Below are 72,089 nucleotides of genomic sequence, written 5' to 3' on the forward strand. Positions count from 1 at the left end.
TGCATCTATTGAGTTAATCATGTGATCTTTTGTTGGTTTGGTTATTGATATGGTCATTTATGTGGATGCTTTTCCTAATATTGAACCATCCTTGCATTACTGGTATAAATCCCATCTGATCATAATGAATAACCTTCAAGATCACTTGCTGGAGTCTTTTTGCTAGTATTCTATTAAAGATTTTTGTATCTATGTTCATTAAGGAGATTGGTCTATAGTTTTCTTTCTCTGTTTTTGACTTGCCTGGCTTGGGAATCAGTACCATATTTGTGTCATAAAGGGAATTTGGTAGGACTCCTTCTTTCCTTATTCTGTCAAATAGTTTCTATAATATTGGGATTAGTTATTCTTTAAATGTTAAATAGAATTCATTTTTAATACATCTGGTCCTGTGGATTTTTTCATAGGAAGATCTTTGATGGCTTGCTCAATTTTCTTTTGATATGGGATTATTTAAGTATTCTATTTCTTCTTCTGTTAATCTAGGCAATTTATTTTTTGTAAAGATTCATCTATATCCCCTAGATTGGCATATTTATTGCCATATCATTGGGCAAAATAGTTTTTAATGATTGCCTTAGTTTATTCTTCATTAAGGTGAGGTCTCCCTTTTTATCTTTATACTGTTAATTTTGGTTTTCATCTTTCCTTTTTTAAGTTAGATTGAACAGTCCAGTACTTTATCTATTTTATTTGTTTTTTCAATGTTTCAGCTTCTAGTCACATTTATTTAATCAATAGTTCTTTGGCTTTTGCTTTTATTAATTTCTCCTTTAATTTTTAGGCTCTCTAATTTAGTTTTCATCTGGGGATTTTTAATTTGTTCACTTTCTAGTTTTTTTAATTCGTATGCCCAATTTACTGACCTCTGCCCTCCTTAATTTTTTAATATAGGAACACAAAGATATAAATTTCCCCCTAAATACTGCTTTGGTTGGATCCTATAGATTTTGAAAGGATGTGTCATCATTGTCATTTTTTTCAATGAAGTCTTTAATAGTTTCTATGATTTGTTCTTTAACTAACCAATTTTGGAGAATTGTATTATTTAATTTCAATTAATTTTTTTATTTTCCTATACAGGTGCCCTTGTTATTTATTATTTTTATTGCATTGTGATCTGAAAAGTTTGCATTTATTATTTCTGCTCTTTTGCACTTGTTTGCCATGTTTTTATGCCCTAGTACATGGTCAACTTTTGTGATTGTACCATATCCTCCTGAAAAGCAGGTGTATTCCTCTTTGTCCCTATTTGTTTTTCTCCACATATATACTAACTCTAATTTTTCTAAGATTTTTTTGACTTCTCTCTCCTCTTCATTATTTATTTTTTTGGTTTGCTTTATCTAGTTCTGATAGAGGAAGGCTTAGATCTCCCTCTAATATAGTTTTTCTATCTATTTCATCCTTGAACTCCACTAGTTTTTCCTTTAGAAATTTGGATGCTATGCCTTTTGGTACATACATGTTGAGTTCCTCATTTGCTATACTGCCTTTTATCAGGGTATAATTACCTTCCCTATCTCTTTAAACTAGATCTATTTTTACTTTGGCTTTGTCATATGTCAGTTGAGTCCCAATAGATTTTGCTCCAACCTTTATTTCTAACCCTGGGTGTGTCTACCTTCCTCATGTGTGTTTCTTGTAGACAACATATTATTGGATTTTGGTTCCTAATCCACTCTACCATTTGCTTCCATTTTATGGGTAAGTTCATTCCATTTAAAGTCAGAGATTTGATTACCAGCTATGTATTTCCCAACATTTCGATTTCCACTCCAATTCTCCCCTTTCTTCTTTCACTATTTCCTTCTACATCAGTGTTTTCTTTTTAATTAATTTCCCTAATTCCCATCCTTATTTTATTTCCCTTTCTCCCTCCCCCTTTCTTATTCTCCTCTTATATTCTTTATAGTCTTTTTAAACTACCCTCAACACTCTCCCCCTTCCCTCCCCACCGGTCCACATGTTCTGCATCTCTATAGGGTGCGTTGTAAAGGACTTTAACAGGAACAGGAAATTCTGTAATCCAAAATCAAAGATTATAGCAGAAAACCAGTCCTAAAAAACAGAATTAGGGAATTGGAAGTCAATGAACTTGCCAAACAGCAAGAATTAATAAAGAAAAGTCAAAAGACTGACAAAGTAGAAGAAAGCATAAACTATCACACTGACAAGATGATAGATCAGGAAATCATATCTTGAAGAGACAATTTGAGAATCATTGATCTAACTGAAAACCCAGAAATAAACAGAAATCTCGACATCATACTACAAGAAATTATCCAAGAAAACTGCCCTGATGATCTTGAACAAGGGGACAAAATAGACATTGAAAGAGTTCATAGAACACCTTCTACACTAAATCCTTAATAGACAACCCCCAGGAATGTAATTGCCAAATTCAAGAGCTTCCAAGCTAAGGAGGGAATTTTACAAGAAGCCAAAAGAAAACAATTCAGATATCAAGGAGCACCAATCTGGATTACACAAGATCTGGCATCTTCCACACTAAAGGACTACAAGGCGTGAAATATGAAATTCAGAAAGGCAAGAAAATTGGGTCTTCAACCAAGGATCACCTACACATCAAAACTGACTATAAGCTTCCAGGGGAAAATATGGGCATTCAACAAAATAGAAGATTTCCAAGTATTTGTAAAGAAAAGATCAGAACTAAATGGAAAGTTTGATATCCAAACACAAAAATCGAGAGAAACTTGAAAAGGTAAATAGGAAAGAGAGGGAAAGGAAATTTTTAAACACATTTTCTTCTTTAAGGACTTCAATAAGATCAAATGTTTATATTAATATATGGAATATTGTTATTTGTAACTCTCAAAAATTTTATTTAGTATTTATAAAATTAGAAAAAAATCATTCACAAGTAGATAACTGGGATAATAAGTGGTATAAGATGATATGAAAAAAAAAGAAGAAAAAAGGGAAGGGGGAATAGAAGTTGTCACCAAGAGAAACTATAAGTAATAAGATAAATAGGATAATCTATATCACACAAAGTGGCACATGGGAAGGGGAGGGGAAGAATAGTATTATAAGGAGAGGAAGAGAGTACTAATAGGTAATACTTAAACCTCACTCTCACTGAAATCAATTCTAAGAGAAGAGCATCTAGATCCATTAGCATATGGAATTCTGTCATACCCTACAGGGAAAGTGAGAAGGAAAAACCAAGGGGAGGGAGAATAGGGCAAGGAGTACAAAAAGGGAGAAAAAGAGAGGAGGAGGTAACTTAACAGACCCTAAAAAAAATAAGAAGGGAACAAAAAGGGAGAGGGCAGAAAAAGGAGCATAATAAGGATGGAGATGAGGGGGACTGACTAAAAGCAAAACACTAGTTTAAAAGGATATAGCAAAAAAAAAGGGCAGAAATAGGAGAGGATATCAAAATGTTGGGGAATACGCAAGTGGCCATCATAACTTTGAACTTGAATGGGATGAACTCACCCATAAAATGAAACCCAATCACATAGTGGATTAGAAATCAAAATCCTACCATATTTTGTCTAGGAAAAAAACACACAAGGAAGTTAGACACATATAGGGTAAAGATAAGAGTGTGGAGCAAAATCCATTGGGCATCAACTGAGAAAAGTAGGCAGGAGTCACAATCACGATATCTGACAAAGTAAAATAAAAATAGATCTAGTTAAAAGAGAAAGGGAACTTAATTACATCCTGATAAAAGGCAGTATAGATAATGAGGAATTATCAGTACTCAACATGTATGCACCAAATAGACTAGCATCCACATTTCTAAAGGAGAAATTAGTGGAGTTGAAGGAGGAAATAGATAATAAAACTATACTAGTGGGAGACCTGAACTTTCCTCTATCAGAACTAGATAAATTAAACCAAAAATAAATAAGAAAGAGACAAGAGATGTGAATGAACTCTTGGGAAAATTAGAGTTAATAGATATATGGAGAAAAACAAATAGGGACAAAAAAAGGAAGAAACCTTGTTTTTCAGCAGAATATGGTACATTCACAAAGATTAACCATGTACTAGGGCAAAAAAATGGCAAACAATTACAGAAAAACAGAAATAATGAATGCAACCTTTTCAGATTATAATGCAATAAAAATAATAATTAGTAAGGGTAGATGGAGATCCAAATCAAAAATTAATTGGAAATTAAATATGATTCTCCAAAATTGGTTAGTTAAACAACAAATCATAGAAACAAACAAAAATTTCATTGAACAAAATAACAGTGATGAGACATACTTTAAAAATTGATGGGATGCAGCCAAAGCAGTACTCAGGGGGAAATTTATATCTTTCAGTTCCTATAATAACAAATTAGGGAGGGCAGAGGTCAATGAATTGGACATGCAAATCAAAAACTTGAAAGTGAACAAATTAGAAAGCCCCAGATGAAAACTAAATTAGAGATCCTAAAAATTAAAGGAGAAATTAATAAAATTGAAAGTGAAACAACCATTGAATTAATAAAAAAGGACTAGAAGCTGATATTAAAAAAAACTAATAAAATAGACAAAGTTCTGGTCAATCTAATAAAAAAAGGAAAGATAAAAATAAAATTAACAGTATCCAAGATGAAAAGGAAAACCTCACCTCTAATGAAGAGGAAATTAAGGCAATCATTAAAAACTATTTTGCAAAATTATATGGCAAAAATATGGCAATCTAACTGATATGAATGAATCTTTACAAAAATATAAATTACCTAGATTAACAGAAGAAATAGAATACTTAAATAATTCTGTATCAGAAAAAGAAATTGAACAAGCCATCAAAGAATTCCCTAAGAAAAAATCCCTAGTGCTTGATGTATTCATAAGTGAATTCTATGAAACATTAGAAAGAACAACTAATCTCAATAGTATATAAAATATTTGACATAAATAAAGAAGTTCTACAAAATTCCTTTTATGACACAAATATAGTACTTATTCCAAAGCCCAGAAGGTCAAAAATAGAGAAAGAAAACTATAGACCAATCTCTTTAATGAACTTCAATTCAAAAATCTTAAATAGAATACTAGCAAAAAGACTCCAACAAGAGATCACGAGGGTTATTCATTATGATCAGATGGGATTTATACCAGAAATGCAAGGATGGTTCAATATTAGGAAAACCATCCACATAATTGACCACATCAACAAGCAAAACAACAAAAATCATATGATTATCTCAATAGATGCAGAAAAAACCTTTGACAAAATACAACACTCATTCCTATTGAAAACACTAGAAAGTATAGGAATAGAAGGACTTTTCCTAAAAATAATAAACAGTATATATCTAAAACCATCAGCAAAAATCATTCTTAATGGGGATAAACTAGAAGCATTCCCAATCAGGTCAGGAGTGAAACAAGAATGCCAATATTCACCTATATTATTTAACATTGTCCTAGAAACACTATCAGTAGGAATGAGAGAAGAAAAAGAAATTGAAGGTGTTAAAATAGGTAATGAAGGGACAAAGCAACCACTCTGCAGATGATATGATGTTCTACTCAAATAATCCTAGAGAATCAACTAAAAAGCTAGTAAAAATAATCAACAACTTTAGCAAAGTTGCAGGACACAAAATAAACCCACATTAGTCATCAGTATTTCTATATATTTCCAACACATCTCAGCAGCAAGGATTAGAAAGAGAAATTTCATTTAAAATCACCTTAGAAAAAATAAAATACTTAGGAATCCATCTCTGGAAACAAACACAGGAACTATATGAACACAACTACAAAACACTTTCCTCACAATTAAAACTAGATCTAAATAATTAGAAAAACATTAATTGCTCATTGGTATGATGAGCTAAGATAATAAAAATGGCCATCCTTCCCAAAATTATTTATTTATTAGGTGCCATACTCACCAAGAAACATTTTTACTGAATTAGAAAAAAACATAAAGTTCATTTGGAAGAACAAAAGATCAAGGATATGCAGGGAAATAATGAAAAAAAAAATATAAAAGAAGGTGGTCTAGCAGTACCTTATCACAATCTATAATATAAAGCAGTGATTATCAAAACAATATGGTACTGGCTAAGAGACAGAAAGGAGGATCAATGGAATACACTTTGGGTAAGTGACCTCAGTAAGACTGTCTATCATAAACCTAAAGATCTCAGCTTTTGGGATAAAAATCCTTTATTTGACAAAAACTGCTGGAAAAATTGGAAAACAATATGGGAGAGCTTAGGTTTGGATTAATATCTACACCAAGATAAACTCAGAATGGCCAAATGACTTGAATATAAAGAAGGAACCTATAAGTAAATTGGATGAACACAGAATTGTTTGCTTGTTAGATCTTTGGGGAAGGAAAAATTTTAAGACCAAGCAAGACTTAGAAAATGTTATAAAATGTAGAATAAATAATTTTGATTACATTAAATAAAAAAAAATTGTACAAAGAAAACCAATGCTACCAAAATAAGAAGGGAACCAATGAATTGGGAAAAAATCTTCATAACAACTACCTCTGACAAAGGTCTAATTACTCAAATTTACAAAAACCTAAATCAATTGTATAATTTCAAGACATTTACGAATGTTAAATTTGCAAGGGACATGAAGAGGCAACTTTCAGATAAAGAAATCAAAACTAGTAATAAGCACATGAAAAAGTGTTCTCTTACAATCAGAGAAATGTAAATCAAAAAAACTCTGAGGTATCACCTCACACCCAGCTGATTGGCTAACATGACAGAAATGGAAAGTAATGTATTACTGGTCCAGTTGTGAATTGATCTAGCCATTCTGGAGGGCAATTTGGAACTGTGCCCAAAGGGCACTAATGGTCTCTCTGCCCTTTGATCCAGTCATTGCATCGCTGGGTTTATACCCTAAAGAGATAATAAGGAAGACATCTTGTATGAGAATATTCATAGCAGTAGTCTTCGTAGTGGCAAAAATTAGAAACTGAGAGGATGCTCTCCAAATGGGAATGGCTGAACAAATTGTGGTATCTTTTGTTATTGGAATACTATTGTGCTCAAATGAATAATGAACTGTAAGAATTCCACGTGAACTGGAATGACCTCTGTGAACCTTAAAAATTCTCAGACCCTACTTCATAAGGTTTGGTTAAGACCATTCCCCATTTAAACAATGAACTAAGGGAGAGGATTTGTTGTTGTCCCATAGTGCCAGAAAGATCAGAGGTAGGAAAGATCTGAGAATTGAATTGAGCAGGGTGGGAAGGAGGAGTCAAGGAAGAAGTGTGAAAAGATATAGAGGTGTTAGGATTGGAGGAATCAGTAAGGTGTGAAGTGGAGGCATTAGGATCAGAAGTATGGGTAGGGTGTGAACTTAGAGTTGAGGGTGTGGGGTCGGAAGCATGAGTAGTGGGAGGAGTAGGTTGGTTAGATGTAGGGTTTTCTGAGGCTGATGGGTCAGGGGGAGGGGTGGGTTGGTTAAGAGCAGGGCAGGCATTCTAAGGTAGAGTTGGCAGGAGGAGCAGTGGGTTGGCTAGTAGGGTTATTATTTTTCATAAAAGCTATAAGCTCCCCCAACCTTTCCTCCATAAGTTCAAGCCGAGTTTTTCGTTCTGCATATTGTTGAATATTAGAGGGAGCAATTGGTTGTTTTGACTGAGAAATGAGTTCTTCAAGGAGATCCAATATTATAATTACAACAATCAAAAACTCAGGGGAAAGTAGTTATGTCAATTAGATTTTGCCATAAGTTCCATGGGATGAGCCCTTTCAGAAAGACAAGGAATTCTGTATTTACAAGATTGGTCATGGAGCTGATGAGCCAGCTGTTAAGTAAGTTGTAGACCAATGCTTGTACTAAGAAAAGAACAAAGTATTTACTGAAATGCCAGTTGTTAACTAAGTTCTGAACTGTCTGTAACTCCATATTTCTAAAGTAAACACGTGGGAAGCAGGACAAGGCCAAAAGCTTTTCCAGGTTTTTCTAGTCCTAATTTAGGCAGTTTCTAGCCAGGACCTTAGGGCCCTCTTGCTAAGATCTAAAACGGTTTAATTTAAGGAGAATCAGAAAGGTTTTTTACTCACCCGTTCTTGCAGCTGTATTTTTGAAGCCAAGTTAAAAAAGAAAACAAAATGGACTGATAGAGCAAGTAATAAAGCAAAGAGTGAAAGGAAAGAGATTTCACAGAAACTTTTTGAGGGTTTTCTCACCATTCTCATGGCCAGTCATAAACTGTAATGATTAAAATAGTGAAAGACTTAAATTGTTGGCATATAAAAGAGTGGATGAGTAAATTGTGACCGCAGGCAATATGGTTTCAAGACAGTGTCTTGTTTTCAATCAATATAAGGTGGTCGCTAGGGAAATATTCCCAATTATGAAATATACCCAAGTCAACTGGGTTTTATAGAGATTTTAATTAATACAAATGTGGAATTAAAGAAAAGGAGAGAAAGAGAGAAAAGGGGAATAATGAGAAAAGGATAGGCTGGCCCAGGGCAGCCCTGGCCAACCCAGGCCTAAGCCCTAAGAGAAATATCAGTCAGTCCTTAATCACTCACCACAAGATTTGTCCAAGCAAGGATTCTAGTGACACCAGGCCAGCTTCATCTCAGCTGACTCCACCAGCTCAATCCTGAATCTGAAACTGAATGTGAATGTCCTTCAGCTCCCTTTCTGAGTTCTTTTTAAAGGGAAATTTCTCCTATGTCACCTCCCCTAAATTCTTACATCTACCAATCACAGTAGATGTTTTTCAAAGGACAGACCATTCTTAATTCACACCTAAGAAGTCTAAACTTTTGAGTAATTCATGCCTGAGTAAGTTCTCACCTCTTTGCCTTTTGCAAGTTCACAAGTTGCCTGACCTTTATAGGTACTTAGCACCCTTTTGTATTAGTTATAAAAATAGGCACAGCTTAAGAACTTTTTGCCTTACTATAAGTATGGGTTTAAGTACTTTTCATTGTTCAGAAAGGAGTTTCTTCCCCTAAAACAGACTTAAGTAGGGGTGGAGTAGAGGTCTTCACATTCCTGATCTAAGTAGAGTTCTCACATTCCTTCATTGTTTAAATGGGGAATGGTCTTAGCCAAACCTTATGAAGCAGGGTCTGAGAATTTTTAAGGTTCACACCTCTAAGAATTGATGCAGAGTGAAAGGAGCAGAACTAGGAGAACATTTTACACAGTGACTGATACACTGTGGTACAATCGAATGTAATGGACTTCTCTAGTTGTAGCAATGCAATAATTCAAAACAACTCAGAGGGATTTATGAGAAAGAACACTATCCACATCCAAAGGAAGAACTGTGGGAGTAGAAACACAGAAGAAAAACAATTGCTTGATAACATTGGTTGATGGAGATATGATTGGGGATATAGATTCTAAATGATCACCATAATGCAAACTTCAACAATATGGAAATAAGTTTTGATCAAAGACACATGTAAAAACCAAGTGGAATTGTGTGTCAACTATAGGAGGGAGTGGGAAAGAACATGACTCTTGTAACCAAGAAAATATATTCTAAATTGATTAATTAAATGAAATTTTCAAAAAAAAAAGATGAGGAAGGTTATTACTTCTTGATAAAAGGTACAATAGATGAAGTAATATCAATATTTAACATACATGCACCATATGGTATAGCCTCTAAGGTTTTATAAAAGAAATGAGGTGAGCTTAAGGAGGAAACAATAAAATTATAAAAGTGGAGGACCTCATCCTTCTGTTCTTATAACTATATAAATTAAACCAAAAATTTAACAAAAAAAGAGTAAAGGAAGTAAATAAAATTTTACAAAGTTATGCTTAATAGATCTTTGGAGAAAATTGAATGGAAATGAAAAGGACTATAAGTTATTTTCAGTAGCACATGATACATAAACAAAAACTATCCATATACTAGGGCATAAAAACTTCACAACCAAAGGCAGACAAGCAGAGATAAAGAATATATCCTTTTTATATCATAATGCAATACAAATATAGTCAACAGTGGTTCATGGAAAGACCAATCAAAATTTATTGGTATTTAAAGAATCTAATTCTTCAATAGAATGAGTTAAAACATATAAAACATTTTTAAATTTCATGTAGAAATAAAATTTGATTAAAGAGAATAACAATGAGGAGACAGCATATCAAAATTTATTGGAGATAGCCAAACCAATACTTAGAGGAAAATTTATACCCAGGAATGCTTACATAAATAATACAGAGGAAAAAGCAGATCAATAATTTGTGCGTGCAACTAAAAAACTAGAAAAATAACAAATTAAAAACCTCCAATTGAAGACTAATTGGAAATCCTAAAAATCAAAGGAAAATTTAATGAAATTGAAAGTGAGAACTATTGAAATAATAAATAATATTAGGACTTGGTTTTATGAAAAAGCAAATAAAATACATAGCATATTGGTTAATTTGATTTAGAAAGGAAAGTGGAAAATCATATTACCAGTATCAAAAAATGTAAAGGATGAATTCACCTCCAGTGAAGAGGAAATTAAAGTAAGCATTAGGAACTTTTTCCCAATTACATGATAATTTATCTGACCATCTATGTGAAGTGGATGGATATTTACAAAATTATAAATTTCCCAGATTAACAGAGCAGAAAATAGAATATTTGAATAATTCCACATCAGAAAAAGAAATTGAAGAATCCATAACTTCCTATGAAAATATTCCTAGGACCAGATGGATTGACAAGTGAATTATATCAAACATTTATAGAATAATTAATCCCATTTTATATAAATTATTTGGTAAATTAAGAAAAAATGATTCTTACCAAATTCTTTTTATGACTCACATATGGTCCTGATACCTAAGTCAGGTAGGTTAGAAACACAGAAAGAAAATTACAGACTGATTTCTTCAATGAATATTGATGCAAGTGCCTTAAATAAAATACAAGCAAGGAGATTACAGCTATATATCAAAAGGATTATTCACTATGACCAGTTGGAATTTATACCAGGAATGCAATGATGGTTTGACCATATCAATAACCAGACTAAAAGAAATCACAAGATTATCTCAATAGATGCAGAAAAAACTTTAAACAAAATACAGCATTTGTCTCTATTAAAAACACAAGAAAGCATAGAAATAAATGGACCTTTTCTCAAAATAATTAGTGTCTATATAAAATCACTAGCAAGTATTATTTTCAATGGGAGCAAGTTACAACCCTTCCCAATAAGATCAGGAGTGAAGCAAGGATGCCAATGATCACCACTAGTTTTTACTATTTTATTAGAAATATTAGCTTTAGCAATAAGAGAAGAAAAAGAAATTAAAGGATTAAAGTAGACAATGAGGAACTATCACCCTTCACAGATGATATGATTATATACTATATTAAAGAATCAACTAAAAAAATAATTAAAATAATTAATAACTTTAGCAATGTTGCAGGATAGAAAATAAACTCACAAAACTCATCATCACTTCCATATATTTCTAATAAGTTTAGCAGCAAGAGTAAGAAAGAGACATTTCATTTAAAACTACTCTAGACAATGTAAAATACTTGTGAATCTTTCCTCAGATAAACCCAGGAATTATATGAAGAAGATTACAATATACTTTTAATGTAAAGTTACATCTCAACAATTGGAAAATTTTAATTGCTCATGGTTAGTCTGAGCTAATATAATAAAAATGACAATAGTACCTAAATTAATTTACTTATTCAGTGCCATCTCAATCAAGCAACCAAAAAACTATTTTATAGAACTAGAAAAAATAACAAAATTCATCTGGAAGTGTAAAAGATCAAGAATATCTAGGGAATTAAGGATAAAAAATATGAAGTTTGGTGACCTGACTGTATCAGATTTTAAACTGTACTATAAAGCAATAATCATCAAAACAATCTGGTTCTGGTTAAAAAATAGAATGAAGGATAATGGATATAGTCATAGAGGTAAATGACTAGTAATTTTGTGTTTGATAAGCCTCCAAATCCCAGCTTTGAGATAAGAACACTCTATTTGGCAAAAATTATTTGGAAAAAAGGATAACAGTATGTCAAAAATTAGGTATAGACCAATATCTCATACCCTATACCAAGATAAAGTCAAAACGGGTATATTCTTGAGGCATAAGAGATGATATTAAAATTTGGAGAACATAAAATAATTTACCTGGCACATCTATGTTGAAGGGAAGAATTTCTGACCAAATAAGAGATCAAGAACATTAAAAGATATAAAATGAATAACTTGGCTATATTAAATTAAAAAGTTTTCATATAAACAAAACCAATGTAGCTAAGGCTCGAATGGAAACATCAAACTGGGAAAAATTATAACAAATATATCTGATAAAGGTTTTGTTTCTCAAATATAGAGAGAACTAAGTCAAAGTTATGACTGCAAGTCATTTGTCAACTGACAAATGGTCAAAACTATAGGTAGGAATAAGAAGTTTTCAGGGTGAGAAAATCAAATCTGTCAAAAATCATATGAAAAAAATGTTCTAAGTACCTCTTTATTAGAAAGATGAAAATTAGAATAGCCTGAGGTACCCTCTCACTCTCAGATTGACCAATATGACAGTAAAGGAAAATGATAGATGTTGGAGGTAATGTGGCAAAATTGGGACACTAATGCATTTCGGGGGGTGGGGGGTTATCAACTGATCCAGCCATTCTAAGGTACAATTTGGAACTATACCCCAAGGGCTATAAAACTGTGCATGCTCATTGATCCAGTAATATTACTACTAGGTTTGTATGCTAAAGAGATTTAAAAAAGGAAGGGAAAGGACTTTCATAGACAAAAATATTTATAGCTGCTCTTTTTGTGGTGGCAAAGAATTGAAAATTGAAGGAATGTCCATCAATTACAGAATGACTAAACAAATTGTGGCATATGGTGGTGATAGAATACTATAGTGCTGTAATAAATGCTAAACAGGATGATTTCTGAAAGAGCTGGAAAGACATGCATGAACTGATGCAGAGTGATATAAGCAGAACCAATAGAACATCATCCTCAGTAATACCAATATTATGGAATGAACAACTGTGATAGACTTAGCTACACTTGACAATATAATGATCCAAGACAATTCTGAGGGACTTATGACAAAAAATGCTATCTTTCTCCAGAGAAAGAGCTGTTAGAATTGGAATGCATATCAAATCATGTGACTTTTCACTGTGGTTCATTTTTGTTTTTGTGTTGGGTTTTGGTTTTATATGATTATTCCCTTATAAAAATTTTAAGTATGGAAATACATTTTGCATGATAATACATGTATAATCCAGATCAAATTACTTGCCAGTTTCAGGATGGAGAAGGAATGGAATAAGGGAGACAATTTAGGTCATATAACTTTGGAAACATATGTGGAAATTTATTGTTACATGTGATTGGTAAAATGAAATGTCTAAGATAAAGAAATAACACTTTATAATGAATTGATAATATGCTGAAGGGTAATTACATGTGCACAACTTTCTTTGTCATTTTGGTCTCACATAATTGGGATTCTAATGAAATGATGACATTATGGTCAAAAGAGATGAGTGTATGGTTTTTGGCTTAAATAAGACGAACTTCTATTGGTAGCAAACCACTTAAGATCATTTGAAAGTACTTCACAATTTACCAAATTTAATTATGGAAAATCTAATATTTGGTTCTGGAACCAATTGCTGTTACCTATGACACCAGTCCAAGATATACCTACTGAAAGACTAACTCCACTATTTATTGTCCAATTGCATCTGAACAATGTACATTCTTCATCCACTTTATTTTTCCTTTGTAGATGATAAGACTAAACTCTTATGAGAACCTATGATCTTGCTGAGGAGGCCCTATGGTTTTCTGGGCCACTGTGCAATCTTCTGAAAACTTCATCAAAAGGAGAACTGATTGAGCCTCTTAATTGATAGGGAATCCCATTATATTTGGACTTACTCAGGGCATCTTCATTGACACTGGCAAGCAACTTGGGTGAGCATATGTCTCCCTGTTGGATTCTTTGCTTGATGTTGTTATGCAACAGATTGCTGAACAAAGTTATCTCCATGGTTGCATCTGTCATGGAATCTTGTATGCTTTTAACATATGTATCACAGACATGTTTTTCAAGAAATGCCTTCTAGGCCTTTTTTTTTTACTCTGATTATCAGGTCAAGCCCCGTCCTACTAACATGAGTGACTTTGGGTGAATTACTCTGAATATGTCAGTTTTATTATATGTACAAAAAGAAAAGTTAAACAAGAGAATTGATTTTTTTATTAAAATGTCTAAGAAACAAATTCTTATCCAGTTTCCTGGTATTGGTCAAAGTTTTTCTGACTCATTTGATTCTCTAATGTAATGTTCTTTGTCATGAACAGCTGTTGGTCACAATTCATTTTGTGTCCTCAATATTTCTGTGAATTGTGAAATAATGAAGATATAGTCTGCTGTAGAAAATTGTCTATGAAAATAAGTCTTTAACTTCCTCATACTTTTATCAAAGATACCCTCAATGAAAACTTTCTTATGATTTTATAGAAATGCAAGAGTTGGCATATGATGAGTATTTGCTCATAACTTCTTGTTCACATCTTTAAAAATAATAAAACTATGAAATTTTCCATCTCTTGGAAACTTCATCTTTTTGAGCTATCTTAAAAAACAAATGACTTGATTGCTTTATAATTCAGTAATCATTAGCTCAGTTTTCACTTCCAGTACAATGACTACTTCTTCACAAAGTTCTATAAATGTTGGTGTTGAAGAGTCCAAATTTGTTGGTTTCAATTTTCCCTTTGAAGAAATTATATTGCCATTGAAATACTGTGATGTGAAAATATACACATACAATTATGTATGTGTATGTACATGTAAACACACATGTGTAACTGTACATATATGTATCTGTGTGGATACATAGTTGTATCTATATGTGTTACATGTGCATATACAACTGTGTGTATCTATATATGTAAATATTTAATAGTTGTCCTTTTTCCAGTTTCATTTACCCATGTTCTCCATTTCAGCTTAGCTTTATCTCACAACAAACTCCTTCAAACTTCTTTTTTTCCTTGATTTTTTTGAAGTGGTAAAGGTGAAAACTTCTCTTATCCTTCTCTATCATAGTGTGTGACATTTTCCTTTTATGTTTGGGTCCTAGAGTTGCTTTTGGATATCGGAGCTCTATTTTTGCCATGGAGATCAAGTGATTATGAGATTATTCACGAATCATGTTCTTTTTGTAGTAACTGTTTTGAATTGACTAATTTTCTCCAAGAAATAATGATCACAAAGCTACTTTGCTTTTGCCTATATCTTTTCTTTCTTTTTTCTTTAGAACTTCTTTTTTTACATTCAGGTCAACTTCTATATAGTATAGTTATATAAACATTTTTTTCTTCTCACTTTTATCCTTTCTTAAGGATAGTATTGATTGTAACCTTTGTTTTAAACAATTCACAATCCATTTTTATGTAGATACTTGCTTCATAAATGACATCCACATCAGTAACATGCTGCTTCTTATTTGGTATTCTGGTAGGTATCCCAGTGGTTAGGGCATATACCTGGCTGTGTGAAGACCTGAGTTCAAATCATATCTCAGACACTGCTGTGTGAATGTAGGCAAGCCATTTAATATTTATTTGCTTCAATTTCTTCCTCTGTAAAATCATGATAATAATAATATACTTAGGGTTGTTGAGAGGCTAAAAGGGATAATATTAATAAGGAACTTTAGGAACCTTAAAACATTACATATATATTAGCCATTGGGTATTACTAATTTAAATACATTTGGACCCTTATCATGTCTAGTAACCTTTTCTTCTCTTAGAAAAAGAGAATAATATATATGTAAAAATTTCTGAGTAAGCTGTAAGAATTTGGCTTTTTTTCATTTTTTTGTTCCTAAATCATATTTTCTAAGATATTTTTGTTAGTATCCTCTTTAAATACCTGTACATGTATAAATCCAGTTTCAACCCCTTCCTCAAGTAATATAATCATAGAAAACCCAGGAAAACCATCAATCAAAAGTGTAGAGTAGTTATTAATAGTCTTCCATCATTCTGAGTGTATTATAATGCCTTTTACCTTTGCTGAAGGCAGATGGCAACACATAGTACATATCTTATGGTTGAATGAAATAATTAGTTACATTCATTGGTCTATGTATAAAACTAACAATATGGAAGAAAGTCAGTCAATTAATTGATGAAGCAGTTTAATATTGGAACAGTTGTTCCTCATCTGTTTTGGAAGAGGACCAATGAAATCTTGAGGCCGAATTCCTGGATTTAAAAGTAAGGCAGAGTTGTGAAAAATGAGTTGTAGTTTAAAGGAGTCCAGTTCAAGAGTAGGAGTAAGGAGTAGAAAAAGATTGGAATTCAAATCTGGTACAGATACTTAACTAACTGTGTGACTCTGAGCAAACTTCTGTTTGCCTCAGTTTCCTTAACTGCAAAATGAGGATAATAGTAGTAGCTACTTCCCTGGATTGTTTTTAATTTCAAATGAGATAAAAATTCTGAACAGCTAACCCAAGTGGCAGGCATGTATTAAGCATTATATACATAAATATTGTTGTGATTGCTTTTATCTACTGTAGCATATATCTGCCCCTGAAAAAATAGAAAAGTTTTCTGAAGAAACAACAAGATCATAGGACTATAAAATCATGGCTCTAGAGTAGAAGGTAGCACAGTAGCCATTTAATCTAATCTGATCATTTTATAAATAAAATAATTGATGCCCAGGAGATAAAGTGACTTCTCCAAGGTTATACATATAGTAGACTCAAAAACAGAATTTAAATATAAATCCTCTCACTCCAAAGCCCTGGCTCTGGCCATGGTTTCATGTAACAAAATAAAGCTGGCATTTAACTTAATAGTGAACTTACTATCTAGATACCCAAGACAGCTCATTTCACATTAAGACACTTCATTGTTAGGAAACTTTTATCTTTCAAATACTTTAGGATAACTCTCATATATTACCGACCCCACCTCAGTCTTCCATTTGCATTCGCATTTCCCTTACCTAATCAACATGACTTTTAAAAACTTCCTTAACCATCCTAGTTTCCTTAATCTTTGATGATTCAGTTTACTAAATCAATTAAACAATGAGCTTTATTAAACACATACTATGTACTGAATTTTGGGTCAGCTTCTGGGGGTAGATCTTGTTTAGAGATGGCACCCAAAATTTCACATAGTCTCCTAAGTTTGTTGTCTGCAGGGTGGAGTACAATCAGACAATTATCTTTTTCTCTCTGGAAACTAAGCTTTTGCTAATTTATCCTAAGATGATGTTTTCTTTTTTTATTGTCATTTCATGCTTTAGATATACATCACATTTGTAAGAGTGAGGATTTTCAAAGTGATAGGACCTCAATAATAATTTGGATGAGGATGAAGCCAAATACTCCTAAATATTTTCTTTCTATTTATGGGTATTCAGACTTGCATTATTCAGGTAAGTTACAATCCATAAGTGGAATGACTTATAAGTTCAGTTGCCATCTAGGAATGATGACCAAAAGAAATTTAAGGTATCCAAGATGTCCTTGGTTCTTTTAGTCATAATGTAAGAAGAGTGGGAAATTCCATAAGAAGAAAAGGCCATATGTTAATATGCCTGGGCTCCAAGAGGAGGCAAATATCACATTCAAACATTGAGAAAAGCACATGAGACAAGGAGAATATAAAAACATGAAAGAGATTAGTCATCCCATTACAGGTTGTTCAACCAACCATCCAATTAGCTAAGTTTCAAGGTCAGTGCTAGTTACTAGAGACAATAAACAAACAAACAAATAAATAAATACTTCTGCTTCTCAAGGATTTCATTCAGCTTTATTAGGAAAGACAGTTGTAGACTAGATCTGATACAATACAACCTGCTATATGGCATCCATCAAAATAGATAAACTCACCGAATCATCAAATCTCTGAGTTGTAAGAATTGTCAAAGGCCATCTATTTCAACCTCCTTTTGAATTTCTTCTATTGCAAAAAAATATTTTGTAATGTAGCTTTTGTTTAAAGGCCATAGCACTTCTCTGATCTAGTTCAAGATTTAGTGGGATAATTGGGGAAAATTTTTAAATAATATTTAGAGTAGAGAAATAAAAAAGTATGATCCATATCCATGGAATGCTTTTTTTTTTTCAATACAAAAACTTAGAGGGGCAGTAGAAACAAAAGTCTTTGAAGGAACTTGGGTGTTGCTATTGGAGAAAACCAGATCACCCCACTTAAGGAGCTTGAAGTCACATAAAATAAGCTGAAGCAGTCAATCATGGATCATAGAGTTAGAGCATTTAATCATCAAGTTATTTCAATAATTCTACCATTGTTATGGTATGAATGATAATGTGGGAAAAAGAAAAAGGTCTGTGGAGGCGGGTGGTGATGGTTTTTCATTTATCTTGATAATTCTCCAGAAAACAATCTGTTCCAATTTGGAATACTTCCTCCTGCGGAAAATCTAGGGAGCTCTTATTTTATGTATATTCTCTCCTTTTAGGAAATGTTTCATATTCCTTCAGCCAAGCACCTGAGGATTTGTTTGAGGATCTTTGAGCAAAGAAATCCATTGAAATAAAATGGTATGTAATGAATCAATGTTCTCTCAGTGAAAGCTGAATCTTTTGAGTTTGAATCATTTGAATCATTGACTCTTTTGAGTTGTGCCCTTTTCCTTAGGGCATGTCTGGGTCAGCGATAAGAGTATACCAACAGGACCATACAGATTAATTTTAGACTCTGGTAAATAGTGTCAATTAAATAAAATAAATGTTCTCTTTTTAAATGTTTTTTAAAGTATTTTAGCCATTCTGTAACTAGTATTTAAAATAATATTAATTCAGGGAAATGATTTTACTTAATGTGCAATTATATGTGCACTATTCCTTGAAATATCCTGTTGTGCAACCAGCTGCTAAGGGATATTGACCTTAATTAATTAGGTTGTGAAATTTAGTTAGAGTATATTATGAGTAAATTGTTATGTAGTTTTAATAATGACGCTTAAAATAATAAGTGAATGTGGGAGGGGGAGAGTAGGAAGGTCATTGGCATCTCCTATCCTTTTGTCAAAGCATTCCTATGAAATTTGCTTCTAAATGTTGAATTTAATTCATATCTTTGAGTTACTCTTGGCCACTTTCATTTTATTTGAAACTGAGAGAGAAAAATGTAAAAGAACACTACTTTTTCTTGCCCAGTTATGATGTCTGAGAAAGGCAAACTTCTGCTTGCTTTAATTCATGCAGTTAAAAAAACACGCAAATTAAGTGTGAAACGTAAATTGTTCTGAAAACAGGCAGAAACAACAACATTAAAAGGACAGGATCGTCATGGGAAATTCAAATCCAGGACACAGCTGAGCAAAACTCCAGAAAGCTGAGAGTATCTGCACTAGTTTTAAAAGGATCAGGGTTTCTTACAAAGGGAATACTCAATGAAAACCTCAACCTAAATTCTTTCTTTTTCAAGAAGATCATTGAGCACTGCTTTAACTACCACTGAACATATTAATAATATAAATTTATTAAGGATGACATTCATCTTAAATTAATAGAGACTGCACAGAATGTGTCAATATTGTATTAAATTGTGTTAATTTTTATGGTTTACGTATAGTAAATGCACTTACTCAATAAGTCTAAAGACTACACTTTCTTTGTTAATCAAACATTTTGATTACTCTTTGCTAAACACTGGAAAAGAAATTAAGAAAAAAGGTCCATCTAGTTTTCATATGAAGAAATCAAAGACATATATGGGTAAATGAAAAAATATATATATTCTAAATCCTTACTGATTAGAAAAAAGCAAACCAGAACAATTCTGAAGTATCATCTTACAACCATCAGATTGACTAAAATGATAAAAGGGTAATATATCAAATATTGGAAAAGATGTGGAAAAGTCAAGACATTAATACACTGTTGGTGGAACTATAAACTAATCCAACAATTTTGAGAACATATTGGAATTATGCCCAAAAAGCTACAAAACTGAGTATTCTCTTAGACCCAATTCTTGGGTGTGTTTCCCAAAGAGATCAGGGAAAAATGAAAAGAACTTATATGTTCCAAAATATTCATAGCAACTCTTTTTGTGGTGGCAAAGAATTGGAAATTGAAGTGTTGTCCATCAATTGGGGAATGGCTAAACAAATTGTTGTATGTGATTGTGATGGAACACTACTGTGCTATAACAAATAAGCAGATTAATTTTTAAAATCTTGGAAAGAACTACATAAGATATAAAGGGAAAAACTAGTAGAACCAAGAGAACATTATATTCAGCTACAGATTTAATAATTAAAGAATAACTTGTGAATGTTCACCTCCAATGAATGAGCTGAAAACTGGGAACATGGAAGACATAATCTATCTATCTATCTATCTATCTATCTATCTATCTATCTATCTATCTATCTATCTATCTATCTATCTATCTATCTATCTATCCATCTATCTATCTATCTATCTATCTATCTATCTATCTAGATATATTTCTTTTTTCTGAGATGATACCTTCTTTGGTTTGGGAAGAGAGGGAGAGATTGAGATAAAAAATTAAAGAAAGCACCAAAAATTAAAAAGAAAATGAGTCAGTCGGAGTTTACCATTTAATAGGAAGAGATAACATATACAAGCTGATAGGAAAGTGTGAGGAGATGGTAGAGAAGGAATGGGACACTAGAGATACTGAATATGGAGACATCTATTTCTGGGGAATTCAAAGGAGGCAGAGCAGTAGATGCAAAAAGGAATGAGTTGAGATCCAATTTCTGCCCTCTAAAAAGGAGGGTTTTGTGAGACTTTTCATACTCTCCCCTCCAGTCCTCCAATAAGAGGAGAGAAGAGACTGAGAGAGGTTATAGCAATCAATACTTGAGTTAGCGGCATTTTGGATGGAATAGAAGTGATGAGATTATCCTGGAAGGAGCATCTTGTTCTGTGGAGTTGAACAAGGCAGAGTAGAAAATGCAAAGTTATTTCTATAATCTTCTAATTATCTAGAAGATGTAGCTGTCTCTGTATTGCTATAAGTATAACTAGCTGCCTAGATAGTAAACACATACATCTGGAAATCCATTGATATAGAGATAATTAACTAGTTAAGTAGTTTTATTTTTTGAAAAAATATTTTGTTTTATTAACCTTTTGTGAAATTCACTTTTAAAAAATATCATTCATTTTTTAAAATATTGAATTCTAAAATCTTCCCTGCCCTGTCCTTTGCCCCTTCCCCTAAGAAGGCAAGCAGTTTGATATTGATTATGAATGTGTTCATGGAAAATATTTCCATAATTAGCTAATTAATTTTCAAATATTTTGGCATATAATTATATGTATCTAACAAAAATGTGTACAATTTAATATTTCAGATCATTCAATTTATTTATATTTTAAAATAATGATCTAGAGAATTTTTACAACTTGATTCCTTCAGTAAACATTTATTAAACACCATTATTCAGAGTTCTGCTACAATGATTAAAATGTATCTAACAGGCCTTTTTAAAATGTCCAGATGGAAGAATAATACATAAAGAATTATAAAACACAACAAAATGAATTAAAGAGAAGAAAAATTAATATGTTGTGAAGTTTTGAGAGGAAGGTTGTTTCTGAGAAGACACACGATCTTTCTTCTCATTTTCCTTAATTCTAAACTTTCTTCTTCAGGGTTCCACCACCTTTCTGATCACCCAACTTGTAGACCTAAAAGTCATCCCTGACTCATCACTCTCATTCACCATACTTGCCCAGACAGTTACTAAATCTTATAAATTCTATCTCCACATCGTAAATATCATCTCTTCTCTCACATAAACATCATGTTAGGTTCTTATTGTCTTGCCTATAATTTATTTCAATAATCTTTTAAATGTTTTCTATGTCTTGTCTCTCTCCACTCTAATCCATCATCTTTGAAGCTGCCAAAGTTATTAGTGAGATTTGTAAAATTTAGTTCTAAACCTGTTATATACCTCCCTACTCTCCCTCCCCCCCTCCAATAAATTTCAGGGGTCCCCTATTATACTGAAAATAAAATATTGTGTAACAAGAACCCCTTCCTCCCAGGGTCGGGAACTTTCTTCTTTTCCAAACCATCCCATTAGAGTGATTGGAACGCTCCAAACAGAGATTACAGGTTAAGAGACCTAGGAACATGACCTGGAACTAAGGGCTATGAGTCTGGATCAGAGAGACTGGGATTGGTTCCTAAAATGTAATAGAACAGCTCAGAGAGTTAGGAAGTGACAGGAGAAAAGGGCTATAAATGATGAGTCCATAAAGTGTATGGAGGACTTTTGGCAGGAATGAATTTGCTGGTTTTGATTCTTCTACTCCATTCAGCATTGGTGGCTGTGGAGGACAACACCCTCGTAGGCTGGTAAAACTCTTGTTCTAAAAAGACTACCAGACTTTGACATGGATACTGGAACTTGTCAGGGAGTGAGCTGAAATTTTATGGACTTTAGAGTCGTGGACTAGAATATAAATTTTCTATTTCCTGCCTTCCTTATTTCTTTTTTCCACAATATTTATATTCAATTAAATTGTTAAAAGCTACTATCATCCTCATGACTTAAGAGTTAATTTTATAAACAGTGACCATAACAATTTTTACTAATATTATTTAACAAAACCAATTTCTAAATATTCCATGTAGCATTTTAATTATTACATATTACATTCATTTTCATTATTACAATATAAGCTTTTCTGTTTGACATTTAGAGCTCTTCACAAACTGGTTATCTTCTCACATATTATACCCTCCACAAACTACAGTGAAGCCACACTGGTTTACTTTCTGTTCTTGTCATGTAAATTCTCCATCTTTTGTCTCCATGCCTTTCTACCATCTGTGCCCAATACCTAGAATTCTCTCCCTTCTTACCTCTGCCATTTGGCATCTCTACCTTCCTTCAAGATCTGATTCAGAAATAAAGATAAAACCCTAGAAAAATAGACTCAGCTTTAGTACTCTTTTCTGTAGGGATTTTTTTTTCTAAGTCTTCTCTTCCCAGAGTAGTTAGTGTCTTTCCATCTAAAATTATCTTATATCTACACAGCCTATACCTTTTCCATGTGTACATTACAACTTCTCCCATTAAAATCCAAGTTTTCAAAGGCAGGACATGCTTTTTCTTTTCCTTAGGAGGCTATATAGTCCAAGTAGGTTATAATGAGAGGGTGTACTAGACTAGTTATAGTGAGAATAAAAACAAAATCCATTACTACTAATACAGAGCTATTCAAGATTTACAAATCATTTTATATAGATTATATCATCCATCCATTTGCTGAACTCAGTTTGAACAGGTTCCTGAGAACTATTTGTTAAATTTTCAATGTGAGTATTTATATCTCAGAAATAAGCACACCATAAATCAGGGCTCAATTAATTATTTTGATGGTTGATATAGAGATGCAGATACTGCTAGTACACACTAGACCTAGAAATGTGTCATGCATCCTTTTACTTTTTTTCCAGAGAGCCACTTGTTACATATTTTCCATTATTCTGTTCACTCATTCCCACTTCTGACAGTAACTTGTGTGTTATGTAATCTCCCTGAGCCTCAGTTTCTGCATCTATAAGGTAAAGAGATTGAACTAGTGTTTCTTTTTAGCTTTAGGTCTTTAATGGTCTATATAGATCATAGGATCATAGATATTGATAAAGGGGAAGGAAATCAGGGGCCATCTATGTCCAACCCCTTCATTTTTTCAGATGAGTATACCTTCCCCAGAGGACTTACATAACTTCTTCAAGACCACTTCTAATTTTATTTAAATTTTCTTAGACTTCCAGGGTTTATACATGCATAAATTGGTGCAATAGAATGCAACTCAACTCTCTTAAGTATATAAAAGAAAGACAGTTTTATAAACATTTTAGAATATGACCAAGGAGTAATTCAATTCCATTATTCAGCTGAGAGCTACATACTGGTACCAGACCACAAGAATGTTGGCCACTTCTCATCTTGCTCATGCCAACAGTTGTACCTGAAAGTAACTCTAAACTCCACATATTCAAATTAGAATAAGTTAAATTGAATGATTTCTCTCCAGAATGTAACTTATTGTCTTGGTTTCTTATGCTTTCATTCCTTCACTTCCTCAAATCTCCTTGACTTGCCTCCCAAGGCATAGAATAAATATCCTAGGATCTCAGGACAAGGGAGTAGAGAGGTGATCTAATCCAATCACCTCATTTAGCTGCAGTGCAGAGGGATCACATTGCTAGCTGACACCAAGAGTGGGATTCTAACCCAAGGTCTCAGATTTTGAATCTAAGAATCCTTCTTCTATTCAAGAAATGATGGGATTAAAGGTATAAATGTGATAATGCTTTTAAAGATAGAGTATGTAATGGAAATGGACAGAGTTGGTGAGAGAAAGGGATCCATGGCAATGATATTAAGAGGTTTATGTGATGTAGTGGAGACAATCCTTGACTTGGAGTCAGAGGACCTGGGTTCAAATCCTAGCTTTGCTCTTTATTATTAATGTGACCTTAGATAAGTTATCTTATTCCTTAGAATTATAAATATCTATGAAATGATGTGGTTAGGCTAAATGATCTCCCCCTCCCACCTGAAAATCCTATAACTAATATATTTTAGTCTATATTTTGAATCCTGATGACCTCCTTTATGAATAAATGACCTATGATGATTGGAAAAATATGTAACAAAATGTGAATAAGGTCTTTCATTTCTAGGGATCCTAGAGAGAGTTCCTTGGTTGGTAATTGCCATTAGAAGTTCAGGCTACCTACAATGGTCTAGCAAGTCAGATATAATAGAATCAAAATTATTAGATCATTTCTGCCAACATACCTAGTTGAGACCAAAAGACTTCATGCTTAAAACACAATATTACTTCTCTGATAAATGAATTAAGATATGCTATCAGTAACTATATGAACTCTTTGTTCACCCTTTCCCAATTTCCTTTTTTCTTACCAGACTATGTGAATTTTCCCAAAACTGAATCACATTTTGGTCCCAGGTAGTAAAATGTAGGATTTAGAAAAAAGACAATTCTTAGATGGATCTCCCCCAAGCCAAGACTCAAATAGGAATACATCCACAAAATCCTAAAATCCCTCCCTCTGAACTAGCTAAAATGATACAATCACAATTAAAAAAATAATTGCCATTTGTTTTCCAACGCATTGGATTATTTAACTGATTAAAATATCAAATATATATCATAAAGTATATGAAATGACATTTCTTAAGAAAAAAACAAATAAATAAAGAAGCCTTATGAAGCATCCTTCGAAAAATATTTCCATATACTACATTTAAGTACCATAGAAAATATTATCCAATGGGCAGATGTTAACTTAAAGTGCACATTGTTTGGAAAAAGAGTTAATTAACAACTTATTAATTGGATAGAAAGTCTGAAACTGTTGTACTTCTAGCAAATACATAATTTTCTTCAAGTATTATTAAAGCGTTTTTGTTGTACCTATTAAAGATTCTTGTCTCTAAGTTAATTTCATTATGCTAATAAGCTATCATCGTTACAGAACCTAAGCTTTGATCCATGTTAATTGTCGTGATCTTCAAAGACAAAGTCACCACTTACTTTAAATGAATTTTACATCTTTTTAAGGAATCACACGGAAATTAGGGGAAGTAATTAATTTTTTATTATGTGTCTCAATATTTTTAAGGGAGGAAGTCAATGGTATTGGCTAGAATTCATTTTAACATTTAACTAGGGAAAACAGCATGAGGCAAAAAAATGTTCAGATGCAAAAGATTAAAGAAAATTTGAAACTGGGACCTAATTTGTCTTGATAAACTTTGGTGTTTAATATGCTTCTTTTGTTCTCAGTGTGAAACTGCAAGGTTTTGATTTGTAAAAACTTTTTGAAGAATTAATTCTTTCTAATTTTTATTCCTTTCTTTGCCTTTCTTTTACAGTAAGACAGTCAAGTTGACCTTCAAACCATAACACTTTTAAATATCTATGAACTTACAAGGTTAAATCTATTAGTGGTCAGAGATTAGCTATTATACACTTACAAAGTATATGTGTGTTTTTCTTGTAGCAGATAAAACTTAGCTTTCTCTATGTAATAACAAGCTAAGAGTTCTCAATTTTAACAATCCTTACGTGATTTTTGTTTTGCTTTATAACCTTAAAAAGTTAAATCAGAAGTGGTTAATTATTACTTTTATATCTTCAGGATCATCTCCAGAATGGTTTATAATCTTGAGAAATTCCTTAAAAATCTCCGTTAATCCAAACCTAACACAACAATTGTACAGACTAAAAGAAAAGCTACAAAGAGTATATATTACCTTTAGATTACAGATGGAGTTTATTTGCAATACATAGACCACCATAATTTGCATTTGTAATTATTTATGCACACTTAGAATAAATGTAGCTTGCCTGTTTATTTTTAAACTGACAACCCCTGGAGAGTGAACCTCCCCAAATTGCCTAATCATAGCATAGAAGTCACTGTGACTTGTATGATAGTGTAATACAAACTTTTCTGGGCCTACAACATTGAAATCCTATCAAGGATCAGTCCAGCAGTGACCTATGTTTGGCTTCTAAAGACTAGGTTAGATGACTTTCAAGAACCTCAACTAGAAGGTTGACCCACTGGCAATGGATATTGTAGGTCATTGCATTTTGCAGTTTTATTCAGCCAACAAGAAATCTAGACCATTGCAATCACAGATCTTTGTGATAATTATCCACTGTCATCAAATCTTATCACAAAGAGTGGAAATAATGAATATAAAATCAACAATTTTAAACAGATATACCTATGTATTATACATTTAAACAACCAATTTAAAAATAACTTTGAAATTCAGTTGTCAGGTGGTGAGGAAACTACATATTGTCTTGACACTGACACACATTGCTTTTGATTTAAACTTCTTTTTCCCCTTAAATCTAAGTGATTCTTTGTTAATCATTTCTACATTAATTTGCTGAGAAAGTAACCACGAATCAGGTGAATTTAAAAACCAAAACACTGAATTTGTTTCTAATATTATATTTGTTATTGTTATAAAAATAGAATAGAATACTGAAATCAAATTTTGTAATTTGTGTGTATGTAGGTGTATCTCTTTCCTGCTCTACTAATTCCAGAAAAATATTATCAAATTAAGAAAATAAAATATGTTGGAATAACAAAAATATTGAGTTATAGTTATTTAAACTTAAAAAAAATACCCAAAATAAGGTAATGATCTCTGGTAGAGTTCCTCAAATAAAGGTGTTCCTAAATTGTAGGAGCCTATAAATTTCATCCAAAGATGCTAACATTGGAAAAATAAGGTTGGAACACATCAATTGGAAAAGTCTTCAGAGGTAACTCACAAGTTAAACAATAACATTAGTCAATATTTTATTATAATGTCATTTTTGATTTTTAGGGGAAATATATAAAAACCATAATATGTAACTTTTAATTCATATTATAAACTTTTAATGTTTAAAATTATTGACTCCATATAAATTTTAGATTCCTCCAAAACATCAAATTAGTATTTAAAAGATGGTGATGGTGCTATATTTGGAAATCAGAAGACTTTGGTTCAAATCCTATTTCCTGGAAGATAGGTGGCCCAGTGGATTGAGTGTCAAATTTAAGAAGACTTGGGTTAAAATATAGACTTGAATACTACTAGCTATGTGACCTTGGGTAATACTTAAACCTCTGTCCATATCAATTTCATCATCTTTAAGTTGGACTTAATAATAACATATACTTCCTGGAGTTGTTTTGAGGATCAAATGAGATAATAAATGTAACATCTTTGGCATAGTACCGGGCACATAATAAGTACTATGTAAGTGCTAACTATTATTATTATTCCAATTGCCTTTGGAGACCATGTGCAATAATGGTTAGTGTGCTAAAATTGGAGTCAGGAAGATTTGGGTTCAAATCCAACCATAAGTCCCTTACTAGTTATTGCTGGGGTTTTTTTACCCTAGGCAGGTTACTTCTGGGAATATTAACATTACCTATCTCAAATAGTTGTTTTGACTATTATGGAAGGTAATGCATTATAAATCTTAAACTGTTATGCAAATGCATTTAATCTTATAATAATGGTTATTAATTATCTTGTGACCATTGGCAAATCACCTAGATTCTCTGGACTTCAGTCTCTTTACGTATGAAATGAAGAGTTTAGATGAAGTCAAAGCTAAAGTTCCCTTCCTTCCACCTAAGTCTATTGTCCTAACATTCTAGCACTGAGTATATTAAAAAGTGTACTATCATATGTACAAATTTTTTTCATGTGTACTATCATGTGTACAAATTTGGACAAAGTTTTGTCCAAATAGGAGTAATAGTAATCATAATGGACATTATATGTATTTATATATATATATATATAGTCCTTATATTCTTTGTCCCCAAATGGTGAATGTCTGTGTTGCATTTCTTGACCCAATAATTCATTAAATAAAGAAAAACTACTGGCAGGATTGGAGACTTCTCTCTGGAAATGTTCCACCTGGGTGCCATTTTGGTATGATAGAATTCTATTTTCCATCTTTAGATATTGTGTACAATAGACAAAATCCATTGGTATATAGTTTTAAAGTTATTAAAGCAGAACATCTTTAAACAGTGAAAGCAAAGAACCTAACTTATAAAATGTTTATAAATGATATTCTTAACAAAATTCCAAGATAATATCCTAGGATAAAGTGATTTCTTCAAATTTTCCTTTCCCTGGGGGAAAAAATAGAGGAGTTCATTTTCCTTGATGAGCAGTAAGAAAAAAAAAATGTGTTATGGAAAAACAATCCTAAATTGGCAACATGCCCTCAAGAAGTATAATGCTACAGTTTCTGGTAACAAATGATTAAAGTCTAAATTTATCTTCCCTTTGGTACCCCCACCACAAAGAAGTTTTTACTATTTGTTAAAGCAAACATTCATTTCCCTCACCCTAAATATTACTAGGGGTTCAGTGATCATGATCAAACATGATTTGTTTTTTTTTTTTCTTTAGCATCTGAACAGATGCCAGTATCAAACCCCTAACTGAGCAGGATGCCCAAGCAAAACTGTTTTCATGACACTTTAAGATTCAAAAAGATGTAAAGGAATATGTAACAAGAAAAGCATAGGTGAATTGGAAGACTGATCAAAGGCTTAAACACTATCCTTAGAGATAGATCTGGACACATGTGTTCCAGCTCAAATTGCCCAGGGCTTCAAAAAAAAACATAGGTGAGTGATTTTATTTATTGGAAATGAGAATAAACACAAGTAAAGTATTAGGCCACCATGAGAATAACCTTTTTCATGCATGCAAAGTAACATTTTAACTTCAAAAAAAAATGCTAAAATACCTTGGGCTGAAGATTATTCTGAGATGTTTGGGGTTAACTGTGTTAGATGCGCCCTTCTTCTAAAGACCTTTGCTTTTTACTAAATGCTTGCTTATCTTTTTAATTTAACATAGTCCCACATTCTTCTTTGTAGTCATTTTGGGCTATCTGATAACATATAATGGAAAACATGTTTATGTCTTCCACCAGTTCTTGTTGCATATTTCAAATGCTTAGAACAACAATTTTCAGAAGCTTTCATTAAGGTTAATTTAAAAACTACATTAAATACAAACAGATTTTCTCACAAACAAAATGCAATGTGTACTTAACAGACTTCTGTATGTTATATTTGATAAACTACCTCATATAAATGCAAATTTTGACTTTCTGCCAGAACCAGGTGGTATGGAAAATATTTCTATTAAACAAATAATGCTGGAGGAGCAAACTTCAAGCTACGGTGTGTTGCATGGGGGAAGAGGATGTTTTCATTCAAGTTTGATGTATTTTCTCAGGTTGACCTTTACTTCTACAAAAATGAAAGAGACATACTGACGAATAGGACACAGTCTTCTGTGTGAAAGGACATTTAAGCAAATATACTTAGGGAAAATTTTGCATATTCAGTGAATTGGATTCAGATGCTTTTGTGTATTATGCAGTTATTTACTAGTATGATCTCCATTCCTCCGTACAGCGATCTCGATAGACTTCATCCAAATTGCTAAGTGAAATTGAACAAAAAAAAAAAAACAAATAAAGCAGCATCTTGCTCAAAATCTTCTTCAGATCAAAATGTCATTGAGTCACAGGATAATAAGACCATATATTAAAACTGGAATGCACCTTAGAGACCAGCTAATCCAGCTATATTTTTTTATACATGAGGAAACAGACCCAATCAGAAAAGAAAAAAAAAAGATTGATTTCTTTCCTCTTTTGGTTTCAGGGATGTCAGACCCTCCTGGTTCTCCTTCTGGTTCTTGATTTGTTCTGTCACTGTCTTCTCATTTTCAAACAGACATCATATGGTGGATGGTCTGCATGGATCTTTCTGTGGTTCTCTTCTTTCTATTTCCTGTTTCATATTCAGTTCCAGGATTATAGTTATCCTTTCTATTCAGGTATTTCTTAGATTTCTCTTTTTTCCATCTTTGACCTTTTTTGAGCATCAGACCTGTACATTAGTTGTCTATAAGACATAGACACATAAAAAATGCCATCCATTTAAAGAGAAAAAGAACTGATGGAGTTCCAGACCAAAGTAACTTCTTTCTCTTTCTTTCTTATTTATTTTTAATTTACTATCTTTTCACAAAAGGATTAATATGAGAAAATATATTAAATGATTGAACATGCAAAATCTTTAAAATATTACTTACCATCTCAATGTGGTTATAGGAGGGGAATGGAGGGAGGGAAGGAGAGAATTCAAGACTCAATATTCTTTGAAAAATGTTTGAAAGTGCTGTAACATGTAATGGAGGGAAGAAATTTAAAAATACAATGTATATACCCAAGTAGGTATATGTAAATTCGATCAAATAAGACATCTGTTAAATGCTTAGCATAGTGCCTGGCAATATTAGGCACCCAATAAATACTTACCCCACCTCTCTGTCTCTGTCTGTCTGTCTCTCATCTCTGAAATATAGGACATCCAAGTACACACATGTACACATATGTAGAAATATATACATATTATGTGTGTAAATATAGGTATCATTGTGATGCATTTCCTTATAGATATGTGTATATAATGTATATATCTAATATATCAACCTGAATAAATATAAAATTGAATTCACTGTTTTTCTTCCAAATCATTTTCTCCCTCTGATTTCACTATTTATACATAGTACCATCATTCACCAAGCCTTTCAAGGTCAAAATCATAAGTATATTTTTTATTCTTTTTCACCCAACTTCACGTCTTATATCCCTTCAGCTATCAAGCATCTCTGGTTCTGATTTCAGAATACCACTCACATCTTTTACCCATTCTCTTTATCTAGCTACAGGTCTTCACCCATCTGAACCCACTGGCCACTGAAACCATTTTCTCTACTACTTTCAAACTAATCGTTAATATCCACAGATCTAGTCCTGGTATATCTGCTAACTTCTAACTATGTTTTCACATTCATATATGCATACATATACATATGTAATTTTTCACCTTGATAATGACTAATTCTCAAGGTTTATAGCTTTGTTTCTATGTCTCCAGATAAATTTGTAGGTTTTTAGCTGTATTTGTACTTTCCTAGATATATTTGTTCTTTTCTGGTTAGATTTCCTTTTTAATTGTTTATAGGTCTCTAGCTGGTATATCTTGGTTTCTGCTTTTATTTTTAGCTGTTCAATTAGATTTTACTTTTTGACTTTATTTACAGGCAGGTCAATTCCTAGATCTCTAGGTGGATTTCTAGCTTCCTAGAATCTGTAACTTTCTAGATAGATCTCTAGCATTATAACTGTGATTACAAGTTCTTCGAAAAATTTCTAAGTTTCTAGTTTTGTTTGCAACTTCCTGGTTGAATCTGTAATTTTCTGGCTAGATTTCTAGCTTTCTAGCAGTGTTTATGGGCTCTCAAACAAAATTCCAGCTTTCTAGCTAGTTTTCTAGGTTTTTTAGCTATATTTTTAGTTCTGCAGTTAGATTTACAGCTGTGCTTATAGCATCCTGCTATGTTGCAGCTTTCTGGCAAGAATGCTGCCTTAAAGTATTTGAAGTTCTAACTAGATTTCCAGGTCTTTTCTCTTTTTTGTGCTATATTTCCATCGAGCTAAATTCAAATATTTCTAGCCAACTTTCTAGCTATTTAGCTGAGTTTATAGTTTTCCAACTAGATTTCCAGAGTATTAGAAGCCTTCTGGCTAGATTTATTTTTAGATTACTAACTATATTTCTACCTTTCCAACTATACTTGTTGGTTTCTTGATAACTGCACAGGTTTCTAAATGTATGTGGCATTACTAAATAGATATCAGGATTTCTTGATGGCTGTTTGTAGGTTCCTAAAAGTGATATATAGGGTTTTTTTAGCTATGTTTCTGGACTTCGAACTAGATTTCCATGTATTGAGTTGTGTTTTGGCTCCACTTCAATTTCCTATCCCAGATCTTCAATGGATCCCTATAGGTTATTGATTGTTAAAATTCCTTCACCAGTCATTCAAGGATCCCCAAAATAGGTTGCTAAACAACCTTTCAACACATCTTCCCCATCTAAACTAGCCTACTGTTGTTCCTCCAAAAATTCCTTGAATTACCCCACTCCTGTGGTTTGCTTTCTCTCTTCCTCAACTATGATTAGTCTTTCTCCTTAGCTCTTCACCTATTGATTTCTCACATTTTTTAATTTGTGCTTTAAAATTTTTTCTTTTATAATTTAATAAACATGTCCACTGTCTACTCAATGAAGGGCTAGAAAAGATCTAAAGTTTATATATCAGAATCATGCTTGGAGAAGAAAGACAATATTCCTGAGTTGTGCTTGACCAGCCACCATTTTTACAATTCTGGATATGGTGACATTATAGGCAGCCAATCTACTTTTATACATACAGAATTTTCAGTAAAATTTTGATTGCACTGAAACAAAAGCAAACTTCTTATAAGTGGAGATTTCTATCTATGAGGTCAAGTAATTTGTCCTTGATCTCATGTTTGATTAATGTTAATGGTGGAACACAAAAATATAAAGTTCCTGGCTCCAAGTTCAGTGCTCTTTTTCATTGTTTAAAATTTCCTCTCTTTTATTTATTATTCATTTAAAAAAAATCTTAATTCCTTTGCTTCCATTTCTGTCCTTTGGGGTCACGTTAAAAGAAAGTTGAACCCCTCTGTACAATTTATCATTTCCAGTTATCTGTCCCAGCCTTTTCTTTTCTAGGATAAACACACCTAGGTTCTTTAAATGATCCTCTTATGACATGAATAGGCAATAGAGCAGACCCTTTAAACTCCCATGTCATCTTCCTCTAGAATATTTGAACTTTTCAATGTTTTTCACCAAATGTGGTGTCCAGAACTGAACATAAACTATAGTTGCTTAAAAATAGTTTAAAGCCAAACAAACAGGCTACATCTCTTTAAAAAATCTTATCTATCTCTGTCAGGAAGAATTTTCCTCCTTAAACCTCACATAGTGATTTTCTATCTCTCAAATGTATTTGATACTAAATATAATAATCATCTGGTTTTTTCCTCATTTCTCTCCTTTACTCTAAGCTCCATAGGGCTAGAAATTATGTTTTATTGAAATTTTGTAAATCTTCCAGGACCTCACACAGTACTTTGTGCACTTTAAATGTGATTAAATACCTAATGAATTGTTTTGAATGACCTACAGTCACAAATATAGTACAAATAAGAGGCTAGAAGCTAGGAGTCCTGATTCCTGGCCTAGTGTTATTTCCACTACAACATCCTATTCCTTTTTAAAAAATTAATTCCCCATATTCTTCCAACTCAGAACCTTGTGCTATTCAGAGGATGGAGATAAAAGGGGAGGAGGAAATCTGTGTCTGTATCCAGGGAAACTCCAGGAAGATTCCTTCCTTTTCTTTTCTAGTCAGTGTTTTAGGTATCTTTCTATATTACATAGGATGACATAACCTAGCAGAAATGAGCATATGGTTGATGTATATGCATATATATATGCATATATTTGTATATGCATATATATATATTTATTTGTATGTATGTATGTATGTTTCCAATTGTATATCCCTCTGGATGACACTTTTGTTACTGATTCTCTATACTTTGAGTAGAAAAAATGGGGTGTTGATGGGTTTTCATAACCTCTTTTCTTTTTTAGCTCTAGTCATGTATATATATACATATATATACATACACATATATATGTATTTATGTATGCATATATCTATATACCTATTTATGTCTTGTCCTTTCATCCTATACAGTTTGTCACTGTTCCCTCTGAGTGTAATTGTTCTAGCTGCCCAGGTGATAGCAACAGTTTTTAAGAGTTACCAATGACCTCTTTTCTTATAGGGATACATATCATTTTAACTTATTGAGTCTCTTATAAAATTTTTGTTGTTGTTTTGTTTGTTTTTTTCCCCTCTTTTTTAATTACCTTTTGATGATTCTCTTGAGTTCTGTGGTTGGACATCAAATTTTCTGTTCAGGTCTGGTCTTTTATTTATGAATGCTTGGAACTCTTCTGTTGTGTTGAATGACCATACTTTCCCCTGTAAGAATATAGTCAGTTTTGATGGGTATTTTATTCTTGGTTGTGGACCTAGTTCCCTTGCTTTCCGGAATATTGTATTCCATGCCTTTCAGTCCTTCAGTGTGGATGCAGCCAGATCCTGTGTTAACCTCACTGTGTTTCCATGGTATCTGAATGGCTTCTTCTTGGCAGCTTGTAATATCTTTTATTTCATCTGATTGTTTTGGAATTTGGCTATAACATTTCTTGGTGTTGTCAGGTGGGGATTAAATACAGGGGGTGATCTGTGGATTCTTTCAATCTCCACTTTCCCCTCTTGTTCTAGGATCTCGGGACAGTTTTCCTGGATAATTTCCTCTAGTATTATGTCCAAGCTTTTTCTTTTGTCTTGGTCTTCTGGTAGTCCAATTATTCTTAAATTGTCTCTTCTTGAACGATTTTCTAAATCGTCTGTTTTGTGAATGAGATGCTTCACATTTTCCTCAATTTTTTTCATTCTTTTTGTTTTATAGTGTCCTGCTGCCTTGTGAGGTCACTTGATTCTAGTTGTTGTATTCTGGTTCTTAAAGATTGGATTTCTTCTCTGGCTTTTTGGTCATCTTTTTCCTTCTGGTCTGATTTTCTTTGAAGATCTTCTTTTATCCTCTTTACCTCATCTTTCATCCTCTTTACCTCATCTTTCATCTCCTTTGCCTCATCTTTCATCTCCTTTGCCTCATTTTCCAGCTGATTGATTTTGGCTTTCAAGACACTATTTTCTTGTTTTAGTTCAAGTGCCTCTGTTTCCAGATAACTTATCTTAATTTTTAAGTTCTTTTCCCAATTGTCTTCAGCCTCTCTTAGTTGTGTTTTGAGTTCTTCCACAGCCTGTATCCAATTCGCTGGGATTTCTGGTTTATCATGTGTTGATCTCTCCCCCTCTGTTCCATTTGCTGAGTAATAGCTGTCTATTGTAGTTTCTTTCTTCTTTTTCTGTTGTTTGCTCAAATTCACCCCTTCTTTATTCCCTGTATTTGTCTGTCTCCTGTTCCTCTCATTTTCTTTGTTTTTTTGGGGACTTCTATCAGTCTCCCCTCTTGGAGCTTTAACAGAAGATGCCTTGGTGTAGTCTCTGGGGGAGGGTTGTTGGGGGTTTGAGCTTCCCTGTCCTCTGGAGGCTTTTGATTGGCTTAAAGTCCAGCAGTCAATGAGGATGGGTGGGGAGCCTGGGCTTCCCTGCCTTCTGGAGACTTTTGATGGGATTAGATTCAGCTGGTTCTTTCAGAAGACTCTGCTCTCTAAGGGGGGAGGGGTCATGGCCTCCCTGGGCTCTGAGGGCTCCTGTTGGGATTAGGTTCAGCTGGTGTGGGCCAAATGAACCCCGAACCAAAAAAAAAAGAAAAAAAAAAGAAAAAAAAACAACCTCCTCCTCCACAATCTGTGTTGAATACCTGGAGACTGGCCCAGGTTACTTTCAAGGTAAGCACTTCGGAGCAACCCCTTTGCTGGCCCTAAAGTCTCTCTTATTTCAGTAGCTCTGAGGGCTCCTGGTGGGATTGGGTTCAGCTGGTGCCCTAGAGCTGGGACCTCCCTTGAGACTCAGTTGGAAGGACCCAGCCAGGGGGCTACAGGCTTCCCCCTTCTCTCTATGTTTCCCTGCCATCTGTGTTGGGCTTCCCGGAGACTGGCTCAGGCTGCTTTCAAGGTGAGTCCTTCAAAATAGCCAGCCCTGGGGCCCTTTTGCCAACCCTGAAATTCCCGCTGCTGCCATGGGCTCAGCACTCTGGGTTGGGGGGGATGGGTCCTGGGACCTTCCTTCTGCCTGCCCCTTAGATCCGAGTGATCTAGGGTTTTGGCTTTTGGGGGGCCGTACCTTTTGATCCAGGTCCGGGAGGAGGGTTCCCTGGGTTTGTCCTTTTGTTCAGCTTGAAATTTTGGTGTCCTAGGAGCTCTCAGTTTGCGATCGGTAAGGCAGGGTTTCTGAGGTCTGAATTTACGCAGCTTCTAAGCTGCCATCTTGACCAGAAGTCCGTTTTTGTTGATGGGTTTTCAGCAAGTTATCCACATTGACTTCTGATTGCTTCTGTCACTGAGAAGCAATATAAAGTAGTAGGAAAACAACGAGGTTATCAGATAGAATCTCTAGCACTTATTAGTTGATGTGATCTTGGATCAATTATACCTTCTCTGATCCTCAGTTTCCTCATATGTAAAATGGGGATATTATCGATAGTGTTTCCCCAGCAAATGAGATAATATGTGTCAAGTGCTTTTTAAAACTTCAAAGAAATATAGAAACATCAGCTTACTATTAACACATTTGCAAGACATCTGCCTGGGCTCAGAGACATAATCCCTGAAACAGTTTTTGTTTGTTTGTAAAGAGCAAAATAGGCCAACAGGGATCAAAACCCTTGATCTTGGCTTCATTAACACCATGCTTTAATGATTAGCATTGAACTAAACTGAGCTAACTTGCCTATTCTTACTCATACAAAATATATCTCAATCCATAGATAAATATTTTCTTGCATAAATTCCTTGCAGATATTTACATTTGTTTCTGTATTCACATACATAGACGTTTATATGTATATACATTGTATATACATCACATTGAAGAATTTTGCAAGCACTTTAAACACTTTGAAATGAACAGAAGTACTATTAATATAAAAATTAATTCTGGAATACGATTACAAAATAGTTGTTGTTGTTTTTTTTTATTTTGGCACACATAATAATGCCCTTGACCTCAAATGATCCTAAGGCAATTATAGAGATTTCTAAATCATCTTGTTCATCTCTGGGATAATAATAACTTAACAAAACTTATTTATACCTGAAAATGACAAAAAGCTTTGTGAATACAAGCTCTCCTTTTCAGAGATAAGAATTTCCTCCCTAAACGAGGAAAATATATTTTTTTATTTTTTGAAATGTTTAGTTTTGATTGACTCTATTACTTGGAATATTGGTAAAAAATATAAATTTGATGGAGTCTAGGAAAAAGGCATATTGAAATATTTTGCAAGGTCTTAATTGCAAATTCTAAGAAAAGCAATTAGTTTTTACATAAAGTATGCAAAATCTTAGGTTTTCCTATATCTAAAAATTGTTTCACAATATCCTGATGATATTTTTAGTGCATTCCTGTCAACATTAGGGAAGACTTTTCAGTATCTCTTTTAAACTTTTCATGTTAGTTCTACTACAAAGTCTATTAAATTCTAAAATCTATTATTTCTATTAAACAGTAAAAAATATTGACTGTTGTATCAATAATGACTTCAATATTGACAATATCTGACTAAAGAGGCTTGTATAAAATGCAGATAGTTTTTAATGAAATAAGCACATTTTTATCCCTTTAGCATTAAAAAAAAATTCTATTTCATTTTAGAAACAAACTAAAGCCAAGGCATGTTAACAGTTTAAGATGTTTAAAAAGATTTCTATTTTTTTTGTCATTGAGTTGAGTCCAAATTAAGAGCAGTGTCACTTGATGCTTCCTGAAACACTTTTTTTATAGTGTGAGAATTACGAGTAAGAATAAACATTTAGTTAAAATCACTACTACTCACCACAACTCAAACTAAGTCTTCACTGTTTCTATTAAGCCTGTTGGTGCTACTGTGACAATAATAACTTGGTGACGACGACTACTACTACTACTACTACTACTACTACTACTACTACTACTATTACTATTACTACTACCACAACCACCACTACTACTATCACAACTATTACTAACACTACTAGCAACTATAGAAATTTGAAGAACAATCAGTCCACAAACTTTATTAATCACCTATTAAATCCTGACACTATACTAGGTTCTGTGAATACAGAGACAGAAGTGAACTTTTTTTTCACCTATTTAATAAGCTTGTATTCTATTAGGTAAAAATTGGTGTGATCCATATATATACATGTATATATATATATATATATATATATATATATATATATATAGTTATTAGGAGTGATAATGGAATTGGGTTGGAATTAATACATTATGCTGGAAATATCAGCTTTAGTATGATCTGACAAAGGAGGTATACTTTTGGAAGGAATTAGTATTGCTATACAATGACCGAGAAAATGTGTTTTCCTGAATTGTGTGCAATATCAGAAGGAAGAGTACAACAAATATGCAAAGCCATCAACTCAACTAAGATGGTATAGATGAGCTATGATAAAAAGCAGGCATTCGCCAGGATTTTAGGTCTTGAAGTAAAACTATGAAAAACTGAAATACTTCATGTTTTAGTCAAAATTGCATTGTTACAAGAGATTTTTATTTATTAAAAAAAACACACCATTATTAGTCTCATGGATAAATTTCAGATTTGAGACAAGTATGGACTCTTTTGGGAGGAGCAGTAGAAGTTATATGTAGCACATAATGTATGTTACATTATGCCTAAGAAACAGAGCATTGGATTTCACAAAAGAAAGTAGTCAAGATGCCACGTTGTTGGGATTTCTGACCCAGTTACAATGCTTTGGTTGAACTACAAACCCCAGGGCCTAATTCACAAAACAATTACATTTCCTTTTTGTACCCTTGATGCCCAAAACACAGAGATTTGCACTTTTAAACAGGCAAAATCAATTCTCTCTTTCCTCTTTACAAAACTTTAAACTTACAAATGTGACTTACCTCACTTTAACTATATTCCTCTGGGACTTGGCAGGCCAAAGAAAAACGCAGTGGCAGCTAAGGAATGTGCTCCCAGCTCAGTCATACAGTTTATCTATCTTCATGGCAGAAACACTTTCCAAAACACAGGCACATAAATGAATCCTACGAGGAGCATCTATAAAGGATGTAACATCCCTTTAAAGACAGCTTTATGTCATCACTTTTGGGTGCATAATCACTATTTCTAAAAGCAAAGATTAAATATTCTTACTACTGATCAACACCCCCCTCCTAGTTTTTAGTTTTCCCCTCCCCTCTCCTCAGTTATCTTTGGCTATTCTTCTCCACAACTGATATCCATATGATTTCACTTTCCTCTTAAGCTGAGTCCTCTCTATTTTTTTCAAATTACTTTATAGTTATCAGAAGTTAACATCAGAAGTTATTTTCAAATATAATAAATGTGATGACAAATTTTTAAAAATAACAATAGGCATTAGAACTCTGATCTTTCTGACTCCAAGTCCATCATGTTCTACTCACTATAACATGTTATCTTGTATGGACATCACATTTGTTAATGAAAAAATAATCTGACTCCTTTATGCTGCAACGAATGTAATGATTTTGTTGATGAATTAAGCACTTCAGCATTTTAGACATCTTTTCTTGTTACTAATTCTTAGCTTAGTACACTGGGGAGGTCTTAACTTTAGAATCATAAGACCTGTGTTTGAATCATGGTTTTGCTGCTTACTATCTCAATGACCTTGAATAAAAAGCAGGACAGTAAACGAGGTAACCCATAAAGACTTTCTAGTTCTAAATCTATGATCTTATGAACCTTCTTAAGTTAATGACTTATTAGAAGTACATAATCAACAGTATGAAATGGCTCAATGTGCATTTTGGAGCAAAAAAAGGAAATACTCTGGCTAAATCCATACAAAGGAAATAGTTGTTTTTAGCTGATATTTTTCCCCTCTCAAATTCTAAGTAGGATCAGTCCTCTGATAGGGTTAAAGAATGAGTAGTATTCAACTTACAAAAGCTTAATAAATTCAATTATAATTAGGACTCATTATCACAAAGATGCCAGTACTCATTCACTACCAAGATTTATATGTCATTAATGATATATAATTAATTTTAAAAAGGACTAAGTATGGTATAGTAAAAATGTAATAGATATGCATTTCAGGTCGAGGTTCCAAGATCAGCTAGGCTTCTGACTCCTTGTATGACTTTGGGCAAGTCACTTTATGTGGGAAAATAAGAATATCAAACTAAATGATCTCTAAATTGCCTTACAGCTTGAAATTATTTCCTCTATATTTCCTTATTTGTGGTCAGAGAGACATGTTAGAGCAGCCTTTATAATATTACTGATACTTAAAAAGTGCAAAGTGAGGCATTAGTGCCACCAAAATTGTCATGGTTTCCATGGTATATTTGTACCCCTTTGAGCACAAATAATTTATATAAACTTATTTGGAAAAATTTCCTTTGGTTTCTGGGGCTCATGGTATAAATAATTGTAAACTACTAGATATGAAATCCAACGCCACAGGCATTATGACTTCCTTCTCATGAGCAATCTTCTACCAGAAAGAACTATGAATTGCTAATATAGTGTATTTCTGTGTTCATGAATTTGGGGGGATTAAACTAGATCTGAGTTCTAAAGTTCTAAAAGGTGCTTTATTTGAATAAGAACTTTAATTTGCATTTGCCTTACACCAGGATTCATTAAATTTTTGTGTTATAAAAGTTGTTAAGGATACCATCATCTAAAAGGTTATCTTCTAGATGTGGTACTAAGTTTCAGGTTAACTGAAACAATTCCATTATATAAATTCTAGAAAGGAAAAAAAAATGATGCTTTGGGCTATTATCAACAATTTAGTCTTGTTAAAGAAATCAAGCTCTAGGATTTTAAGTGGTGCTTATTTTATTAATAGTAATTACAAGTGTAGCCATACTATCTACAATGGAATTCAATCCATAAGGAAATTAATCAAAAAGGACTTTTACTTTCCAGTATATTTGCACTATACCTCATAGTTTTAGAAATGCTTTTACAGGTATCGAAAGTCAATGTGTTAAAATGGCAGAGGCAGAAAGCAATTAATAAAAAAAATTATTACCATGTTATCTGAAAAAAAAATTAATAACACCTCTCCCCAAATTGAGAGAGCTGAACTTAAGTCCTAAAAGGCCTGAATTCAAGTCTGAGGTCTGAAACATACTGGCATGGCAGCCCTAGGCCAATCTGCTAACATTTCAGATTTAGGCAATATTCCACAATTATGAATTATAGAAAAAGAGCTAACCCATATTCTTAGAGGGATTTTCTCTCCTCCACATTCCCTGACCCAATGAAACAGGAGGTTTAGTCACTAGCACTTTTAAAGAATTACCCAGATCTTCACATTAACCCTGGGAGGTAGGCATTCTACTTCCTGCTAAGTAAAATAAGATACAACTTGGATGATGGGCTTCTGAAAGATTAGAAAACATACAGTAATAAAATTCTAAATACACAAAGGGAAAGAATTCAAATTAGGAATATCAAAAAGAGATTGATGCATATACCTAGAATTCACCAAACAATTTAAATGAAAAACAAAAAAGAGAGAGATGCACTGAGAATAAAAAGCAAGGGAATGACAGAAGATGAATCCAATAGAGTGGCATAAACTATAGGATAGTATCAAGAGTGCTAAAACTCACAATGACCTTAGTTAATTAAAAATTAAAAAAAAACAAACAACATCTAAAGAAGGGGCTATTTAATTCTTTTTCTTTTTACAAAATTTTATTAGTATCCTTTGTTTATCTATCACATATTTCGCAGTGTACTAATTCTGCTGCTCTTTTTCAGACATGCATCCCATCAAATTATATATATTTAAAAGTTGCAGTTCATCAAAACCAGACAAAGTATTTAAAAGTCTGACATTGTATGAACTGTTTTCTATCAATATGGCTCCACCTCTTTAAGGAATGGCAGTATCATTCGTTCATTCATTCATTCATTCATCTAACTATTTCTATTGTTTACTTGTCTATGATACATCTTTTGTTCTTAGCAGCCATATATTAAAGGCAAAAGGAGGATCCAAGAAGGGAAAAAGCTACTTTTTGGGGTACATAGAAGAATGTTAGTTGTTCATAAAGAGAAAGCTGAGTATATCAGTCCTTAATTATTTTTATTTGACAATGATTTTTAGATTAGAAAAAAAAAGCCAAAATAGCAAATATGTAGTTAATACTTTAGGTAAATAAGAGGGGAGTACCTAGTCGTATTTAATGATTTAAAGTTACCTGACCCAGATATATTACATCCTTGCCTAAAGAAAAACTTAGTAAATATGATTACTGAACCAGGAAGGTCAGTGGAGAAAGAGGTAGAGAAAGATAAAGAATGAAGGGGGAAAAAAGAAAGGAATGATGACAGGGAGGGAGGGAAGAAGGAAGGTAGAAAGGAAGGAAGAAAAAAGGAGGGAAGGGGAAGGAAGAAAGGAGGAATGAAAGAGGAATGGAGTAAAGAAAGGAATTAAAGAAGGAGGGAAAGAATAAAAGATTGAGGGAAGGAAGAAACTTAAGAATGAGAGAAGGAAGGAGGAAAGCAGAAAGAAGGAAATAAGGAAAAAAGGGATTTAGAGAAAGAAGGAAGGAAGGAGTGAAGGAAAGAAGGAGAGCAAAAGGAGAGAAGCAGGGGAGTACAGAAAGACAAAAAGAGGAAAGAAGGGATAGAAAGAAAGAAAGAAAGAAAGAAAGAAAGAAAGAAAGAAAGAAAGAAAGAAAGAGAAGGAAGGAGGGGAGTAAAGAGAGAAGGAAGAGAATGGAGGAATCAGAAAAAAGAAGGAAGGAGAGGAGAGAGGTAATGAAGGAAGGAGAGAGAGAATGAGAGAAGGAAGGAATGTATAAAAGAAAGATAGGGAAGGAGTTAAGGAGATAGGGAATGAAGAAAAAAGGCGGGAAGACAAGAAGGAAGGAAAATAGAGAAGGGGAGAACAAAGGAGGGGGAGAAAAGGAGGGAGTGAGGAAAGGAGCTAAGAATGGAAGGAGGGAAGGAAGGAAGGAGAGAATGAAAAATGATGGAAGAAAAGAGGGAAGCAAGGAAAGGATGAAGGAAGGAGAGAATAAAAGGATGAAGGAAGAAAGGAAGGAAAGATTTCAAGGAGAGAGAAAAGAAAGGAGAGAAGGATGAATGGTAAAGAAGGAAGACAGGAAGGAAAGAAGAAAGGACGGAAGGAAATAATGGAGGGAGGAAAGACAGAGGGAAGGAAGGAAACAGGGGAGAAAAGAAAGGAGGAAGCTAGGAGAGAAAGAGGGAGGGAAAAGGAAAGAGGGAAATACAGGGCAGTTGGAATAAGGGAGACAAGATAGGGGAGAAGAAGAGAAGGAAGGAAGGAAAGAAAAGAGAGGGAAGGAGGGAAAGATGGAAGGAGATAGTGAAGGAAAGAAGTAGAGAAGAAAGGTAGAGAAGGAAGGAAGGAAGAGAGGGAAGGAGGAAGGAAAATGGAAAAATAAAGAAGTAACAAAAGAAAAAGATATTTAACATGCTAACACAATAATATAATGGAGTTAAAATGAGCCTTAGAACTCAAATTCAGAAAGTCTATTAGGACATGTATCTCTTCCTCAAGAGAAGACCTAAGGCCTCTCAATTTACAGAGGAGAACATGTTATTCAGTGAGGTTAAGTGACTTAGATAATGTAACTAATTAGTGGCAATCAGGACTAAAACCAAACTCTCCTGTCCTCTAAGTTTCTAAGTAGCAAATGGATAGCTTTGGGTTTCAAGGGCTTTTGGATTATTAAAAAAATCAATACATTTTTATAATTATTTTACATTGAAAACCAGGAAGTCATTAGGGCACACTCTTATTCCTTAGAAGTAGGTCCTGTGTGGAGTGTCTTCTTGATATTATAGCAATAGTCCACCCATTTTACATGATCTGATAAAGGCGAAACAGAATAAAGTTTAACACCCATAACCATAGTGCCTTGATATGCATTGTCATTCTTAATGAAAATCTTTTATTATGAATCCCAAAACATGAGACTTTTGAACTAAACAGGTCAAAGACATTTCATGTGTTTAAGTGGTAATTTACTTGTAGTTCAAATCTTGAAAGAACCCTCATGTCATTCTGATAGGATCATTCGATCCACCTACAGCTTGCATCCTCCTTTTATGCATCTTTAGGACTTGATGTTGTAGAAATACAAGTTAGGTTCATAATTTTACAGCTAGGTGCTTAAAGATAATTAAAACCGACACTTTTATTTTGAAACATGAATACACTAGGGTTAAAAGATTTATTCAGGGTCACACAAACCAGTTAGTTTCTCAGGTAAGACTGAACCTCTCTATATAAAGTACCACAGATAGTATACCATGAAATCATTCCCTACTAGTCAAAATTCTGATGATGGGTCCTTTCTGTACTTAACAGGACCAGTGGCAAAGGCATAGACAGTATATCACACTGGAAATTTATAACTACAGGGCAACTCAAGTGGAAAAAGAAGATCAAAAGAATTCCTGGGCTTTTACCTCAATTCTATAATGGGTGCCAAGGCACAGCATCATACTGATGGTCAGTTCTTAAAAATAATTTTTAATTGGATTGCAGGAGAAAATACTTAGAATCATCACCTATCTCAATCTTTAGTGATAAATTCTTGTTTTTTTATATATAAATATGTGTGTATGTATAGATATATATTTTTATACATTTGGCAAGTAATTGTTGACCTTTCTTTTATGCTTCAATGGCCAAGCATAATCCACTGAAAAAGATGATCTCAGCACAACTCTCTAGATTTTTAGGTCATCTAAGAGACTGAATCAGAAAAACTGTGTAGCTAATTCTACTGAATTAGAATCATAATTTAGAATCATAAAATTCTAGAGGTGGAAAAGAACTTTGAGATCATCTGATTCAATATAATCATGTTTTAACTGAGGCTTATGGAAGTTAAAAGAATCAGGTTACATAGATAGTGTCAGAGCTGGACATAGAACTTAAGGTATGATGTTATTTCCAAAATAGCACCGTCATATTTGAGAAAATGAAGTTCAAATAAATTCAATAATTCACTAAATTAATTTAATGAAATAATTTACAAATACTTCTTAAGCACTTGTTTTGTAGAGGACATAGTGCTAGGTGCTAAGGCAGGTGTTAAATTTATAGAAGTTATAGTCCCTGGCTTCATACAGCAACTTGATTCCCACAAAATGAAATTCTCTTCAGAGTGGTTATATCCTGAAACCAGCGTGACCACTTTGATTGACTCTACTAATCCAGTCAATGAGAAAAAAAAATAGCTTTTGGCTAAGAGGATGGGCCAAGACATTAAAACTGTTTGTGCAAGCAGGCAAAACCACTTCTAACATTTCCTAGTCATTGCAGTCATATCCTTTCTATTACGTGCTGAGTAGTACATCTAAATATCGTTATGTTAATATGAGTATCATAGAATTTGGTAGTAACAACTACATTCATCTTTTAAGTATATATGCACATGTATTAAATAGACTTATCTAGGTACACATACATATACATGTACTCACAAACATGTACATACAGAGAGACACACATTGAATTTGTCACCTTTCCAACTAAACTACCCAATTTCTGAATTTCATTTGAAGGCTTTCCCAACCTACTTCATGTCATCCAGTCTTGAAACCTTCACTTTATACTTGGCTTTTCTCTTTTCCTCTTCATTCCACACATTCAGTTCACTGACTTAAGTTCTTTTTTTCCTTCCTCTTTGAGTTTTCTCACCTCTCTTTTTCTCTGTATTTTGCCATTTTAGTCATTCCTAACCTCTCACCTGGACAATTGTATTAGTCTCCTAAGTGTTCTCTTTTCCTCTAGTCTTTCTCCCATTCTAATTAAACCTTTAAAGTTCTACCAAAATAGTCCTTTAAATGAATTGGCATAATGATGCTGTTCTCCTGCTGAAACACCTTTGTCAGCTCCCTATTTACTATTAGATAGTTTACATTTTACCAAAATCCCTGTAATTAAAAGCTTGCTACAACCTGATTCCAAGCTATCTTTCCAGGTTTCCTTCACATTACTCTGTTTCATGGACTCTAGGTTTTAGGCTACTAGCTTTAAAAATGAACTACTAGCTGTTGCCAAATTCTGTCTAAAGTCGCCAATGTCTCTGAATTTCCTAGAATCATGACTGAGCTCAGATGCTACCTCAATGATGAAATCTTTTCTTACTTCCCAGGATGCAACTCATCTCTCCTTTCTCACTTTTCTTAAGATAGTTTGTTCAGACTTCTCTACTTCATTTCTCACATAATCTATCATCTTTTTATGTCTTAACTTCCTAATCCCATTACATGGCAGTTCTTCATGGGGTTTGTATTGACAGTGTCTATTATGGTACCTGGTATATTGGTAGACAGGCACTAAAAATATTTCCTGAATTTAAATACAATTGTTGCCAATTTTTAAAATTTCAATACATTTTTCTGTTAACTTGAAACATGTATGTTCTTTCATATATATATAAGGAAATATAACTATATTACATATGTAGAGGAAAAAGTCTTATAGAGGAAAAAGTCTGCATAAGAGGTATGTAAGCGTATATGCTTCTTATACATGCAGTGTATATATAGAATAGTCTCTAGCACACTGCACTTTAACCAATTCATTCACCATTTAAAAACAATTAAAAAATTCATTAAGCCCAATTCTGCCCTTGGATACACACAACAAAACTCCCATTGAAGTCCATGGAAATTGCACATGCATATCCAGGGGCAGAATTTGGCCCGCTGTGTTTAATTCACTCTGATCATTCCTATTAATTCAATATTAATATTTCCGTTCATTTATTCAATTAGTTCTGCAGTATTCAAAATTCATTGTATGTAATTCATTGTGATCAGTCAATCATTACGCTCTCAGTCCACTTTCTACAATCAATATTGGAAGTTAGTCAAAAGCAAACTGCACTTAAAATCAACAAAAATACCCCAAGTAATTCCTCAAAACTCCCCTCTGTTGAGCTGCCTCATTTCAAAGCCCCAAAGAAACTCAAGTGCAGTGTTGCCCTGTTGGTCAGATGCCACTTCATGGGGCATCCAAAGAGCACTATCTAATAACTTCCAGATGTGAATGATTAACTGAATGGAGTGCTCACCTTTTAATTTGGTCACTCTGATGAACATAGTATAGAATAATGAATAGATTCAATTTGGATTGTGTCTTATCACATGATAGGTATCTCTTCTCTCTTTTTGGAGTATATGCATTCTTCATGTATGCCTATCTCTATCCATATAGCTGATACTAATATTAAAATATTTTAGGCATATATATGGGTAAGGGAGGACTCAAATATCAAACATATGTTTATCTCTATTCACAAGACATCAGAGTGCACAGAAGACCTTTAAATTCTTGTGGAATCTCTATGTATATTTTTTTCTGAACTCCTTCAAAGCAGGTTCATCAGTTTGCCTTTTTGTAAACACACATACTAATTATATGTTTATTTACAGAATGTCATAAGAGATAACTTTTACATTCATTGAACTTGAAAAAATTATGTCATTATGTCATATTCACTATTGAATCATCACCGTGTGCAGTGTGCTTACCATCTGTGGCCCAAACTGGGTACAGGAAAGAACAATTGGCAGTGGTCTCCCACCACTCTCTATTTCCGTCTTCCACAGCATGAAGCAATGTGGAGATCAAGCAATTATCTGCTTCATTTAATTAATGTAGACCAACTGGATGATTCATACAAAGAAAAATCCACATTGGGCAGGGAATGATCCAAGATGATCATAGAAACATTTATTCTACATTGTTCTAGCCAACCAGATAATTGTGAAATCTCCTCTTGGCTTTGCACAGGCCCCAACTATGTGTACTGTATGTGCCTAAAGCACCTATTGTAGCAAAAGCAGAACATATCAAAATGGCTCCTTTCAGTTATTTTCTTGATTTATTTGGAGTTAATGAAAGCAAATGTTCTGTGAGATGATCCAGATTAGTAGGAGGCCCTCTCAGGAATTGTAGTTTGATGCCTTTAGTTAGAGTATTCAAAAATGTAGCCACAGACTATCTTTTCCATTTATTTTTTGGGGCCAACTGCAGGCTTTTCCCCCATTTAAAAATGTTTAAGCAACTCTGTAACATCCTGCTCAATCATTCTGTTTATAACATTTTAATTTTAAACCTAGTGGCTTAAAGATATGTTAATGATTTCACAAAAGAAAGCTGATGTCTTTAAGGGGAGAATATGTGGCAAGTATAGGCAAACCACTGAAAAACAACTAATGTGGATACACATATCTCTTGAGAGATTAGAGAATATCTTTTTTGTTTTACAAAACAAAATGTTACTTGGTAGAATGGTTTAAAGAATTCCAGGTGGTCTGTGTGGGTCACTGATGATATAGCATTTCATTACTGAGCAGTCTTTGTTCTTTTCATGAACATAGCTTTCTTTAGACCTGTGCTGCTCAGAAGTAGAAACAGCTTGAGTATGTAAAATCATTAAGGATATGTCTACATGAAAAACAAAATGGGAAGTTAAGGCAATGATCTGTATCCAACCCTTCCTGAGCTCTTGTTTTTTTTCTGGAATATTCAGATAATTCAGACAAATGTTGTTTAGTGAGGTGAGGGAAAGTGAAGGTGGCTTGAATTACTTGGATCATTTCTTTAGTTAGGCAGTAGTACTATGTATGAAAAGAACTTCCAAGTGGGAGTTAAAAGACCTGGATTCCAGTCTTGACATTGAAACTTACACTCACTAGTTTGAATTGGAGTCATTTCTCTTTTCAAACTACTTTTTCTCATTGCAAAAATGATTTGGGCTATATAGGAAGCAGGAGCCTTTGTAGAGAGTAGATAAAGAGCATGCCTAAGACTCTGAAAAAATAGGTTCAAATCATACATTTATAATATTTATGTCACCTTGGTCAAGTACTTTAACTCAATACTTGTCAACTCTATTAAGATGAGAAAGTACAGAAAAGCTGCAGATCTTCATATCTGGGAAAGATAATTTCCTAAACTTAAAAAGTCACAGGTCTGGATTTGATACTGAGGTAAAGGAGAAATATTCCTTGTAGCACTAACATTGTAAGTTTTACACTCTTAATTTCATGTTGTATATGTAGATATAAGTCCACAACTGAAATAAAATTTGCATTTAACTAATGACACTTCTGATATCAAGTAATAGTTTTGTATTGGTCTCACATCCCTACTCATATAATAAACAGGGAATCTTGACAGTAGTAATGGAAAAAGAAAAGTAATGGAGCAGATAGCAAAGTTTGTAAAAGTGAGAGGTCTACTAACATATTTTTGTTGTGGTTCTTCATATGTCAACCACATTAAAGACAACAATAAAATAGTCCTGGAGTTCAAGGAACTTACCCTTTACTAGTAGCAGGCAAACTGTACTTAGAAAAAAAAACATAAAATCTATTCAAAGTTCTACAAATTAATTTCAAGAGAGAAAGAGCACTACCAGGGAGAGGGATCATAAGAGGCCTTGGGTATGAAGTGATAGCTGAACTCCGTACTCTAAAGCAACCTAGATCAACTCTAAAGAAGAGGGAGAGTCTTCTGAGTCTTCTGCTATATCATGTTGCCTCTTGTTCATCTCTCTTTCTCTGTCTCTCATCCTCTTTGTCTCTCCACTTTAAAAGTGGAAAATAGCTATTTTAATAATAACAATATGATATATGTATAATATATTTAATAATGATTTATACACACATATACATGGCTACATACATAATTTATAATACTTCTGGATATGAGGAAACATGAGAATGATAATTAAACTATCTTGTGGATAAGAAGATGGTGATTTAAGAACTACATTTTGAAATAGTTGTGTCACCAGGAACAAGTCACTTAACTTCTTTACACCCCTGGTGACTCTTTATTGTTTGAAATTTGCAGATATATATTAATTAAGGTAATTTTCATACCCTATTCCAATGAAATCATATTTCAGTTTAAAACATTATATATAAACATATTTATATCTTCATACTTCTATATATATACATATATTTACATATACAAAATCTATCTGCCATATTTTAAACAAACATTTGCCATGCTCAGTTGGGTCTCTACTAATTCTCACTCCTCTCTAACTTTTTTCTCTGCCTTTTGTCTCTTTTTCTCTCTCTCTTTCACACACACACACACACACACACACACACACACACACACACAGAGCAAGGAGTAGTAGATAGAGCTGACTTCCTAGTTAAAAGACCAGGGATCTACTTTCTCATCTGATTCATATTGGTTATGTGATCTGGAAAAGTCATTTATCTTCTAGTACCCTAGGAAATTCAATAAGACAGTAAGTGGCGCGAAGGTACTGCTCGACTTTGTTGGAGATGTGACTGGGATCTCTTTTTCTGCTAAAAATATAGGATGTATACATACAAGCATCCTATATTTTTATGCATATGTATCTCTGACTGTTTGTCTCTGTCTATCTATCTATGTGTTATGTACCTCCAGAATAATGATAATAGTATTGATTATATTGCAATATTAAATGTAGCACAAAATATATCTATAGATAGATAGATATAGATATACTTCCAAGTTAGTTCTTAGTCTCATAAAATTATTCGCAGGGAAACAACCTTGAAATTCATCTACTTGAACTTTCTTACTTTATAAATTACTAAACTCACACACAGAGAAGTGAAATAAATTGATTAAAATCATCCATGTAAGCATGTACAAAGGAAGACTTGAGTTCTAGTTGATTGGACCTCAGTTGTTCTTAAGAAGTTGATCTAAGGCCCTTGTTTTCTTGAAGAATGGGAGGAATTTTTTTTCCTTTTTTTGCTTCAATATTTGCTTTAGCTCTTTAGAAGCAGGACCTGGTACTGAAATCTTGAAATGTATCACTTATACACCATACCACTCCAAAGTTCAATATGTTTTCTTTAATGAAAGTGAAAACGTATGAGACAACTGTGAAATATTTTGAAAGATTTCAATATCATTGAGGTAAATTTTTTATTCTCTTTGTTTAGTGGCCAGCTGTAGCTGACACAAATATATAGTTTTTAACTGCAAGACCATCATAACTGTATAATTTTATATAAATGTTTATTTATGACTAATTTCTTTATCTTTGTATTGAACATGGTACTAATATCTTCAGTGTATAATTATTTTGCTTCACATCAAATAATTACATTAGAAATTAAAGTCCATTCAGAGTCATCCAAGATTCTTAGCCTATATATTGCATGTCAAATGAAAGATACTCATTAGTCTTTCTTTTCCAGACCTCCTCCCACTCCATCAGACCCAACATCCATCCCAACTTATGCCCATTTCAATTCTCCTGGTATTCGCATTGTGTAAACTTGTTTCCATTTTGTTCTATTCCTAGATGTGGGCAATATATAAATATCAATGAAAGAAGTCCCATCCTGCTCATCAGCTTGACTTATAATCCAAGGCAATCTCTGTTCCTTTGGCACAGCAGTGGTGTGTTTTAAAGTTAGATTGTTTAAGTTGACTTCATAAAGCTTTGCAGAATTAAAACCGCATGCACAGTACCAAGATGCCTTCACTTCCTGCTCCTTAATGTTAAATCCTATAGCACTGTGAATCTTATAAATGATTGAGTTATTTTTAAACCACTGGATGTCTTCCAGTCACTCTATTTCACACTGGATTAATTATGTAAGAAAACTGACTTGTTCATCACCAATGTTACAACTTTTAAAAACAACATGCTGTTTAAATTCAGGTTTGGCAACTCTTTCCTGAATCCCCTCAAATTTATGGCACCACACCCATAGCATAATAAAATCTTTAGTGGTCTTTTGTCTTTTAGCTTGCCTTCTATTTTTTCTCAAGGGTGTTTTATGCTGGAAGATGCATACAAAAGTTGTCCAGATGTTATTTGTATCAGAGCAGGGATTTCAGTCCAGCTATCTGTGGTTGCAAATGTTTATTTTAATGGGTTATTGTGCAATCCTTGCTGTGTAGACCTTAGTGGCCTTATATGCATGTTCTCAGCAATGCCAGTACATTGTTTTTAAATATATTCTTTTAGTCCAATAGAACTATTACTAGTCACTAGGGGAGCAAAAAATGTAACACCTGTAGTAACACAGAAAATATTTTTGCCTATGTCCCCATGTTGACTTTGTGCACAATGCTGGATTACAAAACTGTAACCAATCCGCTTTAGGTAAGAGTTAGAAGGTGTGGTCCAAGCCTTAGCAACAGTCACGGCCCTCCGAGACAAAGTTACACTGTTGAAGTAAACATACGGCGGGTGTTGAAAAAAAGTCCAGCTGCTACACCACGTATTTTGATGGGATAAAACAAAGAACTTAACTAAGTCACCACAGTGTGTGCTGGAAGTTTACTTTAGCCATTGTAACAAACAGAGGGTTGGGTTTATTGTGCATTTTTGGAATTCTAATAAAATCTTAACCGATGTTTCCTTGATACGAAAGTAAATTGTTTACCCTGTAACTAAAAACACATAACATGCATAGTGCACCAATTAGGAATGCGGGTGATGCTCATTAAAATAAATTTTGAATTTCAATCTCATCATGTCCAATGTGAACACAACCTTTTGAGATATGCTGTATCGAGAATCCACTAGTTGTTTCCTCTAAGCATTGATCTAAAATAAATGTATGTACCTAACATATGTGATTCTCGATTTTAAGTCACATATTTTAAATGGATGAAATCTTTTAGATGTCAATCCCTTGAAAAGAAAGTTATACTAAGAGAGTTGACCTACAGGAAGGACACATCCTCACATGGAAATATAACTACCTAATGTTAGAAACTTTGTGATTTTCTATTTTATTTTAAGACATTGAACATAACCTTTTATCATTCCATTTTGTGAGTGATAAGACGGAGCAATTATAGCTATGATATATACAATCTTTACATTATCTTATTCCACACCAAAGACATCAACATATAGCCTGTGGGCCAAATCAGATTAATTTGTATTGGGAAATGTTATATATATATATATATGTATATATATATACACATATATATTTATATACATAAATATATATGTATATTTCAAATTTAGAATTTTTTCCATGGTTACATGGTTCATGATTCCCCCCCCCTTCCCTCCCCCTTCATGGAGCTGACAATCAATTCCGCTGGGTTATACACGTATCATTGTTCGGAACCTATTTACATGTTATTCATATTTGCAATAGAGTGATCTTTAACATCAAAACCCTAATCATATCCCCATCAAACCAGGTGACCAGTCGTATGTTTTTCTTTTGAGTTTCTACTTCCACAGCTCTTTCTCTGGATGTAGGTAGGGTTCTTTCTCATAAGTCCTTCAGGATTGTCCTGGATCATTGCATTGCTGCTAGTAGAGAAGTCCATTACAATCGATTGCACCACAGTGTATCAGTCTCTGTGTACAATGTTCTCCTGGTTCTGCTCCTCTCACTCTGCATCAATTCCTGAAGGTCGTTCCAGTTCATATGGAATTCTTCCAGTTCATTATTCTTTTCAGCACAATAGTATTCCATCATAATCAGATACCACAATTTATTCAGCCATTCCCCAATCAATTGACAACCCCTCATTTTCCAATTTTTTTTTTGATACCATACAGAGCAGGTCTGTAAATATTTTTGTACAAGTATTTTTCCTTATCTCTTTGGGGTACAAACCCAGTAGTGGTATGACTGGGTCACAGGGTAGGCATTCATTTAAAGTCCTTTTTGCATAGTTCCAAATTGGCTTCCAGAATGGTTGGATCAATTCACAACTCCACCAACAGAGTATTAGTGTCCCAATTTTGCCACATCTCCTCCATCATTTATCACTCTCCTTTGATGTCAAATTGAGCAATCTGCTAGGTGTGAAGCAGTACCTCTAGTGTTAATCTCTTGGTGACCGAGAATGACGATTGTCTTTGTGCATTATCATCTATTGATGTACCCTCATGTGGCTTTGGAGTCCAAAGGCTGAGGCACACAGTCTGTGGCACTTGGGGCCTGGGACGCCAGTTGTTATGGGAGGTGCGGTTGTGGCCTGGTGTCGGCGTTCACGCACAGCGGCAAGACATCAACGTCGCTCATCTTCAAAGGTGGTGGCGGCATGGCTAATGTGGGTACGCCAGCTGCTTCTGTCAGAGGCAGCGAGTTCTAGTTGCTTTGGTGTAATGCCAGCCCACTTCACGTTGGACTTTAGCTGATCCTTGAATCTTCTCTTTGGTCGGCCTTGTTTCCTGAGTCCAGCTGACAGTTCTCCATAGAATACCTCTCTTGGTATTCGCTGTGGGTCCATGTGGATGACGTGTCCAGACCATCGTAGCTGGGTTTGGAGGACCAGGACTTCGATGCTGGTGGAGTTGGCTCTGTCGAGGACTTCCTGGTTGGTGATTCGGTCCTGCCATCGGATCCTCATGATTGACTGGAGGGAGTGTTGGTGGAATTGCTCCAACTGCTTCATGTGCTTCCGGTACAGTGTCCATGTCTCACAACCGTACAGGAGCGAGCTGAGGACCACTGCGTTATACACTTTGAGCTTCGTCGCAGTGCTTACACCTCTGTGTTGGAGGACTTGGCAGCGCAGCCACCCGAGTGCCTGGCTGGCCTTTTGGATCCTGGCATTGATCTCGTGGTCTAGGGACCCGTCGTTGGAATAGGTGCTGCCCAGGTACTTGAAAGTGTTGACATTAGAAAGCTGCGTGACATCGATTGTAATGCACGGCTGGTGAGTTGGCCTCTCTGGTGCAGGTTGAAACAGCACCTCTGTTTTGCTGAGGCTGATAGTCAGGCCAAATAGTTTTGTTGCTGTAGAGAACCTGTCCACAATGGTTCGGAGTTGTTTTAATCTGCATTTCTCTAATCAGAAGAGATTTAGAACAATTTTTCATGTGCTTATTGGTAATTTTGATTTCATCCTGTGAAAACTACTTATTCATGTCCCTTGACCATTTATCGATTGAGGAATGGCTTTGTTTTTTTTTTTTGTTTGTTTGTCTGTTTGTTTTTTGGTAAATTTGACTTAGTTCCTTATATATTTGGGAAATTAAACCTTTGTCAGAGAGTTTTGTTATGAAAATATTCTCCCACTTTGTTGCTTTTATTCTAATTTTGGTTGTATTAGTTTTGTTTGTACAAAACCTTCTTAATGTGATATAATCAAAGTCATTCATTTTCCATTTTGCAATGATCTCTATCTCTTACTTGGTCTTAAATTCCTTCCTTTTCCACAGATCTGACAGGAATACTAATCTATGTTCACCTAATTTATTTATGATTTCACTCTTTATATTTAAGTAACTTAATCATTTTGAAATTGTTGATCTAAACCTAATTTTCCTCATACTGTTTTTCAATTTTGCTAGCAGTTTTTGTCAATTAGTGAGTTCTTGTCCCAAAAGCTGGGGTCTTTGTGTTTATCAAAGACTAGCTTGCTGAGGTCATTTATGTCTAGTTTATTCCATTGATATACCCTTCTGTCTCCTAGCCAGAACCATATCATTTTGATGAATACCATTTTATAGTCATATTTTTCCATTATTTCCCTTTGATATTCTTGATTTTTTTCTAGATGAACTTTGTTATAATTTTTTTTCTAATTCTATAAAAGAGTTTCTTGGTAGTTGGATAGGTATATCACTGAATACGTAGATTAATTTGGGTAGGGTTATCATTTTTATTATGTTAACTCATCCTACCCATGAGCAATTACTATTTTTCCAATTATTTAGATACAATTTTAATTGTGTGAAAAGTGTTTTGTAATAGTGTGCAAATAATTCCTGTGTTCATCTTGGTAGATAAATTACAAAATATTTTATATTGTCTAGAGTGATTTTAAATGAAGTTTCTCTTTCTAACTCCTGCTTCTAAGCTTTGTTGGAAATATACAGAAATGCTGATTGTTTATGTGGGTTTATCTTGTACCCTATAACTTTGCTAAAGATGTTAATTATTTCCACTAGCCTTTTACTGACAGTGTAGATACCATCTCTCTAAAGTTACCAACAAGATTTGGTAGGAGGTTTATTTAGATAGACCATGCCAATTACCTTCCTTTCTTCCCTTATCTTAAAATAAACTATTATTTCAGAATAACTGAGGTAAACCAGTTAAAGTGACTTGCCAGGGCTCACACAGCTAATAAAGGTTTAAATTCAGATTTGAACTTAGGTCTTTCTGACTTCAAGCATAGCACTTCATCCACTGTGCCAACTAGCTGCTCTACTTTTGCAAGTAGGATACCATTAATACTTCAGTCTTTTCAAAGATTTGTGATTACATGTATGTGAGTAGCAGTTTTACTATTTACTGATAAATCTATACTAATTGATAAATTTGAGGCTTTTGGTATCATATTTAGAAGGCAGCAGTGTTTAGTGAGCTTACAGTACGACTGAGTAACTCAATGGGAAAATCTGATGTTTTGACAGGTATTGTAAGAGCTATTCTATGATGGACATCAAAGAGAATACAGTGAGTTTCTTCTAAAATTAGGTTTTGACCATGTTAGCATTTCCCAGGAAAGTTATTATTGCTGCATGCTCTGAATTTTTGCTTAAAGTTTACATATGAAGAGTCAATATCTTCCAAACAAAACTCCTTCCATATTCATCAGTTTTTCTGTTGAGATTAGCACTATAAAATAATAAAAGTAAAATAATAAAAGAGAAAATTTGAATGAAATTAGAATTAGAGGACCTGGGTTCACATACCATCCTTTTCTCTTACTTTAGGCTACTTATATATATGATTTGTTATTGTTACTTAACTTTTTACATATGCAAATATATTGCAAGATTGTTCAAGCCAAAGATCATATCTTATGTGTTGTATTCCCCACAGAATCTAATATAATGCCTTTCATGTAGTAGTCACTCAACAAATATTTTTTTTTAATGAATAAGGTACATGGCTCATTGGGAGTTTACTCAAGTGAATATCAGTGTTGCAATGTGAACATTTGATTTTATTAGAAAATGTAGAGAAACAAGATGTTTTGAATAAAACAGCCTGATGCAATGATGTGGATGCATATAGAACTTAAGAGTTAAAAAATGCTTCCTCACGATAGTGAGAAGCAAATAGTCTAAATATTCTTATCCCCATTTTACAGATTAGCAAGCATATATAGAGAGATAAGATGACTGTTCATATACTTGGTTAGAATTCAAGTCAGAGTTCAAAACCATTGTACCCTGATTTATTTCTTTTCCATTCATTTGACCAGTAGCTAACTACAGTTAAAAACCTGGCTAAATTGAATGTTCAGGAAACCACAAGAAAATTAAATTTGTGTGCTATGTGATATTGACCAAATTTCTTCTCTCTCTCTCTCTCTCTCTCTCTCTCTCTCTCTCTCTCTCTCTCTCTCTCTCTCTCTCTCTCTCTCTCTCTCTCTCTCTCTCTCTCTCCCCCCCCCAATCTCCTTCCCTTCCTCACTTCCTTCCTCTCTTCTGATTTTCATTATTTATAAAAATATTTGAATCAGGCAATCTCTAATATCCCTGAAGGTCTTGAATTCAATGATTTCATGAAAGTCAAACTTTCTGCAACAAAGAGACCGAAAGAACTAGTAAACATAACATACCAAGCACAACCACTACATAATTATTTTCATCATAAATTAGGTTTGTATCCATTTACAAATACATAGTTGGTACCTCTAACCTCCCTATTAAGTATCTTTCTGAGGTCAGAAGCTAAAAATGTTTCTGGAGGGAGAGAGATCTCTAGATTTCTTTCTTAATCCTCCACTTTTTCACCATAAAAATACAGTTTCCTAAGAAACGAAAAAGGTGTAGAGTGCTTTATGCCAGAGAGTTTGCTGTCTTCATCTTCTAGTAGTATCCAAGAAACTACAAAAAGAAGCATGGAGAGAGGAAGAAGATAATCAGGGTTGATTGTGAGTTTCAGAAACTCCTGAATTGAACTCACACAAAATGAAAGATGAAAGATCACAAGAGAGAAAACGAATAACCATTTTGTCCATTGCCAGTATTTGGGGTCATACTCTCTCAGCTGCTTTAAACTCTTCAGCTTCACAATTCAAATATGACTTAGAGGCTCATACAACTAAATCATCTCCTGGGTCTTCCTGCAAGGCCTTTCTTTAGTTTAGCCTAAAAATAGCATTATTATATGAGCTTACTGGTACTCTGAGGCAATTTCAGGTGTAGGGGATAAACTAGTGACTATATGAAAGTTTAGAAAAGCATCAGTAACCTTTTGGACCTAAAATCTTCCAGAATAAGGCCCCTGAATCCTCTTTTCTTCTCCATCTACTATTTTTGGCTTTATATCTCTCTGAAATATCCAGATTAAGCCTTGACTTGCTTCTTTCTTCTTCCTGTTTATACACAAACATGAATAGATTTTCTGTTAGACAAATTGTTTGGTTTCTCTGGCTATGATGAACTCATCAGGGAATCTAAAGTGTTAGAACTTTAGAAGTCACTTTATCCTCACACTGTCTAAATAATAGCCAATATTTGTATAGCCCTTTAAGGTTTACAAAGCTCTATCTTATGTAATCCTCACAATAAGCTTGTGAGGCAGGTGTTATTCTCATCTTCATTTGTAAATGAGGAAACTGAATCATAGAGAAATTAAGTGACTTGTCCATGGTTACATTGATGATAAGAATCTGAGAAAAAATTCAAACAGCTTCTCCTAACTCCAAGTCTAGAGCTCCATCCTCTGTGACATGTAGCTTTCCAAACTTCCTCTCCTTTTGTGAGCCAAATGTTAGGTAGAAGAATTAGCCCTAATAAATATGAGTTTGATTTAAATAGTATTCATAGATTAGACACATAGTTTTTAGGCCTAGCTTCTCTTTTTAAGAGATTTCTAAGGAAAGAGAATCTATAATCTTTCTGCGTAATTTGAACCAGAATCTAAAACTTCCATGGTCAGAACATGTCTGCTATAATTTAAGTATTGTTTCTATTCCTAATGAGCTATTCTACACCATAGAGCTAAGAAGATAACATTGAAAAATAAATTTGACTCTGAACTCAGATTTTAAACATAAAAAATAAACACAGAAAGCCATCTTCAAAAATAATTTAATCACATGAAATATATTAAAATATCCAGAAAAATAAATGATTTCCCCCTTTCCCCAATGAGGTATATCAACATTATTACTTGCTGGCTGCCTTATATCTCAGTTTAGTTCCTTCTACTTTTATCAGAAATGAACCTTTTAATGAATTGAATTTCCTTTACATTTTCCCTTTCCATGCTTTAATTTTGTTCTCTTCATACATTGCATTGAGCTGTAAGGATGTAAGATATGATGTGGAATTAGAAAGAAACCTAAATAGCTATCCTCACTTCCTATCTGTAATAGGTTGCCTGATGGGGAAAAAATCAACAGTTACTAATAATGCCTTTAGTATAGAAACTGGACCTATTTATAAAAGCCTCTGTTTATAAAGAAAACCTAACTAAGGTCCTTGGGTTAGGGAAAAAAGACTTGCAAGGAAAATGTATGATTGTCATCTCTACTGACATTTTCTTTTATCTGTACTATATTATCTGTTCTGGGAGGTGTGGAACAGAGGATGTTATCCAATCCTTTTATTTTCCTCAAAATTGAAGTTCATTGTTTTGCACATCGATATTTAAGATTTTTTTTTGATCGTTGATTGATCATTTGTCCATAGTCACATTGCTCATTGATCATTTGATCATTTAAGATATGTTTGTTGATCATTGAGGATGGTAATTTGGAGAGTGGCTTTAGTATCTTTTGGATTCAACAAGTAGTCCTTAAAAAAAGTGAAAAAAATCCTTTGTATTTCAAAGGGGAAAAGAGGGAAGCATAAATAATTGATGATTTATCAGTAAGTATATGGTAGACATGTTATTCTTCTTTAGGTGGTTTTGAACAAATCGCTTTTCCCCAAACCCATTAATTTAATAAGCATTTTGTTAAGCATTTACCTCATACTTGGTCTTATATAAAGTACTCGACATGTAAAAGTGAATTGAAAAAAATCAGACCACAAGGTGCTTGTATTTTATTGGAGAAAAACAATATGTATATGAAAAATTAAATGCAAAACAATGTGAGTTCTAGTGGAAGATCACTAGGAAATGGAGCATGGTGGTCAGGATTGACTTTCTTTATAAGACAGTCATTATACGAAGTGTTGAATGCTTTAGATAAAGCTTTGGGACAATCAGGTGTCAAAGAGGATAGAGTTCCAGGTCTGGAGTCAGGAAGACTCATCTTCATGAGTTCCAGTCTGGCCTTAAACACTTACTAGCTGTGTGACACTGGGAAAGTCACTTAACTCTATTTGTCTCAGTTTCCTCATTTGTAAAATGAGCAGGAGAAGGAAATGATAAACTGCTAAGAAAACCCCAAATGCCATCATGACTGAAAAATGACTCAACAACAATAAAGAATTATAAGAGGCATAAATGGGGATGAAGGTCTCACCAAGCATCTATGATATTCTATGGAAAGACACAGGAAAAAGTAAATGGAATGGTGTGAATAGGAAACCACAAATGAGCAGTTTTTTTTTATATTTATTTTCATATTTGTTTCTATATCACATGTAGATACAATTAATTTTCTGGCATTTTGTAACCCATGTTCTCATCCTTCACATACTTCCTCCCTGAGATAGCAGGCAATATAAGCTACATGTATTATCATGTAATTAATACTTCCATGTTCATCATTCTGTGAAAGAAGATACATATCATTTATATTAGAGAAAACTTCAGAGAGTAAATGAAATAAAGAATAGTATGCTTCAATCTGTATTCAGATTCTAGCAGTTCCTTTTATGATGGTGGATTATCTTTTTCTTCATGAATCTCTTGGAACTGGCCTGGATCCTTGCATTACTGATACTTGCAGTTGCTCATCATACTTTAGTGTCATTATTTATTGTGTACAACATTCTACTGATTCTTCTCATTTAACTTTGCATCACTTTGTAGAAGTCTTTCCTATAATTAGAAATCAAAGGAAATACATTATGGTATATGATTCTGATGGAATACTACTGTTTGATAAGAAATGACAAACAAGGTGGTTTTAGAAAAACCTGGGACGATCTGTATAAACTGATAAAAAGTGAAGTGAGCAGAAACAGTACATTATATACATTATATATAATAACACCAATATAATAATAATAATAATAATGATAATCTATAAAATATTTATTTATTCTCATCAATAAAATGATCTACAAGAATTCTAAAGGATTTATAAAAATGCTATCCACCTCCAGAGAGTAAACTTATGAACTCTGGGTATAGATGGAAGTATAGTTTTTTCACTTTCTTCATTTTTCTTGCTTGTATTTCAGCATGGAAAACATGGAATTAAAAATTCAAGATTTACATGACCTCATACATATGAGTATTGTATCACTTACTTTTTAAATTGGTAAGTGAGGGGTTGGGGGAAAGAAGAGAATTTGGAACTGAAAATAAAAAAAAAGAAATTAATGAAATAAAGATGAATTTTACTTAGATTTCTTTATTTTACAAATATGTACTATAATTTTTAAAAATAGGTATGTTCCCAAAAAACTGAATTGATTTGTTAAAAATCATACTTTTAGTAGCAGTTAAAGGAAAGGTCGGGGGTCAATTCTAATTCTGACATTAGTTGTGTGACTTTGAGTAAAACCCTTTTCTCTTGACCTAAGTTGTTTCCTCTATTGAAGGGAGGTATTTCAGTGTGAAGCACTCTGTAAATTTTAATTGCTATAAAAGGGAGGTATTATGGGTTGGGTGGGTGGGGTTAGCTACTTTAAAAATTCAGAGATAAAAGGATGCCTTTTTGAATTTTCAATAATCATTTCATAATTTTTCTGCTTACTTATATAGTTTTGCACATTCATTTTTCTTCAATATGGGCACATCTACATTCAGAGGACTTCCTATCTAAACTGGTTAGAAAGAAAAACTTCCTTTGTCTTCTATTTCATGTACTTCACTACAATGAGTCATTTTATGATCTAATTGATACAGTGCAAGCATTGATTTTCTTAAACATACACCTTAGACTTACAATCCCCGTTTTATCAGCAGAGTATAGTCAGCATGCTTCACCAGCTACAGCTCCTTTGTGCTCTTAATTCTCCCGGGTCTACCTATGCTTGTCTTCTTGTGCATTGGATCACTGCTAGGAAAAGTCTGAGAAAGCATCTCTAGCCATCTTTAATTCATGTGATTAAAAATTCAAAAGAAGCCCTTGTACCAGCTGTTAAACTATGTTAGTAAGCTGTAACTCAGAGTTCAAATCCCAGCAAATTGAAGGTTAGGCTAACAGGGTCATTCAGTGGAACTGCCTTATATCATAGCAACTAGGACAGCAAGTGGACTATTTTATACATGCTCATTTGCCAAAGATAAACTAAGGATGAGCAAACTAATTTTTTTCCTTTTACTTTCTGCAACATGGTTTAAAAATGAAAATGGGGAAGGGGAAAAATACTGGCAGATGAAAGTAATTGGGCGTTGTTTAATTTGGGCAAAGACAGAAACAGAATAAAAATGCCATGAAATGTTTTATTGAGGCTGATTTGGAATCTAAGAAATATGTTTTCATCTCAGAGGATCAATATTTCAACATTTTCCAAAGTGTTTTGGGTTTGTGGCTTAAAGTACTGAGTATTCAGTTGGTGAAGGGGTTGGTTCAAGATGAAAAGACTTAACACTTGTTGGCCATTGCAAATAGTGTATTATTATGTAGAAGATAGATTCCACTTGTTCTTTTTTGACCCTTGAACATAGAATCAAGTGCAATGGGTAGAAGTTTAAATGAAATATATTTCATCTAGATATGAGAACAAATTTCCTAGCAAGAATATATCTCCTAAAGTGTAAAGGATTGCATCTTAAGGCAATAAGTTCTCCCATCATTAGGAGAAAAGATAGAATGCTTACTTGTCCAGTGCTACTTGTAAAGCAACTTCCTATTGATGAATGTAAAAGACTAGATGAGTTCTGAAGTTCTTAGAATGAGACTGAAGTTCTATGGGTAAGCATACAAGATGATATAAGCAAATCCAAGTGATATTTGAAATTAAAATAATACTACTGTAAGAAAAATATCGAGGCCTCTATTTTGCCAAGAAGGTAGGGAACTAAAGACACTCAATCCTCAGAGAAAAATAAAATCTTACAAAATAAGTGAAATGTGAAATAATTATAAACAAAAGTCTATGGTTTGGGAAACTTTTTCTTATTCTGATTTTTGTAAAGAATACCTTTTAAATAAGCTTATGAAGATAAATTTGGTTCTACTTACAGGCAGAACTGCTCATGGGACATAAAGTGATGAGAAAGATATTCAATAGTGGAGAAGAGTGCAAATGGCATAACATTAGCAGAGAGGTGTTATCCTGTATGGAAAAAATTCAGTGGTCCTTGTAAATTGAAGCATATGCTTTTTAACAGATAATGAAGAAGTTAGAAATTTAAAAATGTGAAAATCAGCTGTATGAAAACAGCAGTAACAAGAAAAAAATGGAAGATTAAGTCATGAAGGAAAGCAATTGATCATGTTTAGATGGGAGTTTCTCAGACCAGAATTTTAGACAGACTTCAAATACAGATGATAAATGATATATCAACTCAAGATGGAAAATATAATATCCAGGATTCTATTATGAAATGTTTCTTTAAAAATAAAAGTCCTTCATTAATAAAGTTTAATATTAAGGTGGTCAATTTAGAATATTTCATATGCTATTCCAAATAATTAAATAAAGTTGGCAACCTGTTTCATTCCAAATTATTAGATTCTCAGAACTACTAGACAATTTTATGTTTTTGTTCATACAAATGAGCCATCTTTTAAAATCAGAAAAGATTCTATTAAAACAATCCTGTGCATTTAAGTTCAATGAAAAAATATACATATCACTTTAAAAAATTTGGTTTCCATGTTTAGAATGGTTCATTGAATTTCTTCTCTTCCTCATTATATTGATTATGATTCAATGGTCCCCAAGGTTATATTTTTAGTTCTAAATCTTATTATCCTATGAAATTAAAACTTGAATATTTCCATTGATACGTTTATTACATTCACCAAGTCACATCAAAACACCTTGACACTATCTTGACTCAAAAACTAATCATCAGATCATGTCTGTTTGTATTTAGATAGAGTAAGACAATAGACATATCCATGCATGTGAGTTTATGAATAGACTCATATCTGAAACCTTCCTCATTTTAGAAGATTGCCTGAATTTGTGTTCAACTTGCATAACTATTGAGAATTTGTAGTTACATGCATAGTTACATGCAAAGATGAAATATTCAAGTAGAAAAGAATGAGGAGGGTGAAAATGATGCCAACAATGAAAATAATGATGACAATATTGACAATGACAGCAATAACAACACCAAGTCATAACCTATCCCAATATTTTTTGGAACAAGCAAACATAACCTCACTGAGCTATAGTAAAAGTGAACAATAGGTATACAACCACTAAACTCTACAAATGTAATCAAAGATGATATACCTCCAAATTGTGCCTTAGAAATCCTAAAATACAAGACTAAAATCCAAAGTTCTGGGGCAGCTGGGTAGCTCAGTGGATTGAGAGTCAGGCCTAGAGATGGGAAGTCCTGGGTTCAAATCTGGACTCAGACACTTCCCAGCTGTGTGACACTGTGACACTTAACCCCCATTGCCTAGCCTTTACCACTCTTCTGCCTTGGAGCCATTACACCAAAATGGATGGTAAGAGTTTAAAAAAAAATCCAAATTTCCCTCATGAATGACCTCCACATGAACTGAGACAAAATATATTGACAAAGAAGTTTTTAAAAAATGCGAGTTAAGAATGTAAAAATGGTTAGGATAAAAATTCAGAACCAAGTAAACATAACCATCAATTATAGAATTTTACTTGGAAAATAGTAGAACCTTTGCAACTTACCATTTTGGTTTATTAAAATTTAACACCTAATGAATGCCTATTAATATATGATTTGATGACTTGAATTGTGAATCAGAAGCTTGCTCTTTTTTCATGTGTCATTAGTCAAAAAATTACCATACTCAAACTAAAGGGCCTAAAATATCTTTAGAAATCAGTCCACAAAAGTGATCATGGGTAGATTATGGGGTGGGAATAGAACCCACATAGTAAAATACAGGCAAATAATTAGCTGAACTCTTCTAAGTTTCCCCTCCAAGGAACTTAAAAAACCCCTAAAACTCCTAAAATCAAATTTTTGAGTAGTAGTCAACCAAACGTCAGAGTAAGACTTTTTTTTTTCCAGTCTAAGACAACTTAGGATGTCATTAGGAGAGGTCTGTGACACTCTAGTGGGGGTCTGCCTGGATTTTTGCAGCAACAAAAGAAGTTTGGGGAATTTTCAGTCCAAAGATGGTAAGAGAATTGGACAACTGATCAGAAAGAGACTACAGGAGACTGTTTGCTGGCATTGTGTTCAGGTGTTACTGAATTGCCTACAATAATTTCAGTCATAGTTTCAGGGCAGGAAGTAACACTTGTGGTCTTTCACAAGGGAACAGGGGCTCTTCCTGGGTAAAGAACAAAGTGTAGATAAGGAGAACAGTGGCCATACCTCTCTTGGTCATACCATCTCATAAGCACCAAAATGTGCATACCCACAGAATTAGCTCTGAAATAAGAAGCACAAAACCCCTGAAATTTGCATCAGTCCTTCCCCAGCCCTAGATGAACCGAGTTTAGTTTTGACATAAACATTTGACATAAAGTTTGAAGTCAAGAAATAGGCTAGAAAGATGAGCAAACAAGAAAAAAAAAACCCTTAAATAAAAGAGAGGCACAAGGAAGACCTTTTATAATAGAAGAGGAAGTAGAGGGTAGAAAGCATTTCTTGAACCTTGTGGAACAGGAACCAATTCAAAAGAATTGGCTCAAAGAGTGAACACACACACACACAGAGTTAGGGTATGGAAATCTCTTTCCAAATAGGGATATAGGAATGAGGTGAATGATAAAATGTAGGGCAAATTAAGGGAGGTCAAAAGTGAAACAGATTTTTGAGGAGTTTCAGGATAAAAAGAAAGAGAGGAATAAACAGAAAGAAATAGGATGAAGAAAAATACAAAATTAGTTATCATAATTGTGACTATGAATAGGATGAGCTCACTCACAAAATAGAAATGGATAGAAGAATGGTTTGGAGGTCAGAACCCAACAATATGTTGATTACAAGAGACACACTTGAAGCAAAAGACACACAGAGTTAAAATAAAGGAATACAGCATAATCTATTATGCTTCAGCTAAAATGAAAAAAGGAGGAGTAGCAATCACGATCTCAGACAAGCAAAAGCTATACCTAATTGAAAGATTATCAGGGAAATTGCATTTTCCTAATAGATATCATAGACAATGAAGTAATATCAAAAATGTTATTGAAAGTTTCTCTGATAAAGGCCTCAAATTTGTAGGAAAAGAATCAAATATATAAAAAATAAGAACCATTCCCTAATTGACAAATAGTCAAAGCATATGAATAGGGAGTTTTTAGAAGAAGAAATCAAAGCTGTCTATAGTCATATAAAATGTTCTAAATTACCATTGATTAGAGAAATACACATTAAAACAACTCTGAGGGATCATCTGGCAACTATCAGAAATGACAATTGTTGGAGAAGATGAAGGAAAAGAGATACACTAATGCATTGGTGGTAGAGTTGTAAACTGTTCCTATTTATTTCTGGAAAACAATTTGGAACTCTGCTTAAAGGGCTATAAACCTATGAATACTCTTTGACTCATTAATACTATTACTAGGTCTTTGCCCCAGAGAAATCAATGGAAAAGGAAAAGAGCCTATATGTACACAACTATAGCAATTCTTTTTTTCTACTGGCAAAGAATCTGTAACATGAGATGGAGAAGGAAATGGCAAACCATTCCAATATCTTTGACAAGAAAACCTCAAATAGGGTCACAGACAGGAAAGGACTGAATAGCAAAGAATTAGTCAGTGGGGTGGGGGGTATGCTCATCTACTGGGATTGCAGCTGAGGAAGTCTCCAGGTGTAACGACTTTTCATGCCACTGGACCCAGGCTTCCAATGCCGAGAGAGTGGGACTGTCTCTGTGCATTGACTTTTCCACTTAAATCTTCATGCACAAGTGTCTTTGTGCACAAAAACACACAAAGACAATCGTCATCCTCGGTTCCCGAGAGACTACTACCAACCAACCAATATATATATATATGTATATATATATATATATATAATTAATATCATTTTCCTTGCATTCTCAGTGAGTAAGGAAATGGTATAAGAGAGAGAGAGAATTTAGAGCTCAGATTTTAAAATAAAACATTAAAAATAAATTTTGAACTAAAAAATCTTAGGGAACAAATTGTATTTGAATTAGAGTATTATTATAGACCAAACTATTGTCCACAATTACTAGATGTATAATTAATTCATAAAAATTTAGGAGTAGTTTAAGTACATTCCACTGTATTAAAAAATGATCATCTCCAAACTGTATGGAATGAAAATCTTTCAAAGTTTAGAAGTCTAAATCACTTAGGAGAACAATGAGAAGCATTTCATCCTAACATCCTGCTGGAAATGTGACCAATGATTACTTCCTTGAGCCTGAAGGGACTCCATAAACTTACATTCTAATACTTTTATTCTCCTAATCAGGAATTATTTTATACATTTGGGTAACACTTTGGTTTGGTATAGAAAATGTTACAAAGAGTATTTATTAATCTTTTGCAAAGTATCTAGCTATATAAAAAGCACTTGGAGGGCAAAATTACTTTATAATATTATCTGTTTTCAAAGGGCATATACTGAAGATATTTGTATGTAAGCATTCAATTATCCATAAAGGGAATAAAAATAATTGTCTGAAGCAAAGGGACTGTTTTTACTTATGGAAAATATCTCTAAATTAGTTAAGGTATGTCATTCTCATTATTTTAACACAGCATTAGATCTATTATATCATTAGTTCCACAAAGAATTCCAAAATAATATAATCTCAATTAATTGAAGCCAACTATCCAGACCCTTCAATTATGCAAAATCTTCACTGTATTCTACTTTTATGATGAAGTTAGCAGTCATGAAAAGGAATATTAAAGCAACCATTAAAGCAGTTTGACTGGTCAGTATATGTTTGATTCAATCTCCTAAGCTCTTTTTCTGGCAGTAGCTACCATAGCACTGTACAGCAAAAACTAATATTTAGAGTGATGCTTCTGTTGTCCTGTAAAATCCTGGATCCTCAAAGAAAACTTATTAATATTCAGCAGATTTTATTTATTAAGAAATAAGCATATTCATATAATTCAGATTTTTTTAACAAAAAGAAAAGATTCTCTACTTAATGCCAAATTACCCAGAAAAAAAAAAACTGTAGCAGTAATTTTGCAGACATCATAGTTATTGGATTTTTGGTTTTGGAATAGCATATTTTTCTTGTCAGAGGAAGGAAAAACAATCCTAAGAATTCCTTTCTTTTTCCTGGTATTCTCTCTTTTTTTTCCAGGTCTACAGCCATATCGGTATAATATGACATGGGAGAAAGGGAGACAAGCTCTTTTTTCTGGACAGCCATCAATGATGGGTATATAGTCAGGTTATCTAGATAATTTATTGTTTGTTCATTTTTTAATTTTATATTCAAGTGTTTTAGAAAATGTAAATAGCCTATCTATTTTATATCTTGAACTGTCTGAGCCTATACAACTCTGATGCTCATGGGATAAGGTAACAAATAATAGTATTCCCACCTCCCCACATTAAGGGAATGAAAGCATCCTGGCTCTTTGAGAGAATATCAGTATTTTATTCTGAAATTGTACCATATAACAAGAGTTAAGACTTCATTAACAAAAAATAAACGACCACCCTTATACAGTACTGAAGAATTTGTATTTACCAATATGTACATTGGTGGGGGCAGTTTGGTAGCTCAGTGGATTGAGAACCAGACCTAGAGATGGGAGGTTCAAATCTGACCACAAATACATCTTAACTGTGTGACCCTGGGCAAGTCACTTAACCCCCATTGTACTGCTCCTCTGCTTTAGAACTTTAGTTCTAAACTAAACTAAACTAGTATAATATGATATATGTATATATATATATAACTTATAATATATATAAAATAAAATAGTATTATAATAAAATAAACTAATCAAACTAAACAATAGTTTTGTATTGATTCTAAGATGGAAGATAAGGTTTTAATATATATGTACATAACCCCTTATACATATTTATATCTCATAACTACTCTTTTTTCCCTATTTGGATGATAGTTGTCATATCTATAGTCACATATTGTACAGTACAGTTATCTGAAAGCCTGACTTCTGGTCAGTTAGATGTTTTCAGATTCAAACAGGAATCCAAACAAAAAATAGTTCTCATAAAGCCTGTATACTCAAATGTATTTTATTTTTTATTAGTAGAAGAAATTCTCAGTCATTTAGAGTTTATTAACTTCTATTGAAATATTATTTGATAACCTAACAATTAAATTAATTAAGTTTAGTAATTATTTTAATTCAATATTAATTATTAACTTTATGCTCTGATCATTCAGGTAACAGCAGATTAGAAGTTACATACTTGAACTGGGAGAGTGAAAGGTTGTGAGCTTTGAAGGTTAAAAGCAGAGCAGTCTAGTAAATAGAAAAAAGACAAAAAAATGACAAGCATAATATAAGTAATGGTGTCTATTACAAAAATAGTAATCAACAGCAAAGTAAAGAACACTACTGATCCAGTCTCATTTAATCTACAAATATACCTTTTAATATTTTATTACTTCATTCTATTTCTATAATTATTTCAATCCAAATATTAATTGGCTCTATCACTATGGCATTTCCACCCTCTCTTTACAAAAATAAAATGCCTTAAATTTAGTGTGTAAATAGAGAAAAAATCCCAGCCAACTTTTTGACTCTAAATAGACAAAACAACCTAGTTAAGTGAGTTTTTTTCATTAATCAAATCGTTTTATTGTGCAGAAGAAGCATGATAGCCTCTTTTGAGTTTTTGGTGGCATTGCTGAATCATATATGCATGTATGCCTTTGTTGTTGTTATTTAGTCATTTTCAGTTGTATCAGACCCTTTATGACTCCTTTGTTGGTGGTTGTGTTGTTGGTTCTTGGTAAAGATACTAGAGTAGTTTGTTATTTTTTCTCTCCAGTTCATTTTATACTATAAGGATTAAATTGGGTTTTTAACTAAATAAGAGAGTTATAAATTCAATGTTGTGGTCACCAAATTCAAAATATTATTCCTAAGTCAGAAAAAAAAACTTTTAGCAATTTTTATTCCTAGAGTTATAAAAAGAGTTGAATTAGTTGCCTAACCTACCCTAAGTGCTGATATGATGAAATTCAGCTCAATACCCAACAAAGTTCCAATCTCAATGTGGAAGTCAGAGTCACTCACCAGCAATCCAATTCAGAATTCAAGGAAAAGAGTCTCTCCACAGAACTCATGTGGAAGGGAGTGTCCCACTGAAGCACCAACAAGCAGAGAGGGTCTCCTTGCAGAGCCATGAAAGCATGAATCTCTCCAAACAAGAAGTCCAAGGAAGAAGCCTTCAGCTAGGGTTCCACCAACTTAGCCTTCTCCAAAGCCAAAGCAGGAATCTCCACAACAAATATCTCCAGAAGCCAGGAAAGGAATCCCTAGAACCAATCTTGCCAAATTCCAGGAAGGAAATGAATGCTAGACCATGTTGGTCTCTTTATATACCACTTTTTTCCCACATCACTTCCTGTCATTTCCTGTCACTCCTCCTTCTTCACAGAAACCAATGTCAGTCTTTCAATTTGCCTAGCACTGCCCAAGGAGTGATGGGGGCAGTGGAGTTGTCTCTTACTTTACTAAGTGATTTGTGAACTCTTATACTTAATGATAAGTAGGGATTCTTTAAGTTCTTGATTTGATTAGCTAAAAATAGACAAGGGAAGAGTTAATCCTCTCTTCACAATACAGGAGGAAACTGAGACAGAGTTAAATGACTTGCCCAAGTTCTCACAGCTAGTGTATAAAAATATATTTGAACTAAAATTGTCCTGGCTCTTATGCATGTGTCAATATGCATATTAATATATCATTATGTACATGTATATATAAATATGTATAGTGAACTTATCTATTTGAGTACACAAACATGAATATGTATGCATTGAATTTCATGAGTACAAAAACTATCTAAAGAGGGACTGTTAACATGAAAAAATCTAACTCTATAAAGTCTCCAGTGCTTTGATTATATACTATCATTTTGTTCACAAACAATGATAGATGGGGATAACAAATTTAGTACCAACCTTATTAGTATCATCTCATTCTTATCTAAATAAAAAGTACCTTTTCCTCTATGCTCAATGTATTTAAATAGCATTTTCTTTTAAAAACAAATTCCAATTAAATCATTTTTATTGCTCAGTTGCATTTTCTCCTTTTATTTCTTTTGATAATTTCCCTAGGTTTTCTGGTTTTTTACTAAACAAAGCTTGGTTTCCATTTACCTTACTTAATCTATTATTGCATGCAATGGGTGTTTTAGAGTTGTTTCTTTCAATAGCCACTTCTATAACTTTTTATATGGTCACAATTTCTTTGAAATAGTCTTTTATATTTCAGATTTGATAAGTCAGTCTGAGTCAAAAGGTTGACCTAAGTCTAGAGCTCTTCATCATCAAATGTAAAAGCCACAACTTCTATTAATGAATGCTAGTATCATAGGATAACTTAAAAGTGAGTATAAAGGTACATACTATTGGATTTAGAACATATCCAACTAAATGCAAAACTATGAACTCTAAATAGACTAGAAAA

This window comes from Monodelphis domestica, chromosome 4, assembly GCF_027887165.1.
Source record: "Monodelphis domestica isolate mMonDom1 chromosome 4, mMonDom1.pri, whole genome shotgun sequence".
NCBI classification, from domain to species: domain Eukaryota; kingdom Metazoa; phylum Chordata; class Mammalia; order Didelphimorphia; family Didelphidae; genus Monodelphis; species Monodelphis domestica.